Here is a 72,089-nt window from a genome sequence, read left to right as displayed (position 1 = left end):
GACTTCGGTAAAGTATACCGTGGCAATGATCAACCTTGCAACATAACTGGCAAGGGAATTACGAAGATCAAGATGAGCGGGTCAGTATGGAAGCTGAAGGATGTCAGATATTTTTCAGACCTGAGAAAGAACTTGATCTCAGTTGGTCAATTGGCAGATGAGGGATACATCACAACATTCATTGGCGATAAATGGAAGATTTCAAAGTGTGCATTGACGATTACACAAGGTAAGAAAAGTGGAACACTTTATGTGAATTCTAATGCATGTATGTCTATTTCAGTTGCTATAGGAAATTTCAGTAGCAACATTTGGCATCAACGACTTGGTCACATAAGTGAGGAGGGACTCAAGGTGATGTACTCAAAGGGAAAGTTGAGTGATCTACGGTCAGTAGAGATTGATATGTGTGATGATTGTATACTCGGGAAACAGAAGAGGGTTAGTTTCTAGACATTCACTAGTACCCCAAAGAAGGAGAGACTTGAACTAGTCCACTCAATTGTATGGGGACCGACAATCGTATCATCCCTAGGTGGAAGGAATTACTTTGTGACATTTATTGACGACCATTCTCAGAAGGTATGCATTTACTTCCTGAAATACAAATCTGATGTCTTTGATGCTTTTAAAATTTGGAAAGCAATGGTTGAAAATGAAATTGGTTTGAAAATCAAGAAGTTGAGGACTGATAACAGTGGTGAGTATGATGACACTGGGTTCAAGAAATTATACTATGAGCATGGTATCAGGATGGAAAGAGTTGTGCCAGGTACGCCTCAGCACAATGGCGTAGCTGAGCGGATGAACCAAACATTGACTGAAAGAGCCAGAAGCATGCGTATGCAGTCAAGCTTACCAAAGCAGTTCTCAGCAGAAGCAGTCAATATAGAAGCATACTTGATTAATAGGAGTCCATCAGTACCATTGGACAATAATCTACCAGAAGAGGTATGGAGCGGAAAAGAGGTGAGGCTTTCACATTTGAAAGTTTTTGGTTGTGTAGCATATATGCACGTTAATGATCATGTCAGAAACAAGCTTGATCCAAAGTCCCAGAAATGCACCTTCATCGGTTACGGTGAAGATGAGTATGGGTATCGCATTTGGGATGATGAAAACAAGAAGGTGATTAGAAGCAAAGATGTGATCTTTAATGAAAAGGTGACTACAAAGACAAACACACAACATAACCAACAGAACCCGCAGAACCAGTTCAAAATGAAACAACCTATGTAAACTTGGATGATGTCCTCGAAGGTGTCAGGACACAATAGCGAAACACCAAGAATTCTCAGGCAGAGGAACCTATGAAGCAGAACGTCACACCACCGTCTCCTACTCTAGCTCCGGAGTTTAGGAGATCTTCTCGGCAGCATGTACCAAATAAGAGATATATGAATTATTTACTTCTTACAAATGGAGAAGAACCCAAATGCTATGATGAAGCATGTCAAGCGGGAGACTTGAGTAAGTGGGAGCTTGCAGTGAAGGATGACATGAAGTCCCTCAACTCCAATAAAACGTGGGATCTAGCTAAGTTGCCCAAAGGTAAGAAGATTATTCACAACAAGTGGGTATACAGGATCAAAGAGGAGCATGACGGATCCAAGAGATACAAAACTCGATTGGTAGTCAAAGGCTTCGAGCAGAAGGAAGGAATTGACTACACTGACATTTTTGCACCGATTGTAAAGTTAACAACCATTAGATCAGTCTTGAGTATTGTTGCCTCAGAGGGCTTACATCTTGAGCAGTTGGATGCAGAGACAACATTTCTTCACGGTGATCTTGATGAGGAGATTTACATGCACAAACTAGAAGGATTCTTAGTAAAAGGTAAAGTTGATCTTGTGTGCAGATTGAAGAAGAGCTTGTAAGGTCTCAAACAAGCTCCCAAACAATGGTACAGAAAATTTGACAGCTTTATGCGCAGAAAAGATTTTCAGAAGTGCAATGCTGACCACTATTGCTACTTCAAGAGGTATCATTCTAACTATATCATATTATTGTTATATGTCGATGTCATGCTAGTTGTAGGACCAGATATAGGAAAAATCAGAAAATTGAAGCAACAAATGTCAGAGGAGTTTGACATGAAGGACTTGGGTTCAGCCAAGCAGATACTTGGGATGTGGATCTCCAGAGATAAGCAATAGGGAACGTTGCGGTTATCTCAGTCGGAGTATATTAGTCGTGTTTTACAGAGATTCAGCATGAACAGTGCCAAGACAATAAAAACGCCTTATGTTGGTCACTTTCATCTCTCCAAGGATTAGGCTTCCCAGACAGATGAAGAGAAGGACTTTATGGCTAAGGTACCTTACGCCTCAGTCATTGAAAGTCTCATGTACGTCATGGTTGGTACCAGACCAGACATTAGTCAAGCAGTGGGAGCTGTCAGTAGGTTTATGTCAAAACCAGGGAAGACTTATTGGGAAGCAGTGAAGTAGATTTTGAGATATCCACATGGGCACTATTGATAAGTGTCTATGTTTCGGCAAAGAAGATTTGAAAATTCAAGGATATGTTGATGCTGATTTTGTATGTGAAATTAATCATCACAGAAGCACCACCGGATATGTGTTCACTATTGGCACAACAGCTGTTAGTTGGATGTCACAGATACAGAAGATTGTTGTTTTATCCACTACAAAAGTTAAGTATGTAGCAGTGACAGAAGCCAGTAAAGAAATGATTTGGCTTCAAGGTTTGTTAACAGAACTCGGAATAAAGCAGGAAAGAAATGTTTTGCATAGTGACAGTCAGAGTGCAATACATCTGGAAAAAAACTCTACATTTCATTCTAGAACCAAACACATTAGATTACGTTATCATTTCATTAGATCTCTATTAGAGGATGGAGCATTGACATTAGAAAAAACACAAGGTAGTAGGAATTCGGTAGATATGTTGACAAAGGTGGTGACTACAGAGAAACTAAAGTTGTGCTCAACTTCAGTTGGTCTTCATACTTGAAGACAGATTTAAGCACATCATTATCTATATACTGGTTGAGATAGAATCTCCGTCTCCAAGTGGGAGATTGTTAAGCTGAAATGGAAATGGAGAAAATATGGAAACGAAGAAAATGGAAACGCCTTGAAGAGGATGAGCTGCAACGGAGGAGAATAAGCGTGCAAAATTCATTCCATCAAAAAACACAATTATCACGTGCTCAAATAATCCATTAAAAACCATATGCTCATTATCCATTAGAATGCAATAACTCCTTTCCTTCTATATCTATCCTATGTATCTATAAATAAGAACATTTGTATTGTGTGAAGAGTGCAAGTGAAGAGAGTGAGCGAGGAGTGTGAGAGTGCTGAAGGTGAGAGAGAGAAAAGTGTGAGAAGAGTTGAGTTGAGTGTGTGTCTCCTCCTTTTATTTTTCTCCCAGATTATGGTATATTTGGTGTGCTCCGTGGACGTAGGTCATATTAGACCGAACCACGTAAATCTGGTGTTCTTATTTTGTGTGATTATTTTACTTGTGTGTGTGATTATTGTTCTTAGATCCCTAACAGATACTTAGATACACTCTGAAATTTTAAAAAAAGGAGGAGGGAATTTTGGTCTTTTTGGTTTTTTTTTTTCATTCATTGTCTCATTCCTGAAAAATTATAATACCATTTATAATATGGTAATCACATGCCACCAAATATGAGCAAATCATATAAATGGTATCTTGATTGGTTGGAATATCACAGTTCCGTTGTGAACAAAATGTAGGCTTATTCATTTGGTAGAATAAAGCCTTTGTGAAAAGAGAAGTATGACTCCACGATCACATTGTTGTTTCCTACTCGACTAGTGAGAATAGGGAAGGATTAACATTCATCAATCTAATAAACTCACTAGTTATTGAAAACATGTTTAGCCTACTAGCCTCCCTTGCTAAATACACATCACGTACAAAAGTGTGACAATATGAATTGCATCACTTTACAATTTATCACTTGCCTTGGGTTTGCTTTCACCATTGCTCACAACTTGATTCCAGTAAACTTGTTCATGCAGTGTATCTTTGGTTTACTTCACTAGTTAAACTTGTGTGCTAGAACTATTCTTGCACTGCTCTTTACATGGTGTTAAGTATTTGGCATGTGATAATATGTGATGTGAAAATTTTTTATTATGTTTTGATTGGGATGTTAATATAAGTATGAAAGTATTGTAGTTTAATTAGATTAGTTTCTTTCTTGTTGGTGAATATTAAAACCTTGCTCATGTTAGGTTTTAATTCCAAACTTCGAACCCAATTGTTTTGGAAGAATAGAAAAGAAATAAATTTTGTACTTCAAAGTCTGAAATAATATCAAATAAGGAGACATCCTGATGATTCACTTAAGACTCTTAAAGGAGTTCATTCCTTTGATTATAGGAAGACAAATTAGTACACTAAAAAATCCACTATGGAACAAATGACATGGAAGAAACTACCCATTAGTCCATAACCACCATGAAAGCTCATCTTTATAAAAAGGGACGAACCCAAGAAAAGATAAATCTATTCAAACCACTCCTTTGAGTGATGGCGTGTGTAAGACCCTTTTACCCAAAAAAAATAAATTCACCAACTCCTCATTTAAATTAAGCCTGATGGCTAATTACCACTCGAATTCTCATTAACTAATTCAGTGTATGCAATACTAGATTGAATTTGGGAACCATTAGGACCAGAGCAAAATAGAGAAACTCTCAACCTGCCTTTGGGAGCTTGAATTTGGATTTATATAGATTTGGAAAAATTATATCGTCTTTCATCCAAATTCAAATTTATGACCCAAATCCATACTCTTAAATATTACCTTTAAAAAAATTAAAGAGGGTAAAACACAATTCAACTAACCTTAAACCTTTGCACGCGTACTTCGGCCTCTGTTTTTTCTAACATATCTTCCTCCCTCATTAACACAGTTGTATCCTCTTCCAAGTGCAAAACCCTACTCTCTAATTCCACAAACCACTTCTTCCAAGTTTCAACCTCAGTCTTGGCTCTTGACTTCCCGCATTTCAAATCCTTCATCTTATTCTTCACATAAGAAATAGCCTACTTCCCACCTTAACCAGAACTCCTCGAAGACTCCGATAACCTCTTGCATCTCACCTCAGCCCTCTTCTCTCTATCGCTCATTACTTTGTTATTCTCTCACAAGCGAATGATCGTCTCTTCACCGTCTTCATATAGTTTATCCTCAAGCAAGCATTTACTGAGCCCCAGTTATCCATTCTTCTCTTCTAGTTCTCCATATTTCTCCTCTATATGTTTGAACTCTTTCATTTTTTTTTGGATCTTTTGGTGAAGATCGCTCATGACCTCCTCTACTCTAGCCTCAAACTCCTCCTTCTTGCGTTTGTGCTTCTTTTCTTTGGAGACCAAGATCTGCTCAACCATTTAGAAATCTATTGGCTGGAACGCGAACTTGAGGTTAGATAGGAGATCTAAAATGCTCTGATTCTCGACATCAGTGGGCTTCAGATCAACGAGGACGGGTTTGACCTCCATTGCTCGACCAAAACGTTGGGCGAATGTGGGAAATAGGATGTGAAATGGCAATAGGTGCCGAAGAGCTACTAGAGCAACACTCGAGGCCGTCCACGGTAGCTTTCTGGTCAACAGTGGTGGCCGATTGGAGAAGAGATGCTCGAAGCTCACTTTTGAGTTTGGACTCTGATTTTCTTTGTTCTGGCTTTGTCTAGCTACTCTCTAGCACATTTGGAGTCACAGTCCGACTATTTTCTCACCCTTGCGAAGGCTCGTGCGGCGCTAACTAAAGCACTCTTGCTTAATTGGTCAGCCTATCGTTTAGCAACATTCATCTATGAAACACTTTCATTAGCATTCATTCAAATAGCAACGGAAATAGTAATCAATTCATGAAAGTCGTGGCAAGCAAGCAGTAAACATTGAAGCAAACATAATTCATAAACAACACCTCTGTTGACATTGTCTACTTACGAGGGAGGCAAGTAGGCTAAACATGTTGACAAAAGCTAGTGAGTTTTACAATGACTGATGAACACTCACCCTCCCCTAAAGAGCTTTCTAGGTCATTCTCACTCTGGCACAAGGAAACATCAAAGTGACCAAGGAGTCTTACTGCCTTTTTTGGCATACAATGAAATAAATACTGGAAAATAACCCTACACTAGTATTTATATGATGGAAACCCATCCCAAACACAAGAGGCAAGTGGTCACATGCAGGCATAATGCCCTAAACAAGTTTAGCTCATGACATTCTCCCCCACTTATGCTGTCAACGTCCTTGTAGACTTTGACGCTAGGTACACTTCAACTTTGTCCACGAATGGTTGCATATCTTTCGTAGAAATCTAGCTAATTTCTTCATCACTAAGGCCTTTCCACTTCACTAAGAACTCTTGCCACTTCTTCCTTGAAGATATGAACTTTCTGTATGCAAGGATATCTTCAACTTCACGTTTGTCAGGTTGAACTGTACTCACTTCTGCTCTAGTTGACTGACTTCTGCTAGGATCATCGGTGTCGACATTGTACAACTTGACGCAGCTGACGTGAAACACATGATGCACTTTCATCCAAGTCGGAGGGTTGATTTTGTAGGAGATCTTCCCGAATTTGGCCAAGATGGGGACTGGTCCTTCATATTTGTGAAGTAGTCTCCTATCTTGCCCTCGTAGTGACCTGACCTATTTAGAATTGAGCTTAAAAGGCACCAAGTCACCTACGTTGAAGTGCTACGGTCTTATCCCTTGATCTACCCACTTCTTCATCTACTTAGTAGCTTTCTCCAAGTAGGCTCGGGCAATTTCAACATTTTGTCTCCATTCTTTGGTGAAAATGTACGCCTTGGGACTCTTGCCTTTGTACGACTCATCCATTGTGTGAGGTAATAGCGGCTACTGGACTGTAACAAGCTCAAAAGGGCTAATGTTGGTTGTTGAGCTCTTTTGGGTATTGAAACAGAACCGAGCCACATCAAGTAGTTGCATCCAATTCTTCTAGTTGGCGTTTACAAAATGGCGCAAGTACTCTTCTAGTAGCTCATTTAATCTCTTCGCCCATCCATCTGTCTGTGGGTGGTAACTCGATGAGATTTCAAGTTGTGAACTGAGGATTCTGAAAAGTTCTGTCCAAAATTTTTCGGTGAATCTTGAGTCTCGATCACTAACAATGTCTTAGGGAACACCCTAATATTTCACAATTGAAAAACAACTGTATTGTCTCCTCTACCGAATAGTACTTTGGTGCGACTATGAATGTACCATACTTTGAAAACTTATCTATAATAACAAGTATAGACCCTGCATCTCCCACTCTGGGCAGATTGGTGATGAAGTCCAATGAGACACTTTCCCACGGTTTGGACAGTATTGGTAGGGGCTCCAACAGTCATGCAATTTCCTCCGCTCCACCTTGTCTTGTTGGCAAGTGAGACAAGTTTGGGTATAATCAACCACATCCTCACGCATGTGTGGCCAGTAGTACCCTTGCTTCAATAAGGCCAAAGTGTACTGCCATCTTGGATGTCCAGCCCACATGGTATTATGACATTCCTTCAACAATGTCTTACTTAGATCACTAGCTCATGGAACAAAGAGTCGGTTACCATGGGTCATTAGCAATCCATCTTCCATCCAGAACTGTTGTGCCTTCCCTTCTTCGGTAAGCTTCATTAAGTTCTGTGCAACTGGATCTTTGGCTAAGTTCTCCTTGATGCGCTCCCACATCGTTGTGGTAACAACACTCACAGTCAAAGGTGCTACCATTTGTAAGGCCGCCAGCTCGACCTTTCTACTCAGTGCATCCATGACTTGGTTCAATCGCCCCGCCTTGTGCTCAAAGGAAAAATTAAATTCTGCCAAGAATTCCTACCATCGGCCTTACTTGGGTGTCAACTTTGGTTGTGTGAAGAAATGGCTAACCCCTGAGTTATCTGTTTTCACCACAAACCTTGACCCAAGTAAGTAATGCCTCCACACGAGGATACAATGTATCAGCGCTAGCATCTCCTTCTCTTGAGTTGTGTACTTCCACTCTACTTCACTAAACTTATGGCTTTCGTATGCAACAGGATGTCCCTCTTGTACCAAGACTCCTCCAAGGGCGAAGTCTGATGCATTTGTCTGCACTTCAAAGGGTTTCATGACATCCAGAAGAGCAAGTACTAGATCTCTCATCATGGCATCCTTCAAAGTCATCAAAGGCTCCATGGCACTCCTTTGTCCAGTTCAACCCATGACCCTTCTTCAGTATTTCTGTCATAGGAGCCGTTCTCCGTGAATACCCCTCTGTGAACTTCCTGTAGTAGTTGGCAAGGCCAAGAAAGGAACACAACCCCCTCACTGTTGTTGGGATCTTCCATTCTTGAATTGCCCTTACCTTCTCCATATCCATCCTGATATAACCTTGTTCAATCACATAACCAAGGAATTTGATGCTCTGCTAAGCGAAAGAGCCTTCTCTTTCTTCACATACAGATTGTTCCTCTTCAGCCTGTCAAACACCTTCTAAGATGCTCTTTATGTTCCTCCAAAGTGGAACTGTTGACAACAAAATAATCCACGTATACCACGACAAAATTGTAAAGGTACTCACAAAAAATTTGGTTCGTAAAGGTACAAAATGTTGTAGGCACATTCGTCAACCCGAATGGCATCACCAAGAATTCATATGCCCTATACTATGTCACACAAATAGTCTTCGGCTCATCCCCATCAGTAATCCTCACTTGATAGTAGCCTGACCTCAAGTCAAGTTTAGTGAAGTACTTGGCATGACTCAATTGTTCCAACAAATCAGCAATCAACAGAATAGGATACTTGTTGCGCACTATCACCTTGTTAAGCGCGCGGTAGTCTACACACATCTGCAAGCTCCCATTATGTTTCTTCTGAAACAACACTAGTGCTCCGAATGGTGCTTTGGAAGGGCGAACATATCCCACTTCCAATAACTCATCAAGTTGCTTCCTTAATTCTGCTAGCTCTGGAGGCGCCATACGATATGGCCCTTTAGCAGGTGGTTTCACTCCTAGAAACAACGTAACCTATATTTATCAGCGAAAATTCCCGAGGATAGAGGAGATTACACGCCCATACTTGTAGCTCCCCTATGCTCTGATATCATTTGTAACCCTGCTCGATTAACTCAGGTACGACTATAATTGATACTTATCAGGGCACTCACCTTACTCAGTAAGCCCTCAAGCGAAGAGTTTTACTTCGCCTTATTTATTTATGTTATTAAACTCACACTCTTTCTTTTCTCTTTCATTTTCATTTCATCATCTAGCACATGAGTGTCCTTGGTAACCAATATATGCGTGTCTGTAATGCATGATTGCCCAGAGGATATTCTCCATGTCATGCTTCCTTCCATGGTCGAGGTTGTGCGGCTCGAAGGCTGGATCTAAACCGCGATTGGTGTACCCGGTTAGATCAAAATAAATAATCCATATACCTGTTTGTAGTACAAATGGCTTGCCCAACCCTGGTTTGGACTCCAGGGAGAAAAACTACCCTTCTCACTAGCTCATTTGACTGCCACGCCACACTCTCCATGAGACCGTGTGGTTGCACTTTTCATCCACTAGCATCGGTACCATGCTTTCTATCACAATTACTCTATCACGGTTATCATTTTCACATTTACATCATTTATATTTTGTATTCACATTATAGTATTCTCATTGCAATTTTCACATTTTTAGTATTCACATTTCAATTTTCACATTTTCAGTATTCACATTGCAGTATTCAAATTGCAAAATTCTCATTACAATTTATACATTTCCCATATTCACATTTTAGTATTCAATTTGTAGAATTCTCATTGCAATTTTCACATTTTCAGTATTCACATTTCCACATTCACATTGTAGTATTCACATTGCAATATTCATATTCTAGTATTCACATTTCACATTGCAGTATTCACATTGCAATATTCATATTTTCTTTTTCACATTTCAATACTCATATCTCATCTTATAATGTTATATATCACATTTCAATGTTCTCAACATTTTCTGTTAAAATGATATATATCACATTTCAATGTTCTCAACATTTTCTGTTTCTTTCTCATCTTTTCAATATACATTCCATTCTCATAATAGTATATTTCACATTTCGCATATTTCAACATTTCTTAATAAAATATAATTCATCATTTCATAACTTTCAAATTCCAAAACATCCCAATTCAATATTACTCATATGCCACACAATTTTATCTGATATTCATATCATAATAATTTCAGGAAAAATATCATATGTTCATTTTCACGTAACAATTCAACCAGAAATTCTCAAAATGCCTGTTATAATTTATTCCCCTTACCTAACTTACTGGGAGGTCCACTAACATCTTAAATCCTACGTTCCATGGCGTTCGCAGCTCAAAAGCCTGAAATTCATATTTTCCCCAAATAAATCAACTCAACCTCTAGAATATTATCATTTAGTATTCCTTAGGCCCCAAATACTCCAATTTAACAATTAAAACCAATATTTAACACCCTTACCTCAGTTTTGGAGTGGTGCCTCGAAACCCCAAATTGAAAATCTGCTCCAGTTAAGTTGCAGAGAATCTTCCCACGAACTTCATGGTATCTTTTGATCGTCAATTTGGGCTAAGGCAGAGCGAAATCGTAGAGAGGAGGGTAAGAGAGCCGTAGGTTTTAGAGAGAGAGAGAGAGAGAGAGAGAGAGAGAGAGAGAGAGAGAGAGAGAGAGAGAGAGAGAGAGAGAGAGAGAGAAGATTTTGTTTAATAAAAGAAATTAAGCTCGCGGGATCCCTTTTATTTCTGTACTGTAGAGAAAACCATCGCCGATTTTCTTAGGCTCTCAGGAAACTGTCGCCAATTTTCTCTTTAATCGGCCTAGTTTTTACTGTTTACCCACTTACCCTGCTGTGGTAAAACCATATAATCGTCGATGATTTTCTTAATGCTCCAGAAAATTGTCGCCGATTTTCTCTTCACCAACCCATTTTCCATCATTTTCTTATTTATTCTCAATATTATATTTTTTGGGTCTCTATAACCTTAGTGTAATCATGCAATGGAGGAAGCATCATGGGAATTAGAGACAAAGATACGTTAGAAGTATCCATAGCTTTTCAGAGAGGCTCAGCACTAGATAGGTAAGTAGAACAGTAGGTAAGTGTTGGTTTTGTATATAGGTTGCTTAGAGTAGGCTTGTTAGCTTTATCAATTGTTGCTATTTTGTTCATGGTTAGTCTTTGGGAGAGTTTTGTATGGGTATTGTAATCTCTCGAGACAGTACGTGTAACCATGGTATTCCTCCACCATAAGTGAGGGTAATTAATAAATTTGGGACGGAGCTACTATGTTGGTGGCCACCAGCTCTTCTTAAAGTCAGATTAGCATATCAGTAATCATTCTATGGATGTGATGGAAATCAGTTAGCAAATTTCGAAGACGAAATTTTTGTAAGGAAGGGAGATTGTAGTAGCCCGAACTAAGAAAATAAAGAAATAAATAAAAGAAAAGAGGAAGGAAAGGAAAAGAGGGAAAAAGGTTTGGCTAGGACCAAACTGTCGCCAATTTTGTGAGGATTAGAAAAACCGTCGACGATTTTCTAGTAGTTAAACAACCGAGAGCTGGTTTAAAACCAAACCGTCTCTGGTTTTGTCAAGCCCAGAAAAATCGGCCACGATTTTCCTGCGGACCTGTTTACTTAAAGGCTAAGTTATGTTTTTATTTTCATAACTCTCACAACTCACTCTTTCTCTACTTAGGGTTTTGGGAGACTCTCTCTCTCTCTCTCTCTCTCTCTCTCTCTCTCTCTCTCTCTCCTAAGCCTTCCGGATCATCTTCAAGTGCTCATTGATCCTCTCTCCCTTCTCCCAGCACGTAGGCCGTCGATCTTCGGCGGATTCGTGCGGTTAGATTTTCGTGGTTTTGAAGGTTTTAGGCATTTTCTTTAGGAAGAGGTAAGGGGATTATATTATGTCAATTGTTTTTAAATATTAGAATGATTAAATTGCAAATAATGTTTACAAAGATAATATATATAATTTTCTGAACGAATTAGGTATATAAAAATGGTTGTTTTGACATTTATACGTTTTTTGGGGAAAACTAACATGAATGGTTTGAACATCTCCTATTTTCAATAAAATATGTAGTTTGAGTTAAATAAAACCCTGGAGATGCTCATACCCCTGTTTATAGCAACTTGTATATTTTCTCAGACAATTTACTATATTTATGATTTATCAGGTAAAAAATTATGTGGCATGAGAACAATTTTTAGATGGCATATTTGAATAGAATGTTTTAACTGATAAAATACAGTATGATGTGACGACTATAAGCCGAGATGCGATATGACGGCCATAAGCCGAGATGTGATGTGATGACTACAAGCTGATATGTGATGTGATGGCTATAAGCCGAGATTTGAGATGTCAATTTTATACCGAGATAGAAAATGATAGAATTATGATTTTCGTATTATTATGTAAATTGTCATATATGATTCTAGAACCTTGTGGATATGTGATGTGATATTATGAGTATGGTATCGTAGCTAGGTGTTGGCAGTGAGTGCAATCACACAAGGATGGAAGTGTGATATGGGGTAGTCGATTGGAGACCTAGGTACAGTACTACTCTAAGGTAGTTCTGGTGGCCCCACCGATGCCATTCCGGGTGACCCTTAAGGGTAGGCACAATAGTACTTATAACCTTTTTCAGAATCAGGTATGGTTGGCAGGCCATATGTTGAGTTTAGGCTTCAGGCCGCACAACCCATCATGGGGGAAGGCATGTCGTATGAGTATGTGATAGAGTGACGACGCTAATTCAACAATCCAGGTTGTGTCTTTTATGCATATATGGGCAAATTTACTATTTATGGGCTATATTGAGCCGACGGTACAATTTAAATGCCATATCTTTATATATAGTGAAATAATGGAAGTTTTATATTCACACGGGAACTCATGTTAGCCACACACTGATAATAATATAATTTGTCTTACTGAGAATTGTCTCACCCCATTATACAAATCATTTTTCAGGTCCTTCAAGGAATCGTTCCTACCTTCCTATGGGGCAGGGATTAGACTTTTGGGGGTGATAGACAGAGCTGGTGAGTCACCAATGGTTACATTTGTTATTTGTTGGGTTGTGTTATATAGATAGGTAGTTGTATGTATGTATTTGGGAACAGTTAGAACTCTGGTAAAGTATTTTGATGTTTTAGCATCTTCCGCTGTATGGTTTTAATTCTAGAAATGACAGGTGCACTCGGGATTCCCTGGTTAGGGCGGGTTGCAATATATATATATATATATATATATGTGTGTGTGTGTGTGTGTGTGTGTGTGTGTGTGTGTGGTATCAGAGAGTATTTGATATATTTAGCAAGTTAAATTTTCGAGTCACTAAAAAAGGGATGATCTTTATTCAATGGAATAGGAGGACTCAATTAAAGGAATGTAAAACAAATGGACTTAATTAAATGACTACGAAAATAAAAGGACTCAATTAAAGGATTGTAAAATAAAGAACTCAATCAAAGGACTACGCAAGGACCTAGTTGAATGCTATTAACAAGGTCCAGTAAAAAATAACATTGAAATTAGAGGGACCAAATAAAATGTTATCCTAAAGGCCCTAACATTCCTGAAATGCAAAGAAAAAAATAATGAAAATATACCAAATTGACCCCATTTTTGTGTAAAATTGCAACGACTCCCGTAAGTTTTTCTAAAGGCGAGGGAACTAATAGAGAGATCCTATTAAAAAGAGGTCCAAGGAAAATTAGGGTGTCTATAGCCTTAAATCAAAATTTCACCAATAACATAAATTGAACAACGACTTTTTCAGTTTACAAATAATAATTACTTCAGAAGTAACCATATAACATTTTGATTATTTTTAAAAGATTGATGAACAAATTATATCAATGAATGATAAGTTGCATAAAATCATGCTACAATAATTTTTCCAAGTTGTGCATTGGACTCTACCATGTGTAATGAAACTACAAGGATAAGAAAAAATTAGAAAAATGACATGTACACACTTAATTGGGCTTTATTTGAAAGAGAGCATAAGTATTCTAGAAATCAAATATTTAAAGAAGTTCATGAGATTTTTGAAAATTCAAGGAAGACTTGCATCTTTTTGCCGAATTTCATTGGAGGTTTGAACTGTTGCGAGATAAAAATGCAATGACCTTTGACGAGCCTTTCAACTTTCGAAATCCTAAAAAAAATGAAAACAAACGTGGCTCGGAGGACCCAGGATGTACTTCGGGGGATCTCTCCAATGCCTAAGTAAGGGACTGCTTGAGAGAGGTGATATGCAATAGTAAAGTATGGTTATGAATGAGATACCTTGGCCACTCACCCGAGTCCCTATTTATAGTTGCAGAAGTTGACCTGAGGATGTATGGCCATTTATTGGCGAGTTATGGCGCGGGCGTGAATTGCTTTGGCCTTTAAGGAGTTGACACCAACTGTTTGTGGCATGGGCGTGGATCGCTCTAGCCTATATGGGGTTGACCCCTTCAGAGCAGCTATCCTTGAGCGATGATGGCCTTGATTGTTGCTGCACCTTAATGCTACAGATAAACTATTTGACCTTGGTATATTTAGAGTATATCAGTTGCCCTCCCTTTTAGTTTTGAATTTATGGAACACTACTTCTGAAATTCAGAAGTTTTTTTTTTTGCCTTGAAGCGTGCTTGGCTTATCCGAGCAGAAGAGGGGAGCTCGGTTGATTCGAGCCGACATATGCCTGCTCGGCCTTTTGCGAGTTAATGGGCTACTTCATTAATTGTCGGGCCAAACTCGGAGGAGGTCGACTAGGGAGCTTCTTATTGAGCTGCTCTCTATGGCTTTTCTTGCCAAGTCTTGTGTGTCGATCTGCTCTCTTTGACAATTCTTACCAAGCCGCCGTTCTTGCCGAGCTGCTCTTGCCAAGCTGATTTGGCCGAAGTGCTCTCTTTGGCAATTTTGGCCGAGCTATTCTTGCCGAGCTGCTCTCTTGGGCCATTCTCACTAAGTTGTTTCTGCCAAGCTGCTCTTAATGGCGAATCTTGCCTAGCTATTTTTGCCGAGTTGCTTTCTTGGCAATTTTTGCCTAGTTGTTCTTGCCAATTCTTGCCATGCTGTTTCTGCCGAGCTACTCTTCTTGGAAATTTTTACCGAGTTGTTCTTGTTGAGCCGCTCTCTTAGGCAATTATTGCCAAGCTTTTCTTACCGAGCTGCTCTTGCCGAGCCGCCCTTGATGGCAATTCTTGCCAAGCTCTTCTTGCCGAATAGCTTTCCTTGGCAATTTATGCCGAATTGTTCTTGCTGAACTGCTATCTTGGGCAATTTTGGTCGAGCTGTTCTTGCTGAGCCACCCTTAATGGCAATTCTTGCTTATCTGTTCTTGTCGAGCCACTCTTCATGGCAATTCTTGCTGAGCTATTTTTACCAAGTTGCTCTTTTTGGCAATTTATGCAGAGCTGTTCTTGCCAAGCCGCTCTCTTGGGAAATTCTTGCTGAGCTCTTCTTGCCAAGCTGCCCTTGATGAAAATTTTTGCCGAGCTCTTCTTGCCGAGCTATTTTTGCTGAATAGCTTTCCTTGGCAATTTATGCCGATTTGTTCTTACCAACCCATTGTCTTGGGTAATTTTTGCTGAGTTGTTCTTGCCGAATAGCCCTTGATGGCAATTCTTGCTGAGCTGCTCTCGATGGCAATTCATGTCAAGCTATTTTTCCTGAGCTGCTTTTCTTTGGCAATTTCTGCCGACTATTCTTGTCGAGCCGCTCTCTGGGCAATTCATGTCGAGCTATTTTTTGCCGAACAACTTTCCTTGGCAATTTATGTCGAGCTGTTCTTACCGAATCACTGTTTTGGGCAATTTTTGCCGAGCTGTTCTCGTCGAGCCACTCTTGATGGCAATTCTTGCCAGGCTATTTTCATCGAGCTGTTCTCTAACCTCGCGAGCGTTGCTCATCAGTCTGCCTAATGAGCTATGCTCATTTGTTGGGCAGTCATTTTGCCTCACGAGCATTGCACGTCAATTGGGCCTTTTTTTCCTAATGAGTTGTGCTCATTTTTTGGGCAGCCATTTGACCTCACGAGCATTGCTCGTCAGTTGGGCCGTTTTCGTGGAGCATTAGGGATCTTTCCATTATTTTGGTTGCATGTGCAAAATGTTAAAAGTATGTTGTTATTGGTGTCGTACTTTTAGAGATTCAAGATCCATTGAGACTCGTGCCACATATGCCCTTGCGTGAGAATTTGTACTTTTTTCCCTTGAGACGCCCGCTAATTACTGATTTCTTGCCTTCTCAAGATGCGCACTTTCTGGGGATTTGTGCGAGCTTCTTTATAAAGGGTGTTTGTATATGCCCATTTGTTCCTTATCCTAATCGAGAGGTCCCATTTCCTCTGCTAGGTACGCTCTCGTTCCGTCTCTCTTCTTGCGTCTTTTTGCTATTTTTATTTAGTATTGCATGTTGGTTTTCAACTTTGTTCTTCTCATGTTCTTGATGTTCTTCCCATTTTGCTTGAATGTTCTCCGTGTTCTTCATCTCCTTTGAATGTGTTCTTGATAATTTTGTGAAAAATTGATATTGCCAGTTTTGAGTCTGCTTTAGACCCTGGTCCCAGTGTGATTTAGGTCTTAGGTTGCCATTTAATCCTTTCTTTTCTAATGTGTTGCATTTTTATAACATAGCTCCTTCCCAACTTGTCCCCAAATCTTATCTATCGTTGGTGTCTTATGATATTCTCCTGTCTCTACCAACCTTTGAAAGATTCGTCGACCTCTCTAGCGCCTTTTCTTTTCAACTTGATACGGTCTCTTCTCGTATCCATCACTTCCTCCAAGTTGATGTATTTCTGTGCCCTAGCCATTAGCTCTTCCATATCAGCTATTGGTATCTTCCCTAACGAATATAGGAAGGCTCCGAGTTGGAGGGTCGTGGTTAGGGCCGCCAGTGCCACCCCATGATCCAGGTTGCGGATCTCTAGGGTTGCTGTGACGAAGCGGTGTATAAACTTCTTCAACATATCCCGTTTTCCTTGAACCAAACCCATTAGATGGGCCATGGTCTTGGCGATCCTTCGACTACTAATGAAATGGCCAGTGAACTGCTGCTCCATCTCAGAGAAAGAGTTGATTGATTTGGGCTTAAGGGTTTGATACCAAGCCCCGACATTTCCTTAAGGGTGGCAGCAAATGCACGATACATGATGGCATCAGGTGCGCCTTGCAATTGCATCAATACCTTGAAGGTATTTAGGTGATCGAATGGGTCAGTTGAGCCTTCATACCTTTCGAAAGTTGGCATCTTGAACTTGCTGGGCAGCGGGACCTCCATCATGTCTTTGGTGAAAGGTGGATCTGAAGACTTTAGTGAATTTTCTCCATAGGAGGGGTTGGTTCATCCCTATTTCATCATTTTTTCTATCTGATCGATCTTCTTTATCATTTCTTCTAACTCATTTGATCATTACTCGTTGACTCCTACGTTGTTCGCGTCCTCCACCTTCTTTGTGGGGTTAGTTTTTTCGTTACTCTCATTTGGGTTTCTCACTTTCTCCTATGAGTCAAGGTTACTCGGCTATTGGCGGGGGACAACATGACTCTTTCATTGTAAGAGCATGTTAAACATGTACTCCATCTTCTTCTGGGAGACCTCCATTCTCCTTTGGAAGGTAAGGAATTCCTCCCTTATAACTCCCGAATGATCTACGAGCATGAAGTGAGTGGATTGGGGTGATTGATTACCAAAGGCTAGACTGGAGCTAGAATCATTGGTTGTTGTCATGATTCGAGAATCGGATGTTGGAAGTAGGATGAGCACCTCTTAGAAAGTTCCCACAGACAACGCCAACTATTGCGGGATAAAAATGCAATGACCTCTGACGAGCCTTTTGACTTTCAAAAACTTGAAACAGATGAAAACAAACATGGCTTGGATTACCTGAGATGTATTTCGGGGGATCTCTCCGATGCCTAAGTAAGGGACTGCTTCAGAGGGGTGATATGCAACAATAAAGTGTGGTTATGAAGGAGATACCTTGGCCTCTCGCTCGAGTCCCTATTTATGGTGGCAGAAGTTGATCGAGGATGTATGGCCATTTAGTGGTGAGTTATGGCACGGGCGTGAATTGCTCTGGCCTTTAAAGAGCTGACACCAGTTGTCTACGGCGCGGGCGTGGATCGCTCTGGCCTATATGGGGTTGACCCCTTCAGAGCAGTTGTCCTTGAGTGATGATGACCTTGATTGTTGTTGTGTCTTAATGCTGCAGATTGACTATTTGACCTTGGTATATTTAGGATATATCAGTAATTTTTTTTAAAAAAAAAAAAAAAAAACCTTAAGAGAGATGATATCTTTTATCAAATTTCAAGAAAGGTCACTCTCTTTTATTTAAAAAAAAAATTATTAATAATTAAATAATTCGAAACTTGCCCTTAATAATAAAAATTAAAACTTCATTCCCAAAATTCCCAAATTAAAATGTATAGTTTTTTATTGTAATAATAAATAGGTTACATGAACTATATTTTCACTTGTAAATTGCACAAATACCCCCCATAATATAATATTTATGATGCAATATAAATTCATACACATAGATTTTTTAATATATATTATCATGATTATGGAGGGTAATAAGAGATTTGTGCCTTATTAGATCATCTTTATATACCCCCTTGTCGCATGATGACAACTGTAATGACCTGAAGAATAATGGTATTTAAATAATAATTAAGAGAGTGGGAAAATGGAAACAAGAAAAAAGGGGAACAGCAGGCTTCGTCGACGACGTTGCTCTTTGGGCTTGTCGACGAGGGTATGTCTCGTCGACAAGAAGATACCAAGGGGATATTTGGGCGATTCTGAATTTCGTTAATGAAGGGGAGAGTTTATCAACGAATTGCCTATTGACCTCGTTGACGAGGTGACGTGACTCGTCGACGAAGCCCCTAGTATAAATAATGTGAAACTCGGATTTAAATGCAGAAAAATCACTCTCCCTCTCTCTCTCTCTCTCCTCCCTACGATTTCTCTCTCCTCCCTTTTCTATTTTGGCTTCGTCATTTGCCGGATCAACAATTTGAGGCCACCACGACGCTCCGGGGGAAGTTCTCTCCAAATCTGCCGGAGCGGATCGTTGGTGGGAGTGAGTTGAAATTCATCCCTGATTCAAGATAAGGCTAAATATTTAGAATTTGGTCTTCCCATAGTTATAGGAAAGGTTATTCACGGAGAAATAGTGAAATTTAGTACTGTGAGTTGTTAGTTTCAAGGTATTGCTCGGGGAACCCTACGGGTGCAGGACGAGTAGATTTTTAAGGGGTTTCTTTTCAGTGTCAGGTAAGGGAATAAACTAAAGTAGTTATTTTCCACGCAAATTACTATTATTTATCAGCAAATTAATTTTTAGAAAAACATGTATTATATCTGAATATTATTTAATAAAATGCATATTTGGGAAAATACTGCTGTTATACAGGAATTACGCTTTTAGAATGAAATGTATGATTTATTCAGTATTATGTGGCATGAACATTATTTTTACATGATATGTATTATATTATGACAATTGTATGAATAAACATGTTTTTAGGAATTATGAAATAATGCAGTATGTGATGATTTTAAAATACATGATAAATGATTTATTTACTCAAAATGATACGTATGAGATTTTTAGCGCAATGCCATGATTGATAGCCGGCGCAAGGCCGTGTATGTTTTATGTTTCCAGCGCAAGGCCGTGTTTATGAAATGTTCGACACAAGGTCGTATTTATGAAAGTATAGAAATGCTATCAATCCATTTATGTTAAATGTTATATTATCATGTATTATATGTTATAAGAACCCAAATGTTAGCTTAATTCAGTTTCAGGAGCACGGTACCATAACTATATAGATTAGATATCTATGTTCAGACTTGTGCTAACCACCCCACAAGGGGTGAGAGATGGATAGTCGATGTGGCTTTCAGTGTAGAGTTGTAGACGTCCACCTAGCAGTTTCGGACCAGGGTGTGGCAAGCCCATCGTACTTACAGACATTTTTGACTCGGCAGTGGTCGGTCAGTCATTGTCGGCTCCCGCCTTTGGGCTGCACAACTTGTCATGGGGGGTAAAACATGACATCAGCTAACTATTCATCCTTGTTATGTTTTCAGTATTATCAGCTATACCAGACATTTTGTGAACTATATGATTTATTATAAAATACGAAAGTATTTGATTATTCAGTATGTTATGATGAATGTTTCAGATATATGAAATGTACTGCATATATATAATTACATCAAATATTCATGTTGTTACACAGTTGTATGTAGTTTATTTCCCCTTACTGAGAAGTGTCTCACCCCCGAACATTAAATGATTTTCAAGAAACCCAAAAAGACCGGCGGACCATGGCCACCGTTGAGTTAGGTCTGTGTTACCCCGTTAGGAGGGTAAGTTTTGTGCTAGGATCAGGGGATTTGTTTGCCGTGGGATCCTAGATGTATTTTTGATGTTTTGAGGTTGTATATAAATACAGTATCACTGTGGATTGTAGTTGACTCTAGTATTTTATATTTTATGGTTATAAGAATGTGATTTTCATTTACTGCTACCTTGGTTCCGCTGTATATGACAGGTGTCCCCATTACCTACGGGTTCAGGTTGACTATTTTATTTATTATGTTTTATTATATGATAAGAAAAGTAGGTCGTTACAACGACCATCTAGTATTGAAAATTGCTTAAGGAGTTACAACGAGAAATCACCTAGACAAGATGAACCACTCGTCTCCTAATTGCTTTAGTGACTAAATGGAAGATTGCCTAGATAAGGAGTAAAACAATCATCGTCCAAACAAAGGCACATATTGCCTAAGGAATTAAAATGTGGAATTGTCGTAATCCATCCCCAACAAACAATACTCACACATTTTATTCTCCTATGAAAATGTCGCCCAAAACAACAACAAATTACAACATTTAGGCAAATTGTTTATCATTTAAGCAATCCAAAAATTGTAAGTAACCACCTAGACAATTAAGGCACGATGGTTTCCCAATCATTTAGGAGGTCACCTAGTCATTGGGCGACAAGCAAAGCAATCATCGGGCATGGTATATGAGAGTTAAGTATAATAATTAGACATCTAATACTTAGAAACGGTCCAACACATGATCAGACCTTTGATGTTTTGAATTAATAGGTCAACCTCTATTAAAAGTTGTAGGCACTCCATTTTGTTTGGGACATATAATAAATTTTTGTTCCATAAAATAAATTTAAAAAAATAGAAAAAATTTGGAATATAGGGAGAAATGAATTTGTACATTGGAAATAATAAAAAAGTAGAAAGGGGGGGGGGGGGGAGAGGTGGGCCAATATCTTTAAGCTCCAAAGTTCAAACCTGCAAAGAAAAATCAAGAAATTAAACATGTGTGAAAAATGTTCAAAATCATAAATAAAAGGTGATTGACAATTTAATTTTGATTGATCGAATTGATAATTTGTTTTAAAGTTTGATTGAGTAATCAAAAATTGATTGGTCTATCAATTCAATTCAAATTAATCCTTTAAATCTATAAAGAGAGGCTTTTGAAAGTGGGATAGACACACAGATACACATTCACACAATCAAACCGTTAGCCTTGGTGTATTCCCAAGAGGGGGGTGAATTGGAATTTAAAACTTTTTCCTAAGTTTGACCTAAATAGCAGCAGTACATTCACAACCTAGGGTTTGTCTATGCAGTTCCAAATGCTTAGATAAGTATAACGTACGAAAATTAAAATCATACGCAGCATTCACCAGCTATAACATACATGTGCACGAATATAAATTGTAGAAAGATAAACGGTGCACACAAGATATGTTATTGGGGTTCGGCAAACTGTGCCTACGTCCCCGCCTCTAACTCGCAAGCCCGAGGATTCCATTAATGGCTCAATTAATGGGTGGAGCGACACCTAATACAATTAGGTCAATTAGCACAGGACTGACCTCAACCTTTACAAACTCTCCTTGCGAGGCGGAGAAGGCCCTAGGTCAAATTCACAAGGCTGACCCCAACCTAATCCTTCTACCCCCTCAGGCCACCCTTGGAAATACAACAATATGTTTCTCAATATAAATGATACAGTGATTATGCTTTCATGTAAAGCAGATATGTACCCCGATATGCGCAGTATACTTAATCAATCACATACACATCAACAATGAAGGTAAATGTAAGCTCAGTGATGTATATTTTTGTGCAAGCCACACTCAATAAGATATGATGGCTAATATGATCAAGAGTGTTCTAAACAAGCTGTATCTTTGAAACAAGTTAAATGAAATCTCAATAGTAAATCAGGGTTTCAAAGATGTTACTCAAATATTTACACTTAACTCAAAAGATTTTCCTTCAATGTAATGACCACAAGAGTAGTTTAAAAATATTTTAACTTGTGGAAAAATATTTTGCACACCAAAATCAAGCTATAGGAATCTTTGCAAATCAGAGTTTCAAAGATGTTACTCAAATATTCAAACTTAACTCAAAAGATTTTCCTTCAATGTAATGAGCACAATAGTAGTTTGAAAATGTAACAACCTGCTTAAAAAACTAGGTTTTTTTTTTTTTTTTTTTCTTTTACACTAATATTCTACATGCTCTGATACCATGCTGGGGGAAAACCCAACCAAAACCTAAGTAGCAAGAAGTGGAACTGAATAAACACATCCATATATGTTTATATACAATACCAGAGTGCTAGTATGTAATTTCAAAATATACATATATCACTGTTCCCAAAATAACCTCAACTGGTGAGGGCTATACAAAAATGCTCCCAAAAATGACACTCACTCTCTATCAGGGCACTACAGAAGCCCCTCTATTTGCGAACCTGGTCTGCTCGCTTACCTGGATCACCTGAAAAATATATCAACACTGGGATGAGCCAACACTCAGTAAGGAGAAATATGTTATTACTAGTATGTGGCAAATGAGTTACTATACATATATCATGAAATCTGTTTTCATATACACATGAATAACTGAGTACAAAAGAACAGTACAAATAATAGAATACACCACCCCTTTTCCCTATTGCTTAACATGATAGTATTATGGTTATAATTCAAATACTTCTAGTGTACATAAGTGTAGTCCCTATTACTGTAAATCTGTACGTATGTAATAGTAACTGAAATGGTTCCCTGTGGCTATCTGTGTGTCATGACTTGCCCCCTTCATGACAGGGTTGTGCGGCCCGTAGGCTAGATTTACCCTGGCTGGCCAACCAGGAATAAATCGTTGAACTCTGTCAGTCGACCTGCCCGCCTCAACCCATATCTGGATGGGGAGCCTAACCTCTTTAAGGGCCTAGGTGGTCGACCTTACCACGTATTATCTGAATAGGTGGTTACACTAAATAAGTAACATAGTATCTGTAGCAACGGTACCATGCTCTATAGCTACAAGTCCAACAGGGTCTGATATCATATATTATATATATATATATATATATATATATATATCTGATTTGTCATGATTCTGAAGTACTGAAATAATCATGATGCTGCATAAACTGTAACTATAATTCATACATAATACTAAGAATTGAATAATCATAATACTGAAGCTGCATGATCATAATACTGAAATTGTATAATCATAATACTGATATTCATGTAATCATGGTACTGAGAATCATAAAACCATGCTACTGAAATATCGTATAGTCAAGGTGCTGAAATATCGTAAAATCAGAACACAAAATATCATAGAACATATCTTCGTACTACGTTAATATTCACAAGCCACGCGATACATTAATACATAATTTTCATCCTTAAATAAATTGCATAATATTTTTAAAACTTCCTAACATAGCATATTTCCCTTACCTGACTACTGGAAAGCCCCTCGGGAATACAAGCCTAACACTCGTAGGGCCTCCTACAAAACACCCTGAAACCAACATATGTCAGAACAAAATATCAGTACTTTTTCGTCTATATCATTTCCTATAACTGCCAAAAATTCAAAAACTAACTAAAATGCCTTACCCTGAATTTGGGATGAAATCCAACTCTGTTTTCCCGACGATCCGCTCCGGCAGATGTGCAGAGAACTCTGCCAGGAGTGTTGTGGTAGCTTCGAATCGTCGATCCAGTGACTGGTGGGGCCGGAATCGAAGAGAGAAGGGAGAGGCCTGAATCGAAGAGAGAAGGGAGAGGGAGAAGTAGAGAGAGAGAGAGAGAGAGAGAGAGAGAGAGAGAGAGAGAGAGAGAGAGAGAGAGAGAGAGCTCGGTAAAAATGTGATAAAATCCGGTTTTCCCTACTTATATAGGACCAGATTCGTTGACGAGACACGTCACCTCGTCGACGAAGCCTTGTATTCGTCGACGAAATTCAGAGGCCCGAAATCAGTCTCTCGGTATTTTTTCGTTGACGAAGCCCTGTGTTCATCAACGAAATTCTAAAGACCTTCATCGACAAAACCCTGTGTTCGTCGACGAAGTTGGGCAATTTCCTAAAATTATTTTTATTTTCCAAAATGCAATGTTGTCGACGAAGTCTACGACCTCCTTCTGTTTCTGTTTCTATTTTCTCTCCCTCTTTATTTAAATTCTATTATTTTCCGGGTTACAATAGAAAATATTTTAGCTTATGAAAAAAATATTTTGCACACCAAAATTAAGCTATAGGAATCTTTGCAATGATAATGCAAAGATCTTTAAGCTACTAGGTTTTTCCCAACATGAGATTTATCAAATAAAATCGGTGGGAAAACCTTGCTTAACTCCCCAAAATCAATACCAATCAACCAAGCAAAGTAATGGGAGTATGAGCAATAATACTAAGCAGTAACCCAAGCAAGAATTCTCACAAAGCTAAGATTAATCAATGGAATGAAAGTATGAAAGTGTTTGGAAGTATTATAAGCAAAATGGGATTTTGGGTTTGAGAGAATTTTGGCTAATGATTTTTCTTAATCTCCACTTAATCCTCACAAATGAACTCATATTTATAGACCAAGGCAAAAATATAACTGTTTAGGACCTATTGGGTATTCTTAGAAAAGTCCAAAATGCTTAGGAAATATTAACCCAAATTAACCTGTGTTTACCTCAGTTAAAATAGTTTTAACCCGACAAGGTTCGAGTGGCTGAACCGAAGTTCGGTCGCCCGAACATACATAGTAAATAAAGGTCCTTAAATGGGTTCGACAGCTCGAGTTTTAGTTCGGTATCCTGAAACAAAGTCAGAAACATTTTTTCGTAAATTCGAGTGCTCAGTCATAGATTCGGTAGCCTGAACTCGTGTGTTTGGTCGCCTGGGGCACTTTTGAACTAAACCGCTCAATAGCCCAAGTTGGTGGAATGTCCCTTTCGAAGGGTTCAGGCGCCCAAGGCTAGTATGCACAAAAAGGTTTGGTCGCCCGAGAGCCCAAGTCAACTGTTGACTTTTCAACAGTTCGGGCGCCCAAGGAGTTTTGAACTCCAGGGGTTTGGTCGCCTGAGCTCTCCCAAATTCCTGATAATTGTTCAATTTAAAGCACAAACTTAACACTCCAGTATATTATATGATATATGTGTGAGTGTTGGGGCCTAGAGTCTCACTAAGGTCTTTTCAAGGGCCGTTTTGAGATAGTCTCAAAAATCCGGCATCGGTCGACTGAAGGGTGCCTTAAGGTCATTGAGCCCCTATGGTCATTCTGTAGTCATTTTGAGATTATAAAACTTACATGTATTACATGCAGATATTATTACAGAACGATATCCTATTTACTATTACAGACCCGAATAGAGAAAATATTAATTACAACAAAAGAAGTCTTCGAGGTCTTTAGACTTTGAGTCTTCATGTGTCATTAGTTGATCTGCTAATTATATACCTGCACACAAACTCGAACTCACCAAATACCAAGAGTATTTGTCATTATCAAAATCAGGTATGACCTATAAGATTAACACAAACACAAACAGTTGTGAGGAAAATCAAGAGTTTTAAGAGTTAATTCAGAGTATGCTAAGAGTCTGAATTACTAAAGCATTAAAGGAGTGTGGATCTATAGAAAGAATTCAGGAAGGCTTGAAAGAATTTCAAGGTGAGGATTTAGAGAATCAGGGAAGTAGTAGGAGTTATCAGTTCGAGGAACAAGAAAGAAAAGGACCAAGACTAATATTGGATCTGAAGACCGGAGGAGTTAAAGATTAAGGTTGGTTTTTCTTTTTTAATTTTTTTTTCTTAATTTTGTTTTGAATTATACAAATTTGAAATTTCGTAATTTAGATGTAGTATTAAGGTTAGGATTCGAACCCAACCTGTAAACCCGGATCTGATCCATATATGGATCCAACCCGTTGACTCATAATCCATGACTTATTGAAAAGCCCAAGACCCAGGTCTAAGTTGGACTTGGGTCCATTGACTACTTACCCATGTTAGTTAGCCCAATAGACTTAGCCCATAATCAATCACAACCCAAAGCCCGCTAAACCCAATCGGTTGAACCTTGTTCAGACCAGTTTAACTGGTCTATTTTTTCCGAACTACTGGCTTATATTATTCATTTAATTTTTAATTTTTAATTTTTGAAAATTGGAAAAAAATAATAAAAATGAAAAAAAAAATTAGGAAAAATATTTGAGTTATTTTGACTTGAATTAAAAAAATATAAAAATAAAAATACAAAAAAAGGGGGAAAGCCTTTAAAAATCCTAGAAATTTTTTGAAAAATGTTGAAAATTTTCAAAAAATTTTGAGAAAAAATCTAGGAGTGTTTTTAAAGATGATTTTGCTTAAATTTTGATGATTTTACTTGATTTTTGTGTGTGTGTTCAATCCAATGATTTAACAAAAGGTAAAGAGGTATTTCAGACTTCACCTATATTAGTTCTAAAAAGGGGGGGGGGGGGTTTATCTAACAAGATACCCTCATTTGAGGTCTTATTAGACATTCATAAATCGCACTGTAGTTTTCATTTTTCTTTTAAATTTTTATTTATTTATTTTTATTTTAAAGGAGTTAATCAAAGATAATTAGATTCAATTTATGGATAATTCATAATTAATTAAGTACCATTCGTACAATGGGTGCATAAAGGGTGCTAGTACTTCCCCTTTCATAACTGAACTTCTTATCCCAATTATGATAAAAGCAGGCCGAGACTACTGGTTTTTTAACCTAAGATTATACTAGAATACCAATAAATGAGTAGTAATTAGACAAACTAATTGCACCTAGGTAAATAACAGGTTAGTGTGGACTCCATCAAATTTTTAAAATTATTATTTTTCGTCATTTCGGACCCTTATCTGGGACATTGCGACGAGCAATTAAGTGCACATAAATAATACCTCATCTCTTATTTCATAGCCTTTCTTACCCATTTCATGATTTGAACTAAAAACCTCTAATATATAAGTCTCAAAATTTAACTAGAGTCTAAGATATCTTCTAAAAAGACTTCCCAATTTGACTACCTTAAAAGACAAGTGACTTTGTAATGCTAATTGGTGTTTTACATTAGAAAGTACTTAGCAATACAAAATTAAAAATTAATAAATTAATCCTCATTTTAAAATTTTTAAAATTTATTCACAATTATTTATTTTTTAAATAATAAGAAATATAATAACAATAAACCATGCAAATCGAGGACTTTTATTTATTTATTTATTTGTCTATGGAAAGCATACACTCCCTTGAACTTCATAATGGGGGAAAACTCATATTTCATCACTTATCCACTTTTACTTTGTTCAGAATTCCACTTGTGAGTTTGTTCCACATTGAAAAAAGTGAATGTTTGATAGATGCTTATATACATGGTATAGCCCAAGACCCAATAGGTTTAAACTTTGGGTCAAGCTGGTGTTCACCCATGTGTATCAAGCATACCTTTGGACTCCTGCGGTGCTAACAAGTGGTATTAGAGCCGACGGTTGGAGGATCAAGTATGTGACTGAGGTCAATAAGGATCATCTAGGCCTGGGATGGATCCGAATAGGGTTAAGACGTGAGAGGTAAGATTGGTTTGGAGGCACGTGGAATGCAATCTAAGGCACGTAAGGCGCTAGTGGTAAGGCCCACTTGAGCAACTGTTAGGTAATTGAGCTTACTACCATAAGAGAGACAGTTTTCATTTAAGGGGGAGCAGAAATTTGAGTGGATGATGGGTGCTTATATACTTGATTGGACTCAAGACCCAATAGGCTTAACCTTTTGTGTCAAGTTGGTGTTCACCCATGTGTATCAAGTCCACCCATGGGCTCCTCCGGTGCTAACACCTTTTTTTAATGTAGTTTTATAGAAATGAACAAGTAAAGATAATCCTATGTTGGAACTTAATTGGTTTGAAAAGTACTCCTAAACATTGCTCATGCAAATATTTCAAAGGCTCTTTTGATGACATTTTAATGTTTAGTATTAGGAAAATACTGATCATCACATACTCATAGCATTATAGGCTGACATAAGAAAAGGAGAGATGAAGAGAAGAGCTTTTGGCCCTAAGTGTCCTACTCGTTACTTTGTCTTGCCTATGATGAATAGCAAGATTATTTACATTAAAAAACTCTATGTGGTCATAATAGATTGATAGTCTCTAATTGTTTAAGAGGTAATGTTGACCTTTACAAGGTTAAGGTGTTTTTCACCATTATTATTACAAACATTACACAAGTAGTGAGAGTAACATTTTTTACCATAAGTTACAAGCGTTTTTTAAAAGGTTCGGAAGAACAACATACATTTACCTTAGAAGATCTATTTGATTTTTTCTGACATAATAGATACCGAGAGTCCTAATCCTTTCTCCAATTGATTGATGGTTTAATACAAGTTGCAAAAGAATGTAAGCTAGTGCTTCTAAGCAATTTTAACGAAGTAAAATGAATATTGTATAGCAATTTTTTTTTAAAGAGTTTTTTATTAAAATATTAAAAAAATCAAAAAACAAAAATATAAAGAAAATTGAGAAAATTTACACAAATGTACCCAACCGACTTTCCAAAAGTCGGTTGGGGCTTTAAAAAAAAAAAAAAAAGTTAGCCGCAATTCTTGACTATTAAAATAAAAAAAATAAAAATTGAGAATCAACTTTCCAAAAGTCGGTTTGGGCTTTAAAATTTAAAAAAAAAAAAAAAAGTCAGCGCAATTCTTAACTATCAAAATAAAAAAATAAAATAAAATTGAGAACCAACTTTTCAAAAGTCACCCCCCAAAAACCAAGAGTTTTTTACCAAAATATTAAAAAAAAAATCAAAAAACACAAATATGAAGGAAATTGAGAAAATTTACACAAATGTATCAAACCGACTTTTTGGGCTTTAAAAAAAAAGTCAGCAGCAATTTTTGGAGGTTTTTACCAAAATATTAAAAAAAAATCAAAAAACAAAAATATGAAGGAAATTGAGAAAATTTACACAAATGTACCCAAACCGAATTTCCAAAAGTCGGTTTGGATTTAAAAAAAAAAAATTTGAGAAACGACTTTTCAAAAGTCGGTTGGGTTTTAAAATTTAAAAAAAAAAAAAATAAAGTCAACCGCAAATCTTATTGTCAAAATAAAAAATAAAAAAAAATTGAGAACCGACTTTTCAAAAGTCACCCCCCAAAAACCAAGAATTTTTTATCAAAATATTAAAAAAAATCAAAAAAACACAAATATGAAGGAAATTGAAATAATTTACACAAATGTACCAAACAGACTTTTTGGGCTTTAAAAAAAAAAAAGTCAGCAACAATTCTTGGTGTTTTTTACCAAAATATTAAAAAAAAAAATTAAAAAACGAAAATATGAAGGAAATTGAGAAAATTTACACAAATGTACCAAACTGACTTTCCAAAAGTCGGTTTGGACTTTAAAAAAAAAAATCAGCCTCAATTCTTGATTGTCAAAATAAAAAAATAAAAATTGAGAATCGACTTTCCAAAAGTTCGTTTGGGTTTTAAAATTAAAAAAAAAAAGAAAAAAAAGTTAGCCGCAATTCTTGACTGTCAAAATAAAAAATTGAGAACCGATTTTTCAAAAGTCACCCCCCAAAAACCAAGAGTTTTTTAACAAAATATTAAAAAAAAATCAAAAAACATAAATATGAAGGAAATTGAGAAAATTTTCACAAATGTACCAAACCAACTTTTTAGGCTTTAAAAAAAAAAAAAAGTCAGCTGCAATTCTTGGAGTTTTTTACCAAAATATTAAAAAAATCAAAAAACAAAAATATGAAGGAAATTGAGAAAATTTACACAAATGTACCCAACCGACTTTCCAAAAGTCGGTTTGGGCTTAAAAAAAAAAAAAAGTCAGCTGTAATTCTTGACTGCCAAAATAAAAAATAAAAAAAAAATTAAGAACCGACTTTCCAAAAGCCTGTTTGAGCTTTAAAATTTTAAAAAAAAAGTCAGCCGCAATTCTTGACTGTCAAAATAAAAAATAAAAATAAAAATTGAGAATCGACTTTTCAAAAGTCACCCCCCAAAAACCAAGAGTTTTTTACCAAAATATTAAAAAAATAAAAAAAAAACACAAATATGAAGAAAATTGAGAAAATTTACACAAATGTATCAAACCGACTTTTTGGGATTTAAAAAAAAAAGTCAACCGCAATTCTTGACTGTCAAAATAAAAAATAAAAATAAAAAGTCACCCCCCCCCCCCAAAAAAAAAAATCCAAACCCCCACCCTAAATCAAATAATAAAATATATATTATTTTTAATTTAAATAATAATAAAATATATATTATTTTTCAAATTTTAAGATTTAAATAAAAATTTGTAACTAAAAATTATTTTTAAGTGTCATTTAATATAAAAAATATTTTCTACTTTTTATTTATTTTTCAAATGAATTAAAAAAAGTAAATTAATTTTTTAATTTCAAAATATTATATAAAAATGAATACAATAACAAAAAAATTGAAATAATTTACTTTTGTGAATAATAAGACAAAACGGACATCTTACTTCCTAATTACATAAAAAAAATTATTTAAAAAAACTAACTTCCATTTTTTTTCCCAAAATTGAAAATTTGTCTCTAATTTTAATTAATTTTTCATTTCCCCATTATTCTACTTTTCTTTCAAACCAAATAGACCAATGTACTACAATGGAATCTATCATCTCTTCTACCAGTACAGTTCGAAGGGAGCTGTGTGAGGCAACATCGTTTGGGCTCACTCCATCTCCAAGGACCTCATCAACTGGGTCGCCCTTGACCCGACCATCTACCCGTCCAAGCCCTTCGACATAAATGAGTGTTGGTCTGGATTTGAAACCATCCTCCCGGGCAACAAACCTTTCATCCTCTACATCAAACTCGACCCCTAGAACAGGCAGGTCCAAAACTACGTCGTACCCACTAACCTATCCGATTCATATCTCTGTGAACGGATCAAACCCAACGACAACCCCCTTATGGTTCCCACCCCGAACATTAACACGAGCACGTTCTGTGACCTGACCACGGGCTGGATCGGGCGAGACGAGCACTAGAGAATGGTCGGCGGCAACCGAGGGAAGCACCGGGAAATGACCTACTTATTCCAAAAGAGAGATTTCGTGAATTGGGTCAAGGCAAAGCACCCACTCCACTCTACTCCGAAAACTAGAATATAGGAATGCTAGAATTTTTACCCAGTTGCGGTGCGCGGACGGCACAGGTTTGATACATCGGTGATGGGAGAACACGTGAAGCACATGTTATAATTTTTTTATTTCATTACATTTTTCTTCCATTCCATTATTTCATTCTAATTGTTTTTTGTGCCTAGATTTTTGTGCAAGTTTTTTGTTTTTTTGTTTTAATCCAAACCGACTTTTGAAAAGTTAGTTAGGTAAGAAATATTAAATTTTAAAATTTTCCTATATAAAATATACATAAAATAATATGTTAAATAATTTTTCCATTCTTAATTATATATTAAATAAATTTTTATGTAATTAGGAAGTAAAATGTCATTTTTTGTCTTAATATTCCCAAAAATAATTATTTCAAAATTTTTTGTTATTGTATTCATTTTTATGTAATTTTTTGAAATTAAAAAAATTAACTTACTTTTTTTAATTCATTTGAAAAATAAATAAAATGTAAAAAATATTTTTGTATTAAATGAAACTTAAAAATATATTTTTTATTTATAACTTTTTATTTAAATATTAAAAATTAAAAAATAATATATATTTGAAAAGTCGGTTCTTAATTTTTATTTATTTATTTTTTTGGTAGTCAAGAATTGTGGCTGACTTTTTTTTTTTTTTTATTTTAAAGCCCAAAACGATTTTTGGAAAGTCGGTTCTCAATTTTTATTTTTATTTTTATTTTGGTAGTCAAGAATTGCAGTTGACTTTTTTTTTTTTAAAGCCCAAATTAACTTTTGGAAAGTCGATTGAGTACATTTGTGTAAATTTTCCCAATTTCCTTCATATTTGTATTTTTTAATTTTTTTTAATATTTTGGTAAAAAACTCATTCTTTAAACCATATTTTAGAAGAAAAAAAAAACTTTACCTTAAACGACATCCATTGCTAAGCAATACAAAATTCTATTACAAGATTGAGTTTTTTTTCAAAAATTATTCATCTCATATTACTAGCATTCTTGATAGATTTAACTAGTTTTTTTTTTTAATACAACTCAGCTTTTTAGAGAGTGAGTTAACATGTATAAGGATTTTAACCAACTATTCGGATCTTAGATTCAATCGGATTCTAAAATCATTCATTCTTCGAAATATCCACAAGAGTTGGCTTATATATGGTTGATAGATTTGGACAATGACCAATTAAGATTCTTAACAACCCTACGGGCATGGCGTGGTGGAAAAATATCAACAAGTAAGAAAGAGTATCGAGGGTTCAAATTCAGGTAGATGCACTTACGGAACCAGCAGTACCTGTGGATGGTGAGAGTTTACTCTATGAGCCAGTAGGGATCGCAAATGGTGAAAGTTCGCTCTGTGAGCCAGTGGGGACCGTGAATGGTGAGAGTTCTCTATAAGCCAGTGAGAACCGTGGATAGTAATGAAGATGTGTCCCGAGGGTCAGGTTGGCCAAACATCCAACTGATGCACATAAGTCGTGTCCACATTCAAACTTTATCTTGATCAGCGAGACCTAGGGGCGGAGAATACTGATTCGTAAGTTTGGTACTGCATCCGGGGGTCCGAAGGGCTCGTTGGTGGCTGAAGTTCCTATGTAATAAAAAAAAAAAAAATGATTCTTAACATTTGAAAGTTAAGGGTGGCTATTTTAAGATTTATAGCTGTGAATTTATTTAATCGGAGAATAACACCTTATATAAAATTTTTACAAACTTATTGGGAAATTAAATCATTTTTATTAAAATTTAATATATTTAATTTTTTATAAATAATAAAAAATTTTAAAACAAAGTCATAAATTCTATTACTTTTAAGTCAAAAATTATTAATGGGCCCAAAGGGATTTAAAGTTGTCATGTTTGATTTTTATAAAAATATTTTTTGGTACTAATGCTTTTCAATAATGGTACAAAAAGTGTTTTTTGAATCTTGAAAAATTTTCCTGATTAAAAATCAATGAAGGTTGATGAAGTCGCAATTTTTTGTATTATGTATAGAAATTTTCTTCTTTGGTGGCACCCAATTAAATGCATTAGACACATTTTTTTTTCACTTTTATTAACCTTACTTGCATTTATACCAATGCGTTTTAAGTTGGCATCTCAATAGTTTAAAGTTCTAAATGCGAAATTTTGTATTATAAATCTCGAATTTGAATTTAAAAAGAGTATGTTAGCACCAGAGGAGTTCATGAGTGAGCTTGATATACATGAGCGGACACCAACTTGATCAAAAAGTTTAAGCATATTGGGTCTTGGGTCCAATCACGTATATAAATACCCATCATCCACTCAACTTTATGCTCCCCCTTGAATGGAAACCGTCTCCCTTATAAGAGTAAGCCAAATTCCCCAACAGTTGCTCAAGTGAGTCTTACCACTGGCGCCTTACGTGCCTCAAATTGCATTCCACGTGCCTCCGAACCAATCCTACCTCTCATGTCTTAACCCTATTCGAATCCATCCTAGGCCTAGATGATCCTTATTGGCCTCGATGACACACTTGGTCCTCCAACCGTCGGTTCTAATACCACTTGTTAGGACCAGAGGAGCCCATGGGTGGGCTTGTAAGAGCATAGGTTGGGAATGTGGTACTCTAAGATCATTTAAAAGAGTTTTGAACCATGTAAGTTCACAAGTAGTGGAAGCAAGCGCCCTGTACTCAGCTTCGGCGGAGGAACGAGACACTGTAAGTTGTTTCTTAATGCGCCAGGAAATTAGACTAGTACCCAATTGAATGAAGAAACTAGTGGTGAAGTGGGGAGTGAGGGGACAACTAGCCAAATCCGAATCAGAATAAGCTGAGACTTGAAGAATGTTGGCAGTAGGAAAAAATAAGTCTTGTCCTAGAGAGGCCTTAATGTATCGAAGAACACATACATTAGCATCATAATGTGGCTGTTTGGGCTGGTGCATAAATTGACTGAGAATATTTACTGGAAATACAATGTCGGGACGACTGATGGTGAGATATAGCAAACGTCCAATGAGTCACCGAAATGAGCTTGGCTCGGAGAGAAGATCACCATTAGTATTATTGAGCTTCGGATTTTGTTCTATGAAAAAGTGAGTAGGACGAGCACCAAGATGACCACTACCAGTGAGGATGTCAAGAGCATATTTTTGTTGATTAAGAAATATGCCATTGGGAGAGCGAGCAACTTCGAGACCAAGGAAATATTTCAATTTTCCAAGATCCTTTAGTTTGAATTTTTGAGCGAGCATGACTTTGAAAGTGCTAATATCAGAGAGATCATTGCCTACTATGAGAATGTCATCAACATAAACAAGTATGAGAGTAAACGACTGACCCCGAGAGCAGGTAAAAAGACAGTGATTGACCTAAGATTGGGTGAAGCTCTCAACAAGTAAAATAGAAGATAATTTAGAGAATCAATTGTGAGAGGCTTGCTTAAGGCCATAAAGGAATTTCTGAAGACAACAAACACGAGTCTCCCCCTGTTTGTAAATAACCCGGTGGAGGGATCATATAAACCTCCTCATCGAGGTCACCATGAAGAAAAGTGTTGTTGGCGTCCAATTGAAGGAGATGCCAATTCCGAGCTGCAGCCACTGCAAGAACACATTTAATAGTAACAAGTTTAGCAACAGGAACAAAAGTGTCATGATAATCCAAACCTTCTACCTAAGTGTAGCACTTGGCCACCAAGCGAGCTTTGTGTCGTTCTATAGACTCATTGGTCCGAAGTTTTGTTTTGAACACTCATTTATAGCCAATTGGTTTTTTTTCCAAGTGGAAGGGGTTGAAGAACCCATGTATTATTGGTTTCTAAGGCGTGGATTTCAGAAGCCATGACATCATGCCAATGGGAGTATAGCACGACCTGAGAATATGAGGTGGGTTTGGGATGTTAGGACATAACAGAAAGAAAAGTCAAATGTTGATTAGAGAAACGATGATAAGATAAAAAAGGAGAGACAATGAACTATACTTGAGGGACATCTTGAAACTTGTGAAGCCATGGAGGACTTTGGTAAAATAGGGCAAATATAATCATCAAAGTAAGAGGGATGTGTGACAATTCATTTGGGTCGTGAAGAGATGGGTGGAGGGGGTGGTGGGGAAGGGGCTGAGGGTGAGGGTGTTGGTAAGGATACTAAGGGAGAAGGAGAGAGAGGTAGGGGGCTAGGGAAGGTAAAGTGTAGGATGGGTGTATATCAAGAATAGGAAGGGGAAGGATGAGAGAAGATGTAGGAGTTGAAGGTATGAGATGATAAGGAAAAATATTTTATTTAAAGGTGACATCATGGGCGGATAAGAATTTTTTTATTTTCAAGATCGTATACACGATAAGCCTTATGATGAGCAGGATAACCCAAGAAAACACATCGAAGAGCATGAGGAGAGAATTTATTACGATGTTGGCGAGTGGTCTGGGCATAGCACAAGCACCCAAACACTCGCAAGTGTGTATACAAAGGTGGTTTCTGAAAAAGAAGTTCATAAGGGGACTTATAATTAAGGCTGGGTGAAGGAATGCGGTTAATTAAATAGGTGGCTGTGAGAATGCATTCGCCCCAAAAAGATATGGGAAGATTGGCTTGAAAACGTAAACATCGAGTCACATTAAGAAGATGGCAATGTTTACGCTCTGCAACACCTTTTTAATGAGGTGTATCCACACATGTGCGCTTGTGAAAAATGCCTTGATCATGCAAAAAAGTTTGAAGCGAGGTGGATAGAAATTCTCGACCATTATCAGTGCGTACATGCTTAATAGTGCAATTGAAATGATTTTTGACCATGACGCAAAAATTTTTAAGGCAAGTGAAAGTATCAGATTTCATGCGCATAAGATAGACCCATGTAACACGTGAATAGTCATCTATGATTGTTAAAAAATAATGTGCACCAGAGAGTGAAACTGTAGGATAACCACCCTATATATCACAATAAATCTGATTAAAATAAAATGTGCTCTTATTTGTATTCAAAGAAAAAGGTAAATGAGTGTGCTTTGCTCTTGCACAAACATCACAAGGCAAATGAGAAGAAGAAATATTTAAGGTTTTCAGAATACATGAAATAGAAGGGTGACCATGACGTTAATGCCAAAGAGTAGTGTCAGAAACACGTTGAGAGTGGAAAACTGAGGTGAAGGGAGGTTTATAGTAGTAAAGCCCATCCCGTACTTCACACATTTCAATCAGCCTCCTCGTTGATAGGTCCTAAAAGACACAAAAAGTGGGAAAAAATATAGCAACACAATTGAGATCATTGCTAAGTTTGTTGATGGATAATAAATTAAATTTAAATGAAGGCACATAAAGAACATTAGAAAGAGAAAAATTAGGAGAAAATCGCCTAGTGCCGGTATGAGTTTCAGGAACAATGTCACCATTTGAAAGCTTAATGGGGCATGGCTGGTTGAGAAGTTGAATATTATTAATAGAAGACAAATTGGAAGTCATGTGATCAGAGGCACCTGAATCAATAATCCATTCAGTGTTAGAAAAAGAAGTAGAATGACAAGAGGCAAGGTTACCGGCAAAATTGGAAGAGTTGGTGTTTAAGGGCGATAAAAGATCCAGTTGATAGTATTGTTCGCTAGTGAGACCAGGGATAGCAATCTTAGAAGGAGTTGAAGAACCTGTGACAGTATTTGTAGCCATTGAAGAACTAGATGCTTCCATAATGGCAAATCAGTTTAAATGAATCAAACCACCGAATCAAGTCAAATATGACCTTTGCGGCGACCAAAATAAACCTTCGATTTGATAATCTCACCGTAAGAACTTGTAATTGAGAGATGAGGGAGAGCCAGAGGCCGGAGATCTACTACACCGACCGCTGCTTCGCCGGACTGAGAGAGTCAACTGAGACGAGACTTCGTCAAACTGAGATAATGCCAGAGATGATGATGCCGGACAACTGAACTGATACGGGATCGTCGAAGAAGATGCTAATGAGCTACGACTGAGAGGGACGACTACTGCTACTCTCTATGAGGGACGGCTACTTCTGCTCTCGCCGGAGAAGACGACTAGGACAACAAGTGGAGGAGACCGCAAAAAAAAAAAAAAAAATGAAAACCTGTCTCGTTCTCAAGAATTGGCACGCCACTCACTTGGTTGAGACCACCTGGAACAGTGGCAGATGTGGCAAAGACAACTGAAACAATGAGGACAAGAACAACTGAGAGGTATTCGACAACAAGAACCACTGAGAGGTATTTGGAAACAATAACCACTAAGCACTACGAAGACGACGGTCTGACAAAGAGAGACGATGTCGGAAAAACGTTGCAGGAAAATCAAGAACCTTTTGAAAGACACCAGAGATGGAGAGCATCGCAGATGAACTAGCCGAAACTGAGAACTGACACCGAACCGAATGCGGACACTAGAGATGCACCAGCCGAAGACGACTTCTGGAGAAGATGGGAGACGGGAGGACAAACTGAGAGGCGGAGAGTTGCCGGAGAAGACGAATAGAGAAGCACTGAGATGTCGAGGGATATCCAGAGAAAATTAAAAAAAAAAAAAACGACAAGGTAATAATGTTTGTCTGTGTCTAAGAGATGGCAGGACTGCCGGAGAAGATGAGAGATTGCCGAAGGGTTTTGAGAGATGACGAGCCGAGAGAGAGCTTGGGATGACTGTGAGTGCCGGGTAGGAACCAGCTGGAGACAACGAACAGGACAGCCAGAGACAACGAACAGGATTGAGAACAGTGGAGCGAACGATTGGCAGTGGCGGCGGCAAAGAAAGTGATACAAAAAATTAAGAAAACCTAGAGCTCTGATACCATGTTAAATTATGAATGAAGGACTTTTCCTCTTTATTAATTATTGAACATTACAAGGATGTATATATACATAAGGGAATGGACAAAATGGAAAGAGAAAAAATAGGAAGTATATATATATATATATATTATTACATAGGAACTTCAGCCACCAACAAGTCCTTCGAACCCCCTAGTGCAGCACCAAACGTACAGATCAACGTCCTCCCTCTAGGTCTCACTGATCAAGTAAAGTTCTGAATGTGGACACGACTTCCGTGCATTATTTGGAAAGTGTATATTTCTCTAATAGTACACATGGGTGAACGCCAATTTGACCCAAAAGCTTAAGCTTATTGGGTTTTTGGTCCAACCATATACATAAGCACCCATCATCCACTCAAATTTTTCAATGTGGGACAAGCTCACAAATGGAATTCTTAACAAAAGGGATAAGGGAAATCATATGAAAGAAAACTAGTCATAAAATATTCATGAAGAAAGAAATGAGAAAGAGATAAATGCATCACACATGTGGGGACTCCCAATAAAAAATTCATTTGGAGAGACAACATAGTTAAGAAAATGTTTGACCACTCAAAGGGCATTAAGGCATAAAAATTGAGAAAATATTGAATATCTTATTTGAAAATACTAGGTTTTTAAATAGGCAAAATTAGTAAAATAGTTGTCTCACTTGCCTAATACGCCGTGGTAGAAAAAAAATCAAATAGACATCAATATTTTAAAAATTTATTCACTAGAGTTTCAATTCATGATCTATTTATTTCCTATGTGGAAAAATTAATTGCAAACTCTATAACCCATTTTAAAAGAAGCAATTTTTAGAGATGTTAAATTATCACTACTCATTTGATATTGGTTATTGTGTTTGAGAAAATTTCCTTAACCTTACCAATATCACCCCTTAAATAATTAAAGACAACATTATTAATATATTCCTAAAAAGTTTTCTAATATAATGAACCCTGCTATTCAACATGGACCCGTGACCCATGACCATCATAATATATCTGAAGTTTGATAACATGGTCAGTACAGTATATTGGGTGCAACATTTACTTGCATCTACACAGGTGGAGGGAGTCGAATAGGGATGCACTCCCCCCTTAGCGACGATTGCCTTGTATTGCATATATATGTAATTTTGTAAAGGTAGCCTCAAATCTCATATAAATTGTTAGTCGGAGCACAACACTATCACACACGAGAGTGATACTGATGAGTTCCTTCTATTTGTAAATAGCATTGGTAGAATCAGTAACCTAATTTAATTTAGAGAGCATGGACAATTAGACAAATTACTAAACTTCATAAATTTGTATTCTTAGCGTGTTATTTGTTTTTTATTTTTTTATTTTCTAATTTTATTATTTACAAAACACATCATAGTTTTACCCGCTCTCTTCTCGTAATGTCACAAGCCGGTGATGTTCACCTTCAATGGTCCTCATAAACGTAAATTATGTAAGTATGACATATTTTGTAATGTTAGAGAGTGAAAATTTACCTTAATTTTGTTTTATCTAAACTCAGTGGTCCCCATTGTAATTATCTCAAAGTCAAAGGGCGTTTGGGTTGTAATAACGCCAAAAAGTCCATGCCCATCTAATCTTGCAATTTGGAAATGCCGCGTGAATGTGGCGTGACGCTGTGTTTCCCTCCTCACCATATTCAGACAAAAGCTACAACTTAATTTATCAACCGTTTATTAATTTAATTCCTATAAAAATTTTGTTTTTCCTTTTTTTTTTTTAATGTTTTTGTATTCATATAAATATAAAGTATGAATTAATAATATAACTAATTAAAAAAATTAGGCTCATTATTTAATTAATACATTTTTTATTTCTTAAATTTAGTATAACAAAGTTAAAGAAGGCATTTTTAATAATTATCTCAAAAATTAAAAAAAAAAAACTTGTCACAAACTAAATATGTCGTTGCCGTAAAACAAAATATGTTCACGTGTTAAAAGAGGAACGCTTAAGAATTTAATACAAAAGCAAAGATTTAAAAAATAGCCTTTTAGACCTTCATGACAAAATAATAAAATAAAATATTTATAGCTTAAAAATGGAAATATTAAACATGATTGAGGAGGTTCTACGTAAAGGGGAGCATGAGTGCATGAATGGAACCTCCTTTGTTTCTACTCCTACTCTTTCAACCTCCTCACGTGCAGCAAGCTATGCTTCTTAATTTCAAGTTCCAAAGGAAAATACAATGAAAGCACACACCTACTCTTTTCTTAATCAACTTGTTTACCACAAGTGAAAATTAATATAAAATGCAAAAAATAGTTGATACTTTAATCAATATAAGTTCATGAATATTCAAAGTTCATGAGTTCAGGATGTCACGTTCTGATGGCTAGATTAGATTAGATTAGATTATGCTAAATATTCTTAGCTTAATTTAGTGCGGGTTAAGACTAGCTTAGAAAGAGACTAGCCCATGTCGGTAGTGTAAGATTGGTTGGTCCCATGAGTTCAGGATGCCTCGTTCTGATGATTTTTCTGTTTTAGTTATATTACTTATTTTATTAAAGTTGCATTTGATGATATTGATTTTAAATTTGGATTTGAATTTGTATGAATTTGGACAAAAAAAATCTATCTAATATTAGGTCACAAGGTATTTACACCATCTTTGTATATTTTTGAGATAGTGTAACAATCGTTTGATTGTGATATTCGCCCTAGGTATGTGGCAAATAGTGCGAGACACTTACCGCAACGTCACCTGAAGAATTAAAACAAAAGTTTGCCTAATTATTAGGTAAGGCAAATGGCAAAAAGCAAAGTTCATCCAGGTGAGGTAAGTCACTCTTTGTTCAACTCTATGGATCAATCATAAGTGACCAACTAGATAGTGGGGATTGTACAATTATCAAGGGACAAGGCAGGTAGGCATTGGACAATCATGTCAACTATAATAAATTGGGTCTTTTATAATAGTCCCGATTCATGATTTAATGTTAGAAACATCATATACTATTAGGATTTATTATTCTAAATTTATAATTGTAATCGTAGAATTAATTAATGCAGATTTGATCTGAAAAGCATATTAATACGTGTAACGATTGTTGTAAGAATGATCTTTGAACCGATTCAACACACATTGCAAGAGCCTAGTCCTATAATAGGCCTAAACACGGTAATCCCTGTTTCTTTTTTATCTCTCTGTCTCCTTGTTTTTTGTTGGGCGGTCCAAGGCATTCTCAACCCCAAAAGTTAGCTCATGAGGTGAGACTCTCTCTCACACTTAATAACTAACCACGAGCCCCTTCCACAACCGATGTGGGATAACCCCAACAATCTCCCCCTCACACATCGGATTCCAAATTGGCAGCACCATGTACCAGACATCTCGAGGAGAATGTTAAATCATAGCTCTGATATTAGTGTTGGGCGGTCCAAGGCCTTTTCAGTCCCAAAAGCTAGCTAATGGGGTGATACTTTCCCTCATACTTAATAACTGACCACTAGCCCCTTCCACAATCGATGTGGGATAACCCCAATAGTTTTTAATCTATTTCCTCTTATCTCCTTTTTCTCTTGTCTTCTAATCAAAATCCTTTTACCTTCTAATCCTTCTATCTCCTTCTATGATTTCTATGAATTTCACAATTCTATCCAAACCCTTTATTTTACAAGGTATCCATGTGCAATAGGACACAACCTTACACGTTTGATAGGACCAAAGTAACGGGTTCATTTAATCCATTTCAATCCATATCATCATCTAAAAGGTAGTCGATTTTTATAATTAAATACAAGATAAAATTAGTTTTGATCTTCTTAGCAGTTAGTAGATTCTTTGCCTAGATGACAATCCAAAACATAATAACTATAATAGCCAATGGAGTCCAATCTAACTTTGTAAACCTTAACCATCGAAAGAAATTCAATCTTAAAAGCTGACTCATGATTAGAAGATTTTATCGGCAATCTCATTTGTTTTTTTAGAAACATCAAAAAATAAAATTTACACTTTAAATATATATGACAACAAAATTTACAAGTTCAAGTTTAAATTTAAATTTTTATTTAAATAGTGTTTTAAGACCATAAGACTCTTCACTTTCTAAGAATAGGAGAATGATTGTTGTACACAACTTATCATATATTATATAGGAAAATTATTTCTTTGGAGACGAATACATAATCAACGGATCATAAAAGAGCAATCTTATTGTTGATCCAAATTCCGTGCTCCAATTTACATTTTATTTAAATTTCCACAAATTCAAAACCCAACTTCAAACATCAAATCCAATGCAGGTATACATATGAATATACAAACTAAAACAAAATCAAGTTGTGGATTTAAGAGGAGCCCCAGGGGACACGGCGCAAGGAAACAAAAAGTGGGAGGGAACAAAGATGCAAACCGATTGTTGGCTTGGTGGCACTCGCCGAAACTCGGTGGCATCACCGTAATAATCTCAAACGCTAAGGGCAACAGTTCCGAAGGAAATTCCCAAGATTCCCAGCTGAGAAAATTGAGGCTCCAGCCCTCTCTACGTCCAGACAAAAAAATCCTCCTTTATCCCTTTTTTTTTCTTTTCTTTTCTTTTCTTTTAGCACAAACAAAAATTTATCAGATTTTCAATTTCCATACTCTCTCTCTCTCTCTCTCTCTCTCTCTCTAACATTTGAATGAGAGAGAGAAACTCCTCCGCCTTTCTCGATATTCTCCCTGTTTGATTCTTCGTATCAAGAAGTTTGAGTTTTGCGCAGCTAGCTCTGATTTGTTCTCTGGTAAATTTTGATTCTCTTTGCTCCCTCTCTCTATCTCTCTGTTCACTTCACTCGATTACAGAGTCGGACTTGAGACTGGCTTGAATTTGTCCATTTTCGTCTTGTTTTCGCTTAATTTGTATTCTTTTCGCCAAATTTGCAGGGAATTTTGTTGCCGAGGTTTGATTTCGATCTTGTTGTGGACTGAGGTTTGAAGTTCAGCTGACGTCATGATCTCGGATTCGAGTTTCATTTATTCGAAGCTCGGATCGAGTGGATCAAGCTGTGCTAGGAGGAGAGCGGATTGATGTATGTTTAAGATTGCTTGTTTTAAACTAAGTAGTTACGCTTGAATCGTTTTTTGTTGCTCTGATGTTGTTATGAAGTATGGAAGTTCTACTTGGGGAAATGTTCATTTTAAATCCTGGAGGTTCATTGCGTACTCGAATCCCCTACTTTTCCGATTCTTTTCAGGCTGAGATCGATTGGATGCCATTCGATTAGTATTCAAAAGTTGCATCCACATTTTAAAGTTCAAGTCTTTTATTTTATTTTAAAAATATTTTTGGTCGAAGCTCAATATATATATATATATATATATATATATATATATATATATATATAGTTTGTATGTTTGTTTCATGAATTGATTGATTTCTTGTTTTCCACAGCTTTATTAAATTTCTATTGGGGTAAATTTGGCAAAAGAAAAGAAGACGCGAAGACCGATTCCAGGTGAAAGTTATTTCTGTATTTATTATTTATTGAGCTACATAGTCATAAGATTGTGTTCTTTTTCCTTTCTCAGTCAAAAGACCAATTTATTAATTAATAAAAACAATTCAATAGCTCTTTATCGTTTAAAAAAACAGCTCACTTTTGTGGCCTACTAGCTGTCTATCTTTTTAATTCAAAAATCAAAATTGGCTCTGGTCCTGGAACAGAAATAGTGAGGTGGCGCCAGATGAGGAATGGTGGCCATGCAGTGACGTGTCTGTAAATTTGGAAAAGCATTGAAGTATCGAAAGAATTAAATAAACTAGCGCTGAACCCTTGTTAATTATTTTGTGGGTCGTGCTTTCAAAATCGTGCCCATTGTACGCTCCGTGAGGATCTCCGAACTAGAATAAGCAATTCAAATATTTTACTAGGGTATTTTGGATTGTTTGGTGCCGTGAGTTGATGCTGGAAATGCTTATTTCCTTTTTAATTTGCAAAAAAAAAAATCGGATGTGTTATGAATGTAACCCTTACCCCAAGTTGACGGTTATGTTTTCATTTACTGATGCATGAACCAATTATTCATTAAGCTAAGGGAGTAACTGGAGTTGCATTAGGTGAAACATTTATTAGCCAAAGAAAATATTTAGGAACCTCATTAATGGGCTTTTGCCACTGCAGTTTGGACATAAACTCTTCTACACTTATCTTCTTTGGTGACTTTTCTTTTAGTCAGATACAGAAATTAAGAGAAGGTAATTTCATTCTTTAGAATTCATCTTATTTCATTCTGCAAACTAAATATAACATTGATAATTGCATCAACAAAAGTTTATGGAGCGAGGCCAATGAAGCTAGGACTGGAATCTGCAATAATGATTTAAAAAAAAAACAATATTTCAGTTATATAAAAAGCCACATGGTAATAATATTTTTCTAGATTTGTACTCACTACCCAACAGAGTGATGTTTGAAATTGATATAATATCTGAATTGCATTTAGTTTTTTCAAAATTCAGCTGGGCCTTGCATATTTTAGTTAGCTTGTTTGATGAATCACTCCTTAATTCTGTGTTTTGTGTTTAATGCGCCACCCCAATGTTAAAAACTTGTATTTAAATGCATGTATTACCAACAAGTTAGAGCAAGAGACTGGAAGATCTGGACAGTGATATAAATTGTCATTATTTCTATCAATTTTGAATTACAAAAATAATTAACAAGAAGCAAGCATGCAAAAAAGGGAACGATTTCAATGTTCTTGAGAGAAGGGGAGCTTGGCACGATGGTAGAGTTGTTGCCATGTGACCTAGAGGTCAAGGGTTTGAGGCATGAAAATAGCCTCTTAAAAATAGATGGTAAGGCTGCATATCATAGACCTATTTTGGTCCGTCGCTTCCCTGACTCTGCATAGACAGGCGCTTCATGTAGTGGGCTGTCTTTTTATCTTTTTAGTTCAATGTTCTTGAGAAATCATGCCAATTGTAGCCGCCTTTTAATATATGTGAGGTAAATACTCCCCGATTTGCTACAGTATCAGCATGGATGAGCCATAAATAAGATCACGATGGTGGACCATCATGCCATCTTTTCATTTATGTGAAGTGGTTTTCACTTAAAAATGTTCTCAAATTTGAATTCTTATTTTTTATGTTTATGAATGCTCAAATTTGACAACTTGAGTGTGCAACCCGTTTAAAATCTGTCTATTTTTTTTTTTAGCTGGACTTATATGTTCTGAAATTTGAAAGGGGTATTTTTCAATTATGTTTTTCAGAGTTTGATTCTTTGAGCTGAAGATGGACATGGCCTTGGCTTGAGGTTTACTTGATCGAGAATTTTTTCTGTAAAAGAGATGACGAAGCGCCAATGGGAGGAGTCAATAAAGACCTTATTTGGAAGTCACATTAATCCTGAAAAGGATGAAGAGCTCAAAGGAACTAAAATAGGTGAGTTGCTGTGTTAGGCAGAACGTGTGAAATTGCAATTATGAAGTAATTGATGCAAATACCATGCATTACAATAATGCTCATGATGAAATTAAGAAGTTAAGAATCAATTATGTTGATGCTTAGTTTAATTAACTCTAACTCCTGATTTTATACATTTTCGTTAATGGTAAGTGGGCACATGTTAATATGGGGTCCACAGCCAAAAAAATTTAGATTTTCTTTCACTCCATAATTAGGCATTTAAATAAAATCAGAAAAAGAAGACCTTGAGGATAATTTTTCAAAAAAAAAAAAAATCATCTTAATCCGACAAGATAGTGACTAACACTTTTTCATTCCTTCAAGTTCTTGTGTTTCTGCTGGAAACTACTTAATTTTCCAATTACTGGCGCTGCATTGATCTTCATGGTTGCTTCTATATTTTGAACGTAGCATAATGTTTTAAGCACGTGCAATGTGAATGGTTCCGTGCGGGTATTTCCCTTTCCAAATTTTTACTATTTTAAATTTTCAGCATCACAAATGGCCAGCAGCTGATTTTACTATGTAACAGAATCTTTGAAACTCTGTTATTGGTAGTTAAATGGGAAACCCCATTTACTTCATTGCTATTTAAATATTTTTCTTAGCTTCATCGTATGTTCAGTTTATTTTTTCGCCCGATTACATTATTCCATTTGTCATCAGCTCAAAGTTTTGTGTCTTGTTGAACACATATGTTTGGAGTTGAGCATTTACTATGTTTCTGCTGTTGGATCTTAAGTTTCCGTTCTTTCACTCACAACTTTGGTTGATGATCAAGTATTAAACTCCATAAATTTCTGATTATTGCAGAAGTTGAGGACAAAGTGAAGAAAATCTTGAAGCTTATCAAGAATGAAGATCTAGATGATCAAGATCATCTCCCAGTGGAAAACTCAGAAAAAGAACCACTCCTTGAGCTAATTGAGGATTTCCACAATCAGTACCAGTCTCTTTATGCGCGCTATGATCATCTCATTGGCGAGCTAAGAAAAAAAGTTCACAGCAATCATGGAATGGAGACATTTTCTTCATCTAGCTCTGGCTCAGATTCAGAACCAGATGACTCTTCGAAGCAAGAAAACAGTAAAAATGGGAAATTAGAAAGTGAGTTTCAGACAGAAAACATTGAGCAAGAAGTTGAAACTGTAAATCTAGAAGTTGCTGACCTGAAGAGGAAGTTAACGGACACAAACAGTGAAAAAGAAGCTTTAAATTTGGAACATCTGGCAGTTCTGTGGAAGCTAGAAGCAGCAGAGACAATTGTGGGTGATTTGAGGGTTGAAGTTGAGAGGTTGCGTGATGACAACTCAAAGCTTCTGATTGAGAATGGAGACCTAAATTTAAAAGTGAACCATGCCAGGGAGCTGGAAGCTGAACTGAACCAGAGATTGGAAGATTTAAGTAAAGATAGAGATAATTTGATCATGGAGAAACAGACTGCCATGAAAAGGATTGAAGAGGGAGAGAAAATTACGGAAGACTTAATAAGCAAAGCAGATAAGCTAAAAAGTGAGAAGGAAACTCTTGAGCTTGAACTGCAATCTGTTAGAAGGGAATTTTCTGATATGAAGCAGCAAAGGGATTTTGCAGAGCAGGAGGTGGCAGATCTAAGACGATCTAAGAAAGCTATGGAGGAAGAGAACAGTAGTCTTTCCTTAAAAATATCTGAAATTTCCAATGAGATTAAGAAGGCAGAGGATGCCGAGACTAATTCATTGTCTAGAATAGAGGAGTTGACTACACAAGTCAACAATCTGAAAGAGGAGTTAGCGAGCAAGTCTGCAGATTACCAGGGGCTATTGAAAGAGATGGAGGTTCTTACCGTACGGGTGAATGGCCTTGAACTTGAGGTAGACTCTCAACAGAACCAGAAAAGCGAATTGGAGGAACAGATAAGAAGTAAAAACAGTAAGATTGATCAGTTGAGAGAGGAAAAGGGGAGACTGCAGAATAGAGTTTTTGAGCAGGAGAGGACATTAATAGAGAGAGGAGATGAGCATTCTGCTCTCCTAGAAAAGATTGAGGACATTGAGGGCGATGCATTATCTAAAGAAGAAGATTTGACTGCACAAATTAACAATCTGAAAGGGGAGTTAGAAAGCAAGTTTGCAGATCACCAGGGAGTACTCAAAGAGATGGAGGGCCTTACTCTGCAAGTGAAGAGCCTTGAACTTGAGGTAGACTCTCAACAGAACCAGAAAAGCGAATTGGAGGAACAGATAAGAAGTAAAAACAGTGAGATTGATCAGTTGAGAGAGGAAAAGGGGAGACTGCAGAATAGAGTTTTTGAGCAGGAGAGGACATTAATAGAGAGAGGAGATGAGCATTCTTCTCTCCTAAAAAGGATTGAGGACATTGAGGGCGATGCATTATCTAAAGAAGAAGATTTGACTGCACAAATTAACAATCTGAAAGGGGAGTTAGAAAGCAAGTTTGCAGATCACCAGGGAGTACTCAAAGAGATGGAGGGCCTTACTCTGCAAGTGAAGAGCCTTGAACTTGAGGTAGACTCTCAACAGAACCAGAAAAGCGAATTGGAGGAACAGATAAGAAGTACAAACAGTGAGATTGATCAGTTGAGAGAGGAAAAGGGGAGACTGCAGAATAGAGTTTTTGAGCAGGAGAGGACATTAATAGAGAGAGGAGATGAGCATTCTGCTCTCCTAGAAAAGATTGAGGACATTGAGGGCGATGCATTATCTAAAGAAGAAGATTTGACTGCACAAATTAACAATCTGAAAGGGGAGTTAGAAAGCAAGTTTGCAGATCACCAGGGAGTACTCAAAGAGATGGAGGGCCTTACTCTGCAAGTGAAGAGCCTTGAACTTGAGGTAGACTCTCAACAGAACCAGAAAAGCGAATTGGAGGAACAGATAAGAAGTACAAACAGTGAGATTGATCAGTTGAGAGAGGAAAAGGGGAGACTGCAGAATAGAGTTTTTGAGCAGGAGAGGACATTAATAGATAGAGGAGATGAGCATTCTGCTCTCCTAAAAAGGATTGAGGACATTGAGGGCGATGCATTATCTAAAGAAGAAGATTTGACTGCACAAATTAACAATCTGAAAGGGGAGTTAGTAAGCAAGTTTGCAGATCACCAGGGAGTACTCAAAGAGATGGAGGGCCTTACTCTGCAAGTGAAGAGCCTTGAACTGGAGGTAGTCTCTCTATGCAACCAGAAAAGCGAATTGGAAGAAAAGATAAGAAGCAAAAACAGCGAGATTGATCAATTGAGAGAGGAAAAGGTGGGTCTGCAGAATAGAGTTTTTGAATTGGACAGGACATTGATAGGGAGAGGGGATGAACATTCTGCTCTACTGAAGAAGCTTGAGGATATTGAGAGTGATTCATTGTCTAAAGTTGGAGATTTGACTGCACAAGTTAACAATCTGAAAGGGGAGCTGGAAAGCAAGTCTGTAGACCACCAGGGAGTATTGAAAGAGATGGAGGGTATTACCATGCAGGTGAAGGGCCTTGGACTTGAGGTAGACTCTCTACAGAACCAGAAAAGCGAATTGGAAGAACATATAAGAAACAAAAACAGTAAGATTGATCAATTGACGGAGGAAAAGATGGGGCTGCATAACAGAGTTTTTGAATTGGAGAGGACATTGATAGGGAGAGGGGATGAACATTCTTCTCTGCAGAAGAAACTTGAGGATATTGAGAGTGATTTATTGTCTAAAATAGAAGATTTGACTACCCAAGTTAACAATTTGAAAGGGGAGTTGGAAAGCAAGTCTGGTGACCACTTGGGAGTATTGAAGGAGATGGAGGGTCTTACCGTGCAAGTGAAGGGCCTTGAATTGGAGGTAGAGTCATTAAAGGGCCAGAAAAGCGAATTGGAAGAACAGATAAATAGTAAAAACAGAGAGATTGAACTGTTCAGAGAAGAAAAGGAGGGAGTGCAGGTAAGAGTTTTTGAATTTGAGAGGACAGTAAAAGAGAGAGGGGACGAGCTCTCCACTTTGCAGAAGAGATTAGAGGATCATAATAATGAGGCATCCGCTCAAACTCTGGTCTTAATGGAACAAGTAAAAAATCTGCAAGTGGAAATGGATTCTTTACGAGTTCAAAAAAGTGAATTGGAAGAGCAGTTGGTACACAAAAGCAATGATGCATCAGTCCAAATCAAGGCCTTGTTGGATCAGGTTGCCGTGATGCAGCAGGAAATGGAATCCCTACAACAACAGATATCAGAATTGGAACGACAACTTGAGAAAAAGACTGGAGAAATTTCAGAATACTCTATTCATATTGAAAATCTAAAAGATGAGGTAGCACTCAAAACTGCTGATCAACAGAGATTGCTGGAAGAAGGGGAGGGCCTAAAAGCTCAGGTAAAGGCCCTGGAACTGGAAGTGAGCTCTCTATGTAACCAGAGAAGTGAGCTTGAGGAGCAGATTAGAACTAAAAACCATGAGATTGACGAGTTAAGAGTAGAAAAAGAAGGGCTGCAGGACAGAATTTTAGAAGTAGAGAACACATTAACAGAGAGAGAGGACAAACTCTCTGCGCTGCAGAGGAGAGTTGAGGATGGAGAGACGGAAGCATCAGCTCAAATCATGACCCTCTTGGCAGAGGCCAACAGGATGCGGCAGGAGTTGGATTCCTTGCAGACTGAGAAATGCCAATTGGAGTTGCAGATTGAGACACACAGAAAAGAATCTTTGGAAAGCCTCGCCCAAATAGAGAATCAGAACCTCGAGTTCACAACCAGAAGTGCAGATCACCAAAAATTGCTTAAAGAGCAGGAGGATTCATTTGATAAGATGAGTAGGGACTATAAGCAAGTTGAAAGTTGGTTTGAGGAGTGCAAGGTGAATCTCCAAGTGGCAGAGAGGAAGATGGAAGGGATGGCAGAAGAGTTCCACGAGAACATTGAATCTAAAGATCAGAAGGTTGCAGATTTGGAGATCATGGTTGAAAGCTTGAAACGAGACCTTGATGCCAAAGGAGATGAACTCAGTAATTTGATAGAGAATGTCCGCACGGTTGAAGTTAAACTCCGGTTAGCAAACCAGAAGCTCCGGGTCACAGAGCAGCTGCTCAGCGAGAAGGAAGAGAGCTACCGAAGTGCAGAGAAGAGGTTCCAGCAAGAACATGGAGCTCTCGAAGAAAGGATTGCCACACTATCTAGCACAATGGCAGCAAACAGTGAAGCTCATTCTAGGATGATCACCGACATATCCGAGAAGCTAAGCAACACCCTGAACGGGCTGGAATCCGTGGCGAAGAAGTTTGAGGAAGACTTCAAAAGGTTCGAGAGCTCGGTTTCTGAAATCTCGGACGAGCTTAGAATTACAAAGAACTGGGTGACGGCAACGGTTAAAGAGAGAGAGAGGTTGAAGGAGGACGTCGGTAATCTAGTCGGGCAGCTGCGGAACAAGAAGGAAGAAGAATCGGCATTGCAGGAAAGGGTCGGGAACCTGGAAGTGAAGGCAGACATGGAGAAGAGAGAGAAGGAGAAGCTGGCGAGGGAAGTGGTGCAGCTGGGGAAGAAGGTGGGAGAGATGGAGAAGCTGATGAGAGAGAAGGAAGAGGGGATGATGGGGCTGGGAGAGGAGAAGAGGGAAGCAATAAGGCAGCTGTGCTTGTGGATTGATTATCATCGGAGCCGCTGTGATTACTACAGGGAAGTGGTTTCAAAGGTGGTGGTTAGGACTCGAAGGACCACTGCCTGAGATTTATTATGTGTCTGAAGTTGTTATATGTATTGATCATGTATGTCGTTATTACTTATTTGTTTATTTTTGCATATTAGGTATTTGGTTTGATTGGTTCATTTTTTTTTTTTCCAGTGAGGGAACCTTGTTAGAACAAGGTGGGATGCTGTTGGGCATCATCAGTGTCATCATGTGGTAGATAATTTAGTGGCAACCTCAGGGTTTCCGATTCATCAATTTAAATTGTATATGAAATTGCATGTATTCTGTTGTGTCTTGTTAAATTTTTGGTGGGTGCCTTTTTAGCAAATGGGGAATCAAGGTGCGTAGTAGTTTCTGATGCTGTTACGTAATGCAATCTGCTGGCAATGACAGCTTCACTGGCTTTTCCCATTCAACAGTTTATTTATTTATTTATAAATTTTTATGTTTTTTTTTTTTTTTTTTTCAAAGGGATAAAAAACAAAATTATTTCTCACAACGACCAGACCCTGGGCCGCTCTCCCTCCATAATAAGTTCAGAACAGACATGGTGGCAGTGACAATTTCACAGGCTTTTCTCATTTAATCTATTAGTTGTTTACAGTTGGAATCTACAAATTTTTATGTAGTTGGAAAGATAATCTCCTGTTAGAAAGGTCGCAAAATGGAAATCATATTTGTAAAATTGGTCGATTCATGATGGTTCCTTTGCTTTTCAGGGCTAGCTTTGTTATTTCCCATATAACGTAGTATTGATAATTTTTCCTCGTATCGTCCTAAAAACAACTTATGAGACGCAGCGGCTGATAGACTGATGCAGTCTCGTTATTAATGGCAAAATAATGACCACTTTCACGTGTCTGTAAAGTGTGTCTTTTTGTAAAAATAAAATAAAAAGGAAGAATAAAAAGAAGAAGTCTCTGCACAGAAAATTTTCAACAGTGTAGCGTACAAGACAAAAAACCTTCTTTCTACTTCATAATTAACAAGTCTCAAGTAAAACTGGGAGAAAGAATAACTTAAAAGATATTCTAGACAGCTGTATGAGAATGCATCAAGCTGCATCATTTCATCACAAATCTTTATTGGCAATGTTTGAAAATAACTAACTAAAAACTAACTTCTATTCTGATGGAGAGATCCGAGTGGATGGCGCAGGTGATAGGCTATTCAGTATCTGATTTGAGTTTTCTCACTGCCCGTATAACTATTTGACCATGATTCACCTCCTCCTTTCTTTCAGCTTACAAATAGACAACGAACTTTAATGAAGATCACACTGCCCTTTAACTTCAGTCAGATATCCTCATCTCAACTCCAAGAATGTCCTTCACTACCTCATATGTCACAAATGCAATTGCTATGGAAGGAACCACCTAAAATGAGAATGGAACTGGTGTTAGGATGTTTCGTACCATATAATCACCCATGTATGTCAAATATAATGCAATAATATGATTCCCAACCACACCCGTCTCCACACCCCCCCCCCCCCCCCCCCCCCAAAAAAAAGGACAAGAAAATGAGCATTGAGTGTCTCTTGAATTCCTTTCCTCAACCTGAGGATTAATTTTGCATTCGTGGATAATACTTGTATAAACATATTGGTTATGTTAGAAGGGTTTTGATAAATTTCTTCTCTTTGCATGAGGCCAAAAGTATTTGGGATTAGAATTTGAGAATTTAAGAGATTATGATGTTCATTACATGTCCACGTGATTCATAGGGAAAATTATTTCCTCCTTTGATCGTTGACGTAGGCTTTCAAAGCTTAACCATGTGTATCTTGGTGTTTATTCTGTGTTTTTAATTTGGTGTGCACGCCTACTTTATTGTGGTGTTTGATTTGGGGTTTGAACATAATAATATCAGTCATATTATACTTAGCTAAGGGTAAATAACCCTCCAATTTACTAATTCAAAGCTTGTAATCTGAAGATAGTTTGATCCTTCCCCAAGACCCAAAAAAAAAACAAAGTTTACTACAGAACCTAATACATTACCTTGACTGAATTGGGAACCAGACCCTTGTATAATGCACCAAATCCCTCATGCCGAACCGTCTTCCTAAATGCATCAACCATTCCAGTATATTCAAGCGGTGCCTTGCTTGCCCCATCACCTGTGACAACTGAAGCAGCATCTTTCCAGCCTACCATTTGCATTCTTCGACGGATGACATCAAGAGGGTAAGCAACTGTCTGGCCGACAGTTCCAGCAGCTGCCCCACATGCAAGCCTTGTTATTACACTCAAATCTGAGTTCTCAACAAGTCCAAATGGTTTACTTTTGATCAAATAGTCTTTCAAAGATTCATACACTGCAAAATTGAGGCCAACATATGGAATCTGCAAGCACCAATAAGGCCATTTAGGACCCTAAACCCACACAAAGGTACAAATTCTAATCTCTATGATATAGCAGCAATGAAGTTAAAAGAAACAGGAGTAGCAGCTCATATATATTGAGTGAAACACAAAAATTTTTAAGATCAATGACAGCATAACCAGATATCCTTCATTCCCATGTGCAACAGCATCTAGCAAGCTATTGAGTGAGGAAAACATCTCACAGGGAAAATTTTCAGGGTAGACAAATTGATTATTAGCTATAATTAAGTGTGCAGCTCACAACAAGAAGACACCACAGATTTCCCAACTCCAATGACAGTACAGTCATGAGCAATTGGGCGCCATAAGGAACCCATTTTGAAAGGGCAAAGTTCGCAGGACATATAATTGAGCAGTAATGATTAAATATCAGAGACATAGCTAACAAAAAAAAAAGAACTAAACCCATTTCTGATCCTCCATAGATGGACTTCACTTTCGACAAATGAGGAGCACATTTATATATATATATATATATATATATATCTGTAGACGCTATTCCAGCTTTATTGGATGTCCCCAGAGTGACAGGCAACTCCAAGGACAGGTAAAATAATTCAAAGGAAAAATATTAATTCCAATAAAAAAATAAATATTCAACTCACTACTCCAATGACAGAAGGAAGCCAGCCTTTGTACAAAGCCCGAGGGCCTTCTTCTCGGAGGACTGTCGAAAGAGCATGAAATATTCCTTTGTACTGTCGAGGAGATTTCTCAGTCTACAACACAAGAACAATGTGAAAACCATCATAATTCTAAGATATAGGGACCACCCAGCACAGCCATGAAATTCAAGGGAAAACACCATGCTGAATGAACTTCATAACGAAATAAGAACAGATACCTGGACAGTTAGCCGACCCCGTACCATGTCCATTGGGTAGGTTGCTGACATGGCTATAATTCCAGCACATGCTCCAGCCCCAAGGCGTAACAGAGGAGTGAGTTCAGCATCCTCTGCAAAACAGGCAGACAAAAATCTCTTAACAATCCACCACCAACATCTTCCCCCCACCCCCACTTTTTTGTTTGTTTGTTTTTAAATCTCTACAACCAGCAGACTGAAAACTACTGCTGAAAAATTAAACAATTCATGTTCAAAAATGCATTCTTGTAAACAAAAAATACTGAATGTGAAAGTTATAATGGTGTTCCTATGGGCAAATCTAGTGCACATCTTTCTTGAATCTTGATATTGATACAACCTCCTAGCGCTTGGGACCCTGAAATCCAATAAGTACTAAACAACCCACTGTTTTCACATAGCATTTGTAGTGAAGTGCAGTTCTTTGGCAAGCATTTAAAAGGCTTTTCCTCTGACAAATGTTAAGATTTGACATACATTGCTGACCCACAAACTGGCAGTTTTAAGCTTTTAGATGGGTAGTATTTATTGTCTGTTTATTTCCCTCCACGTGCAATCGGGCTGCACATATAGAGGAGTGTTAAGTCTTGACATACATCGTTGCCACAACATAATATCTTAAGCTTTTAGGTAAAGTGGTGGCTTAACAACAAACATTTGGGTTGAGAGCTCCATTCCACGAGAATGACTTAAGGTTGTGAATATTTGCCTTCAATTTCCTTTGCAAATAAAACAAATAAAATCATCAAGAGATGTACAGAAATCCCTTCTTGTTGTCTAACTTCAACAGATAAAGGAAATGTTTCTTGGTACTTTAAGTAGACACCAAAACCCCTGATGTTTCCTTAAGAAATAGTAAAATCCCCTATTGACCCATAAGTATAACATCAGAAGCATAAACTGCATAAACACACAATAATGGATTCCATAACAGGTTCATTCATTATGGAGGATTGAATATCTAAGTTTGTCTGTGAAGGTTCAATAATACATGCATAATCCGCTGTTGGCTAATCACCAGAGCAATCCCAAATAATAACTTTAACAATATTAAATCAAAAGAAAAAGGTACAAATAAACAATAAATAAAATATCTCCCAAAAAATATAGCTATTTATCTAAGTATCTTGGATTATAATATGACAAGCACACACAGACACACAACACACGCTGTTGAACATACAATATCCATAGACAGGAAGAGCACATTTATCTCTTTTTAATGAGAGAGAGATCCACCAATTGGTGATCAGGACCTGTTGGCCTCATAAATCATGTACACAAACAATCTAAAAGAAAGACATCAAATAATATAAAAAAGGAAAAGGGAAAGATAGCCATACCATTTCCAGGCTGCTTCCGGTAAAGCCACAAAATACCCCTGTTTTGTGTCAAATAGTAAGCAGAAAAAAAGAGAATGATTAATGAAAGAAATTTTTAAGCCACATGGGTAAAAACATTGAAAATTATTAAACATGTGCAGCTGTGCACCCTGTAAAGATAGAGAAATGAGTTCCAACAACATAAGTACACTGAAATGTGGAACTTAAAAAGTGCTTCTAGTATGAAATACTCTTCAGGCACAAGCTGACGCAATATGAGCTTCAAGGCTTGAAATGGAAATGTTTGGCATTTTTAGGAATTTTGGGTGATCTTGTAGTTTATTAGTATTAGGATTTTTTTTTTCTACTTTATTGTAGAATTTTATAAGCAAATACACTAGTAGATTGTGTAGGGTCTTTATGATTATCTAGGGTTTTTATAATTTAAATATTTTACATTTATGTGTTCTTCAAATTTTTAGGGATTTGGTATTACGTTTCATTAATTAGGGTTTTATATTAATTCCTAAATATTATTTACTTATTTAGTATTGGGAGAAAGCCTATAGAAAGGCTTGATGTCTGACCATGAGGAACAGATTGGAATATTGAGCATTCAACTGAATTTTGTCTTCATTTTTATTTTTTCTTTTAATTTATGGTTTATTTTCCTATTGTTTTCTCAATTTTCATGCATTACTTTCTTGTCCCGGTCTTGCATCAATTTGGTATAAGAGCCTCATCTTGATCCTCCCTCGCTACCATCATCAAACGACCATCCATCACTGCCCACCCCCCCAACCATCAAATAACCATCACTCAAGTCTGACCAGCCACAGTTGAAACCCTAGCCATTGTAATCACAACTGCAGCCACCAGCCACAACACCCAACTAGAGATGTTTAACAACTATTGAATCACCGGAATCTCCTTTCCCTTAAATCATGAGCCACAACTAGAGTGCCATCATCATCAAAGCCTTGCCAACAATAGTTGCAGCATCACAAGCTGCCTGCTGCACATCTACAACCTCACAGAGTTGTGGCTCTTCCGTCTTCCATCTCTGTGTGCTACTGAACGTGAGAACTTCGCAAATCCCCAACTCACAGCCTCAAATTCAATCTTTAATGCTGTTGTTGTAACACCCACTTTTCAGGGTTGCATCCCTACTGTCACACCGATACCCAGTCATTGCCAACAACCGTGGTGACCAAGGGCCAATTTGAGTTGATTCTCTGAGATGTGCTTGAATTGAAGATCTGAAGAGATACCCATGTCCTTGTCAAATGAAGAAATCTGGATCTACAATAATTCAAGAAGGAAAGCACAGACATTGATAGAAGTAATGGCTAGTTTAGATATGGGGACAAAAGAGGCCATGGTTACAACCAAGGACTTAAATTTCGATTTCGACTCAAATTTCGAAGCTCCAAAAGTAAGAAAATTTCGATGAAAATTTCGATTTCAATGTCAATTTCAATTTCGATTTGAAAAATAACAGAAATTAGTAGTAAAGCATAGAATTCTTTGTGAAACTTTAGAAATAGTTAACAAAGATAATAATATAAGTTTTAGGATTAATATATTACGAATTAAACACATCTTTGTTTTGTATGAGGTGGAAAAGTTGTAAAATAGTATATGTATCAAACATATGTGTAAGATAATATACATTAAACATATTCAGTTAATAAAAATGGAATTCATAAATCATTTAAATATTATTTATTATATAAATAATGATAATTTACACATGAATGGTTAAAAAGAATATTACAATAAGTTTTTTTTTCATATAATTTCAAAAGTGCTTGTAATAATCTTTTGTTTTGATAAAATAAATAAAAGAAATTAAAATAGAAATTTCACTTCACTCATAAATTTCTCATTTGAATTCTGACGAAATTTCATCGTATAGTTAAAATTTCGACAAGTTTCGCGAAAAATTTCGAGATTTCAATAAATTTTGGATGATTCGTTGATATTTCGACGGAAATTGTGTAAATATGGAAATCCACTGTCATTTCGATTTCGAGGGTGACGGAAATAGGAAATTTCGATGGAAATTTTGACAATTTCGTGGAAATTTAAGACCATGGTTACAAACGAACAAACCACTCCACCAGTTAAAGAGATAAGCAATCAACTTGATATTGTTAAAACTCAAAACATGGTTGCCTGAAAAAGAGTTTTTTGTTGAATAAGAAAAGGAGAGGTTTGTGCAGATGCTTAGTGAGCTCATGCAACTAGTTGCATTATTTGAGGGCATAAAGAACAGACTTCTAAGCCCAAAGAATCCACAGAGGGGCTTGAGGGGGAAATTGCAGAATATAAGCATCCACGGAGGGTAAGTTTGTTGAGTTCAAGGCTGAAAACATGAGTGATATCACGTGTGTGGAGTTTATCATTCCTGACATAGTTGTCAAATCAAGATTCGAATCGCGAATCAAAATCCCAATTTTAAAATCCTAAATCAAGAATCGAAGCAAATGACATGCATACACCAAAATACTTGCAACAAACAATATAGTGAAATGAATTTAAATTTTAACAATAAATAAAACCATACTTCATTGTATGCTTTCTCTAAACAATAAAAAGTAAAGGAAGGGGTCAAGAAAATTAATTAAAAAAATGAAATTTTATATTTTTTAAAGAATTGAATCAAGAAAAAATAATAAAAAACTGAAATTTTAGCATTTATCAACAATAAAAAAATATATATTCATGTGTAATCTAATTAAAAAACAAAAAACAAAAAAAAAAAAAAACTTAAAGAAAATTGACAAACAATTAAACAACCTACTAAAAAAACGACGATTTATAGCTTACCAAGAACGTGAGAGTGCCACCTTAGCCAACCAATTTTCTTCCCCTTCTCAATGGCAAAACACTATATTGCTCCAAGAGTGGAGAATGTTTTTGTGAGCCAATAGTGGGATTTGACTAGATCTGATAGGTTCAAAATCGTGTGTTGACTTTTTGAGTTTGATCCCTAATTTTGATAATAACGAACCGCAAGTTACTTATGTGTGTATTCAATGCTTGAGCAGACTTAATATTTTAGTGCACACATAAGGAAGAGATGGAAGTCAGGAGGAACATAAAGACCATATCATCTGACGTATTCTATGACGAATCAGAGGAGCAAAAGAAGAAGAAGAAGACATTTGTTCTTATTGTAAATGCATTTTGTTTTATACTTTGGGTCTGTAATAATGATTTGTAATATTTGCATCTCATGCATAATAGGTTTTTATGCTCAAGAGGCCTTAGAATGACCATAGGATCCATCACCCTTCAAACTTAAATGTCATATGCTTGTTTACACAAGGTTGATGAAGCACAGAGACCAAACAGGACTTACATGCTAATTTTAAGTGGTCTCGGGCAACCGAATCCTTGGCATTATAAATGTCTCGGTCGACCGAACACATTAAAGGTCAACAATTTGACCAAACTTCAGCCGGCTGAACAAGATTTGAGCATATAGTCCACGGTCAACCAAAGATGAGATGTGACCGTCCTCGCCTTCCTTAGCCAACCGAACTATTAGTTCAAATTGATCTCGGTCGACCGAAGTTCAAGACTCGGCTAACCGAACCACTCACCGGGCGACCAAAACCACATAACTTTGAAATCCTATCTCCGATGTGCTTAATATTTGAAATATATTTGTTGAGATATTTTCATAAGAAGTTCAAGGTCCTTTGATTATTTGCTTGTTAAATATATTATCTTAAATCAAAGGTATCACTCTCACGTATATACAATATATACACATTGGTTGAGAGTTGACATATAGCTTGACCTTATCTCACTTGAGCATAAATTACTATTATCTGTGAGTGGATTGATTGTGCGTATTGGTACATATCTGCTTAGTGTAAAAAACATCTTTATTGTACACAAATATTTGATTATCTGTTGTATTCCTGACGGGTGGTTAGATGAGGGAGACTAGCCCTGCGAATAGTCCCGAATTGCTCAGACTCGGTTAGGAGAGCACCAAATTTGCTCAGACTCGGTTAGGAGAGCACTGGAGTGGTTCAAACCCAGTTAGGGGAACTAAGTGCACCATCTTGTAAGGTGTTGTAAACGGTGTCGCTCCACCCGTAAGCGAGCAACTAGTGGAATCCTCTTACTTGTGATCTTGAGGCAGGGAGACGTAGGCAGTATTGGCCGAACCCCGATATCATATCGTGTGTTCCTTTATTTTTCTCACTTTAAATTTTCGTACATGTATGTTATCATTTATTGTCTTGATTATTTTATATACATGCTTTGAATGATTAAGAAATACCGAGTCTAATATAACTGTTTTATTTATCTGCTCAGTTTATTGTATTAGGTAATTGGCATATCTTTAGAAAGACCATAGGTTGCGATATACGGCTTGTAGAGTTGAACTTAACATAGGAAAAGTTTTAAAATTCCAATTCACCCCCCCTCTTGGGAATACACCAAAGTCAACATCGTGTGAATCGATAAACTCGTATTGATTCATTAGATTCAAAGGGTGAATCAATAGATCCACCAAACCAAGGTTTTCCAAATGAAGTGGGCCTTCCCTAATATTTTTAAAATGACATTAGCCTCCCTAACATTTAAATATGATAACACTTATTTCCGCCCATTATTCAGCCCTACACGATGGTGTGATATATTCTTCTTAATAATAAATTTGAACCCCTAAGTGGTAAGTGGAAGATGAATTTCGGTGAGAATGCAGGCACCAACCAATTCAAAGCTGGCTCCATTGGAAGATGCTCTCATGGAGTAGAAGATGCATACCTGTGGAAGGATACCAGGTGTTCGCTACTATGTCCATTTCTTCAAAACTTTCTGCAATTTAGATGTCAGATCCGAAGAAGAGGAAACAAGTGATTGTGTTTCTACGAGTATGTACAACGAACGAAGGAGTAATAAGTGTCATCATGTTCAAATGCCATGAGATGTTGAAGTCATTTTTTGGATGTCATGCAGGTCTGCATCTCTTTGGAAAACCAGGGGAATTCGGTATGTTTTAACCCAATTCAAATCTTAGTTTGACAACTATTCCCATGAATCCATCAAGTTTCAGATTTGGTACTCTAGGATGACGTGATGCACCCAAGCATGAAAGCACCACATCATGCAAGCCCATGACTGTTTTTAGTGAGCTATATTTTTTCCCAAAAAAATGTTCCTTTCAAAAGTTTCATAGCAGATTTTGAGCCAGAGGATACTCTGTGCAACCTGGTGAGATAGAAAATGATGGGGAGGTCTTTAGAGGGGAAATGGGGCCACTAAGTAATATGGAATACAGTTATCAAAGTTAAGTTGCATAAGCTGTTGATGTGTGGTTATGGTGAGAGGACCCTATGGCCACATTAAGGAGCCAAGTGCAGATGTAGCCATGCCGAAGAATCAAGTGCATGTGGCAATTCAGATTTGGCATGGCACAGGAGATGGTTCCCATACTCCAGAAGAAGTACATTCAATCTTAATTGATATATTTTACACAATCAAAATCTAGATAATATTCTGATGCAACTTCAATCTATTCTTCGACTTTAAAAATGTTAGCTACAATGACTGCTAATTCTGATAACATACAAATATACAATGCTTTTCTTTCTTGTCATGCAATTATCACTTGTGCAATAATAAAAACAATATGCACTGAATTCCAAGTTCAAAAATCATTTTGGGGCATATCCAAGCAGGCCACCAGCGTAGGAAAATTAGAACAAAAAAAACATTGGAAATTAATGAGATTAAAAATTGAAGAGAAGGAAGCATCGAAGCATACTGAGATGCTTGCTCATAACTAAAAAATTTGACTGCTGAGTTTGGGACAATGCGAGCGCAATTAGTGCCATTGCCTTTAAACATCCCTCGAAAACCCTCAGTTTTCCATATATATTGTAATCCCTGAATTGTCCCACTGTATTTTATACTATGGGGATTCTGAACCTGCATTTTTCAAGAGGAAATAAATGCATACTGTTTTTAAGGCAGCAACAACAACAAAATGGAATTAAGAAAAGAAACAGGCATTCTGATAGTTCACTTTGGGGGTGGGGGGAGTTCAAGAAAACGTCAACAGATCACTTTTCAAGTTAAGAGGTAGTTTTTGGTAACAAGATAATGTATGTGCTCAGTCCCTCAATGCACATTTAATAGGAAGCAAGACAGCTAATTGTTGAAAATATTAATAAGATTAACTCACCGTATGCTCATTGTCCCAACTGATACTGTTTTGAAAGCTTCCATGGTATAATTTATATGATCTCAATACCGAGGACTAGACAAACAATAACTTGGGCAGGTGAATGTTTGCCCTCCCAAAAAATTCAGTTGCACTTATCACTAAAAAGTTACCAATATTATAATGTAAACCCTTATTATGCACTGATGGGAGTCTGTACTTGATAATGATATTATATGAAGGATGGCTAATTATCAGTGATACTTCAAAAAATGAAGAATGCTGCCAGCCTGCCACTCTAGCAAGGCTTGTCCATGATCCCTCTCACTGTTTTTTGGGTCATGTGGCGGAAGAGAAGTAGAAGTCTTTTGAAAGAACAGATGCTTCTCTTACTCTTTTAATAGATAGATGGCTTGGTTCTCTGCCTAGTTGTTTTAGTGGTTTGTAACTTAGATTTAGAAGTCTTTTGAAAGAACAGATGCTTCTCTTACTCTTTTAATAGATAGATGGCTTGGTTCTCTGCCTAGTTGTTTTAGTGGTTTGTAACTTAGATTTTGTTCACTTAAAGTCATTATTTTGCTTCTCTCATAAACTATTTGGGTAGCACCCATTTGGTGCATGTTAATCAATTTTTTCTCTTTTCTGGTTTTCTTTTTAAATTATGATATAAGATCATAATAATAATAATAATAATAATAATAAAAAATGACACTAGGATATAATAACTGCTGAATTATATCAAAGCCATGAATATAAATCTTCTGTAGTTTTATTCAAGGTAGCACTTGGATATGCTTTCTGAAAAACACCACCATAGAACAAGCACTGAACTTTCTTCCTTTTCTTTCTTCTAGTTGATTTTTTATTTTATTTTATTTATGTAAGATCTGTAAAAAGCTGGTCCTATGAATAAAAGTGAGTCAAGGCAGCTCCGAAGCTACTTGGGCTCAACTCACTCTATAGCTATACTTAGCTCAACTCCATTTGAGTTTAAGTTAAGCTCATGCTACTAAGGTAGCTTGACAAGTCAAGTTCAAGTAACAAAATTCTACTTGCCAGCCTAATTGAGCTCTTGTTATTATTATTTTTTTAAACACATTGTATAATAGCTTATGTATTTTATACATACACTTAATATTACTCTATAAGTAAATTGAGCTTAATTGACTTGAGCTTGACTTTTAAGGGCTCGCAGTTAAGTCAAGGTCAGGTTCAAAAATTTTAAGATTAACCAAAGTTTAAGTCAAGTTTGGGGCATAAAATTTTCGAGCAAGGCAAGTTCAACCATCATTCTTCGTTGATTTGACTCAGCTCAAATACACCCCTAGTTGATCCAATAACATAATAAGCAAGACAGAAAAAATAAAAATAAAAATAAAATAAAATGGGATTAATTGTTGTAGTAGAGAGAAGCCAACAGGAAAGTGGGATATTGATAGCATGGAGAAAAGTTTGTGCTGGTGGCAACAAGAATAGCAGAATAGAAGGAGGTCGTGGCAACTTCAATGGCGGTGTCAATAAAACAATTAACCAAGCCTTGTGAGGCCCACTACATGAATCCTTTTCTGCCAATCTACACGATCATAGGCAATTCCATCCGATAATTTAAGGGCTATTAAATCCTTATTCACTATTTCATTCCAAGTTATATTAAATCTATACCTACCCCTATAACTAGCTCACTCCTCAAAAAGTGCACTATTTGGCCTACATTACAGACTTGCAGGTGACCAACCATCTCAGCCGCCCCTCCCTTATCTCATCTTATGCTCATGCTATGCTAATTTACCATAAATACGTTCATTTCTTAAATTATCTTTTAACGTTATACGACCCCTCCACCTTAGCATTCTCATTTTAGCAACTTTTACTTTTTAGATCCAACAACATAATGATAGTGTTCATAGTGAAATTAATGATTTTATGGTTCTGGCAATGGTAAGAAAAGGCATATAAACGAGTTATTATAGTAATGGTGCAGTGCTGCTAATGACAGTGTTCAGTAGAAACAGTGCATGCATGCACAATGATATAAAATTATGAGGATTTTTTTTTTGGGAGGGAGGGGAGGGGGGGGGGGGGGCGCTGTGGGAGCAGTAAACAAAAAAAATCTACCTGGAGCAAAATCTTTAACCGTTCTAAGGGAGCAACTGCAGTACGTGACCTACAAAGAAATTGTACATAACTTCATTTAGTGCAAAACAAATTACTAAATGAAGAGCATGCTTGGACATTGCAACAGTGAAAACAGTGTGCATACCAATCAAGTGTATAAAATGCATAGAAATAAAAGCAAACATGGCAAACATTTTTGATGAAAAATTCAAGAATGCTGAAAAGGCATTTTAAACGACAGCTGAATGTTTTAATCATGATTGCTAATATAATGTTTCAAAAGACTCAATCAAGGCTTGTCACTCGCCTTGAGACTCACCTCAAGGCAAGGCAGGCCTAAAATGCCTTGAGGCTCAATCTAAAATACTGAATTCCAAAAAGGCTAACGTATTAGCTGCTAAGGATGACACATTTGTATAAAAGGCATGCACCTTTTTAGATGAAACTTATGCATTTTGGGTGCATTATTCTCAAGTTAGATTTTTGGCTAGAAAATTTTAACTCCATGTTTACATAAAAGAATGTCATGATGTGATTATATGAGTTGATTTCTAAAACTCTTGAACCTCAATCTTTCCAAAATAATTGAGAGTTGATCTAATGAGTTAATTTCCTAAACCTTTGAACCTCAACCTTTCCAATATAGTTGAGATATCTTAGATCATGAAAATAATTTGAAATTTGTAATGTTATAGCTATCTATTATACGTCATGATTTACGTAATGAATTCAAGTTAGCAATTTTTAAATGGTCAACAAGTGGTTTGCAAATTGTATTTGATTTTTTTACATTATATTTGTGATTAATTTTTTCTTCATTTTTAATACGTATGTAATTCATTTACATATTTTTATCTATATATAAAACACTAGAAAGGCTTAGATCCCAATAGATCAAGGCTTACGTCTCACCTCTTAAGGGTTAAAACTCCTCGCCTTACGCCTTCCCTTTTTAAAACATTGGCTAATAGCCTGATACCATTTAGAAACAATTTGCGACATTGATCAGTTTCCACCCATGTACCCACACCCAAAAATCTGGTTTCTCTAGCAGCAGTATTAGTTTTTGTTTTTTTTTAAAAAAAAATTACATGCTTGATATGAAACTAGATCTGGTTGGGAAAAACATTTTCAAATCAAGGACAACTTTTGGCAGCTTTAGGGAAAATCCTATGGAAACATTAAGAAGACCAAGGGAGAACATTTTGGGAATTCTTTAGAACATTTTCACAATCCCAACTCCTAGGTATTTCCAAACTAAAAGGTCCAAATTCCAACAGGCAGCTGGTGGATAACAACACCCTACTCCTCAAATCTAGTTAATTAGGTACAATTGCTAGCCTTGATTACAAAAGAATTTGGAAATTAAAAAAACAAAAAAAACAAAAAATAAGAAAATAAAAACCAAAAAAATCAAGCCTAAGACAATGGGGCAATGTAAAATTGTGATTCCACATCTTCCATATCTACGCAACACCTACATATTCTACTAAAAGAAATTGGAGTCTCAGCAAGGAAGCCACATAAATCAATATGAGGATGAGTGGATATGATGTTGCTTTTTAATTTGTATATATCATCTTAATTCTTGTCATCAATAGGATTGACTGACTTTGAATATCTAAACCCACAAATGACTGGAAAAAGCAGACGGCTGTCACTTACGAAGACACTGTTTTCTTCAATATCATTCTCCACCAAAATTCTCAAGTTGGCACTTTGGTCCCATGCATATAGACCTCACCAAACGTGAAAACAAGGCCTATAACCACTTCCTTTCAACTGCACTCTAAAGAAAGATTGAACACTTAATAACAAAGAAAAACGAAACCCTACAAAACACGAAAGCTTGTTCGAAGATATGCAACTGTTTTATGAAATTTGAGACTGCCTGATGACTATAAAATGTTCGCAACAATGGTTGAAAAGCAATTTTCCAAAGAATAAAGGACCAAATGACCATCAAAATCCATTCTTTCAATTGAAATGAACGGAGACTAATAAAACTGAAAACACTAGAACAACTAAGAGTGTAAGACAGCTAACCGCATAAAACCAAAAGCAACAATAACGACAAAAAAACAATTAAAAAAGTATATAAACAAAAATATGATTGAGAAAAGAAAAAACAAAACAATCAACATTAAAAGGTGAATAAGAAAAACATTAATCTGGGAAGAAAATGAACTCACACTCCTCCGGCTACTCCTCCGGCGACAAGAGACTTGCAGATGCTGAGGAGAGCATGCCGAGGCGCCTTAACTCCTTCGCTGGCGAGCTTCGCCTCTTCGGCCAGATTGACGATCGTCTCGACAGCAGACTCGCTTCTTCTCTTCCCAACCACGTCTTCCGACGCCATTACACCTTAAGGATGGATGGAGCTCGCCGGAACCCTAGGACTGACAGTCAGCTTTCCTCGCCGTCCGGTCGCCGTCGATCGCCGAACCAGGGAAATTAAACCCGCATTCGAACGGCGACTTCCGATAGGGAGTGAGAGAAGAGGAAGGTATTTTCGTTAGGAATGGGAAAACAAAATTAGAGCCTCTGCAGCTCTGCTCTCCTACACTGCCCAATTGCTAGGCTTTTGAGTATTAGTGGTTATATTTATTCATTTTTATATTTTTTAACTTGACATTTTTCTCAAATTATTATTTTTTTAATATTAAATAATTAAAAATTATAATATTATAAATCAAAGGGGTGTGAATCTAAAATGCAAATGTCAAATATAAACAATATTTTTCTTATGTGCACACGATCTTGTACTGCATAAGATCTGAATAATGGAACGTTTATTTTCACATAATTATTTTAATATTATTAAATAATAATTGTTAGGAGATAAATAAATTATTATTTGTTATGAGACATGTATAAAGGAAAGATTTTTATCGATACAAATCAAACTTCGTATATCTACAACTTCTATGAAATGGGTCCACAAGACAACACATAATATGTTCGTGAGAATTATTAATGTGATATAAATTATCATAAATAATATTTACGAGAATTCAATGTGAGTGTTATTATTATTTTAGTATTATGTGCTTAGGAATTGGTTAGCCTAATGGTAAACTAATTCATTTATATTATTTTTTGTCAAGTGTGAACTTGCAATAAGCTTATACTAGACAACAGGAGATAACTCATGTCTCCTTCTATATCCCTATCCACTCTTAGGAGTCGAATTTGAAATATCTTATGTAAAAGTTTCAAACTTTAACCCCTAAAACACCCTTTAGAATATTCATATCACTAACTATCATTTTATATTATTAACAAAGAGGGGGTGAGAACTTTTAGTTTCACCTTTACTTTATTTTATTGTGTGACTTTTTTTTTTATTTCAAATATTTCTAATTTACCCTTACTTTAATTAACATCAAAATTATACAATTTAATATTAAAATTTTAAAAAAGTGCCTAGCAAAAATAACACAAATACTAATGCCTCAAATATCATAAGTTTTTACTATAATTAGGACTGATTTCATGCATATTGTGTATGGTACAATCACATTAGAAGTGCGTAATATTAGGTTACTCCAAACTTCAATAGTAAAAAAATAAAAGTAATTTTCAAAACTAGCTTTGAACTATTTCACAGTTTTCACTTTTCCGTCAATATTCTCTCTTTTCCTGATCCATAATCTTCTCTTCTCGAGCATGTTCTTTTTTACTTTTTCTCTCTTTTCTTTTTTCTATCATCTATTTTTATCCCCTCTTGTTCTTTTTCCTCCTATTTTTTCCCCTTTCTTAGCCAATTATCTTATTATTTTTCTTCTCTTGTTCAAGCCAAATGACTCAACGGGCTTCTCAAAAGTCACAACAAAAACACTAATGAGTGGCTTTAGACTAACAATTTTCAATGGTCTTAGACCCAATTCCGAATCACTCAAATTATACACGCGTAAATATATAGATTTTATTTTTTAACCAATATAGAAAGATTGACAATTTTTTTTTTGAAAAAAAAAGGATAAAAGATACTAAACTCCTCTCAAGTTTGTCAAAAGATACTGACCTCCTTTGAAATTTCAAAAATTATATGAACTTCTCGTAAAGTTTCAAAAATTCCATAAACCACTATTGAGATTTGCTAAAAAAAGACACAAATATTTTCTTATATTTTGTAAAAGATCAAAATTTTTTAGAAGTGTAAGTATCCCAAAAATTAAACATTAGGAGAAGTTTGATATTTTTAAAATCTTAATGTAAGTTGTTAAGAGTTTTGATATATTAGCAAAAGTCATTTTCTTTTATTTGTCAAATTTTAAGAAATACTTATATGAGAAAGTAGGGGTGTACAAAAATTATCAAAAAACAGAAAATTAGATTGAAACCGAATCGAAATCACAAGCGATTCGATTTTTTGGTATTCGATTTTGGTTTCGGTCTTAGAAAATATAAATTTTCGATCAATTTTGGTTTCGGTTCCCAAAATATAATCGAACGGAAAAATCGAAAAAAATCGATTTAAATTCAAATTATATATATAAATTAATATAATTACTTAATTAGTATGTTAATAAATAATTGGCCTATTTAAATATTTAGAAATCAAAATGCCCAATAGATTTTCAACAATTCTTTTGAAAAACAATTGTTAAATATTTAGAAAATCAGTTAAAAATCGAAAAAAATCTTAACTGAATCAGCGAATATTTGATTCTTCTAGGGATAATAAATTCGATTCGATTTGAGTTTTGGTTTGAAAATACTAAAAATCGCAAAGTTTGGTTTGATTTTTTGTTTGATCCATAACTGAACCGTAATAAATCGATTACACCCGTATGTTGTGTGTGTGTGCATGCGCGTGTGTGTTTGTGTGTGTGTGTGTGAGAGAGAGAGAGAGAGAGAGAGGGACCCATATCCATTGGGATTAGAATGATCTAAGATTATTAGATATGTGGATGGTATAAAATGTCCCATGATGTTAAAAAAAGAAAAAAAAAAAAAAAAGGTTTCCTTGATGAGTCACGTGTCACTACCTCCTTAAATGCCAGAAAATGGGAGTAATTTGATTTTCTTGTGGCCACAAATGATGGAATTGTCTGTATATCCACATCCAAACACTTGGCAAATGGATAATTCTGTGTGTGAATTTTGAGTGTTAAATTTAAATTAAAAATAATGTTTAAAAATATATGCTTTATTATATTATATTTCATTTAAATTTATATAAAATTTAAATTTTAGTTGTCAAATATCGAATAAATTTATTTTATATATTTTATTCTCACTTTATTTTATTATACAAGTCAAAATCATATATAAAAATATATATATATATATATATATATATATTTATATATTTATAGATACCTTGTTTGGTATCAATACCACTTTCAACTTGTGCAAGAATATTAACTTGATGGACTTGATTCCCAAAAAGTAAAAAATAAAGGGATTTAAGTCGATCTTGTAAAAATTAAGTATATCTGGGTCATGGATGAGATTAATTCTTAAACATTGCTCCTTTCATCAACTCATAGGCTTTGACCCTTTCGTGATTATATTCATTTATGTATGAATTGATTTATTTTTATATATTTAATTAATTAATATAAATATAATATGAAACCTATTTACTAATTAGGTTTAAATTTGCATCATCCATCTAAAAGATTATCGGATCTAGAAAAGTTTAGAAGCACCAAATAATTAGTCTATTATTACAACACTAATTGACAAATTAAGAGGGCCATCAAATGGTTGGTTTGGTTGGTTGCTGGTGTTGTTTTTGGAAGGGTTTTATTTTATTTTTCTGTAATCTTCAGTCTTTTGCTTATCTTGTAAGTACGGTATTTTTTCGTCAAAAGTGAGAGTTTATTAATAAATAAATGGAGGTGCCGCCCTCTTTTAGTAAAAACAAAAAAAAAGTAATAAGAATTATATGATGGCAAGATTCTAACACTCACCAAACCATGATGGTCCAAAGTTGGTGGAAAGGGGCATCAATTCTCTCTCTCTCTGGCGGACTGTTTGGATGTAGGGAATATGGGACCTAGTCTTCTTTTGCCTCCACTACAAGTTGAAGATGTGATTTTCTTATTAGCAAATGTAGAGATTGCTCCTAAGCAAAAAACACTGTTTGATTCTTGGAATGTGATTAGTGGATAAGATATTTATATTGGCAAGAAATTTTTTTAGATATGTCGATCCTAGATGTGCGACCCTTTTATTTAATTGAATTGTACCACATAATCATATAGTATGCATCAAAAAACCTTTAATAGGATCCAGTTTCCAATTATGTGGGACCTATAACAATGCATCCCACTATAGAGTTGATGTGAAAGATTGTACATTCATGTAACATAATAAAAGGAGTGACAAAATGGGTCAACGGATCGGATTTGAAATTGGTCATAAACGCGTGGGACTTACATAGGTTGGGTTTGAGTTGACTCGTCTACAAATGGGTGAGTAAATAAAAAATTCAAACCTGCCCAATTAATAAATGGGTTATAAGCGGGTACATGTTAAGTACCTATTAAGAAATATAAAATATATTTATTTTAATTCTTTTTCCTTAAAAGTTTACCAAATATGAGTTAAATCTTCTTTTAAAAAAAACAATACTCATTTATTCTTTTCTTATTACTATCTTAACATTGTGAGTTAATGACAGTTATTTATCTTTTAATTTATTTTTCTCTTTAAGTATTTTTCTATTTATCATTTTTTCTTCCCAAATATTTCAAAAAAAAAAAATGTAATTATACAACTTATATCTTATCTCTATTTATTTAAATAATACATTGTACATAATACATGCATCAAATATCATAATTTATACATATATAGAGAATTTAAAATTTTTTATAAAAAGGTTAAACGATTGACCCGATAGGTACCCAACTCAAACCCGGCTAACTTATTTATTAATTGATTAGGTTTGAGTTGACATACTTACGAATTTATTTATCTTTGCTTTTGATAATAATATAGATTTTATGAATATATAATTTTTAATCTTGATAGTTGAAATATAATATATAGCATGAAACATAGAGTGTATCTTATGAAATATATGTTGTTACATAGAACTCCGGGTACACATATGGTGTCTAGAAATATTTTTTTGTTTGCTTGTTTAGGTGATGAGGTTGAATGATCAACTTACAAAGTCAATAAAAGAGATTTTATAATTAGGGTTAGCTTGCATTATTAATGTAGCTAGCATTTGTCAAATGCTTGAACTAAAGGAAGTAAACACTTAGGATTGCAAACGACCTAAAGTTTAACGGTTGGTTCAGGTTTTGGCTTGTAGCAAAATTGGAAGTCATGGTTCGAGCATAACAAGAAAGTAGAACCATGAGTTCAAGCTTAAGCTTCATCTCATTTGCTTTCTTGGGCTTGGGTTTACTTGTAGAATGCAAATGATTGATTCACCTATGATAAGAGCACAGCGTATTAGAGTATTACAAACGGATGGAAGTTGTGCACTTATGATGTTTGGACCTTTAGAGTGCTTAAGGAGCCTTTTAGTCATATTTAATTAGAGAGCTTGAGCCAAGCGGTCCATGCCTAAGCCTTTTAGGCTAAATGAACCCACTAATGTAATAAGTAATGAGCCTCAAAATACGCTTGTAATTCACTTATTTATATATAGTGCTTGAATGAACTCCTAGTATGCCAAACACCTAAACTACTCATTTGCAATCTTGTAAACATTTGCCTACAATAGGTAATGCGAGAATAAAGTTTTCTTTTAAAATTTAGTCATTT

At 36.3% G+C, this 72,089-nt stretch overlaps 2 protein-coding genes across 2 annotated transcripts; one reads left to right on the top strand and one right to left on the bottom strand.

The window, feature by feature from the left end:
* The first annotated feature begins 42,967 nt into the window (after window positions 1-42,967).
* Window positions 42,968-51,749, top strand: LOC131157846 (COP1-interactive protein 1-like). The gene is made up of 5 exons (XM_058112253.1): window positions 42,968-43,144; window positions 43,287-43,432; window positions 43,795-43,858; window positions 45,621-45,792; window positions 46,630-51,749. The coding sequence occupies exons 4-5, from the start codon at window positions 45,699-45,701 to the stop codon at window positions 51,501-51,503; spliced, it is 4,968 nt and encodes a 1,655-aa protein (XP_057968236.1). The 5' UTR covers window positions 42,968-43,144; window positions 43,287-43,432; window positions 43,795-43,858; window positions 45,621-45,698; the 3' UTR covers window positions 51,504-51,749.
* Window positions 51,750-52,416: 667 nt separating this feature from the next.
* On the bottom strand, window positions 52,417-66,938 carry LOC131158201 (mitochondrial adenine nucleotide transporter ADNT1-like). The gene is made up of 8 exons (XM_058112893.1): window positions 66,545-66,938; window positions 64,353-64,401; window positions 61,839-62,002; window positions 56,066-56,103; window positions 54,702-54,814; window positions 54,463-54,576; window positions 53,471-53,815; window positions 52,417-52,843 (listed from the first exon to the last, which is right to left on the bottom strand). The coding sequence occupies exons 1-8, from the start codon at window positions 66,709-66,711 to the stop codon at window positions 52,760-52,762; spliced, it is 1,074 nt and encodes a 357-aa protein (XP_057968876.1). The 5' UTR covers window positions 66,712-66,938; the 3' UTR covers window positions 52,417-52,759.
* Between the last annotated feature and the right edge of the window lie 5,151 nt (window positions 66,939-72,089).

This window comes from Malania oleifera, chromosome 6 (assembly GCF_029873635.1).
Source record: "Malania oleifera isolate guangnan ecotype guangnan chromosome 6, ASM2987363v1, whole genome shotgun sequence".
NCBI lineage: Eukaryota > Viridiplantae > Streptophyta > Magnoliopsida > Santalales > Ximeniaceae > Malania > Malania oleifera.
The sequence above is the reverse complement of the archived record's forward strand: the minus strand, read 5'-3'. Positions and strand labels throughout refer to the sequence as shown.

Excerpts from the sequence above, each read along its gene's own strand:
- LOC131157846 (XM_058112253.1), top strand. The coding sequence starts at position 45,699 with ATGACGAAGCGCCAATGGGAGGAGTCAATAAAGACCTTATTTGGAAGT. Across the intron at positions 45,793-46,629 it reads GCTCAAAGGAACTAAAATAG|AAGTTGAGGACAAAGTGAAG; the intron begins GTGAGTTGCTGT and ends TGATTATTGCAG.
- LOC131158201 (XM_058112893.1), bottom strand. The coding sequence starts at position 66,711 with ATGGCGTCGGAAGACGTGGTTGGGAAGAGAAGAAGCGAGTCTGCTGTC. Across the intron at positions 64,402-66,544 it reads GGAGGAGTAGCCGGAGGAGT|GTCACGTACTGCAGTTGCTC; the intron begins GTGAGTTCATTT and ends ATTTCTTTGTAG. Across the intron at positions 56,104-61,838 it reads AGTTATGAGCAAGCATCTCA|GGGTATTTTGTGGCTTTACC; the intron begins GTATGCTTCGAT and ends GACACAAAACAG.